We start from the raw sequence: 70,921 nt of genomic DNA, 5'->3' as shown, positions 1-70,921 counted from the left end.
CTTGTGGATTTCTTTGCCATGACATTTACAGCTCATTGTCATGGATTTCTATCCGCCTGTCCTCTTACTCACTGCAAGACAGGGAGGTCTTACTTCATCTCTGTTCCTCAGTACCTAGCACAGTTGACTCAGTGACCCCTGGGATCTCTCCCCGCATTCATGCCCCAGTGAAGACCGCTGGCTAAAAACCTTTGCCAAAAAAAAAAAATGTCTTCTCCAGACACCCACTCCTTCTGGAGCTTGGATCAAATTGCACACCAGGCCAAGAGTCCCCCTTCAAGAAAGAGAAGAAGTTCCCCTTCAACAACATCCCCCCTTTGGGACTGTGGTTCCTCCTGCATGAAGCATAACCGAGGACTTCCCCCGGTGGCTCTGTCACAAGCCCGGCTGGGCGAGCTCCTTCTGCAGAAACTCGATAACATCAGAGTATGGTAAAGGTTCCAGGCAACAGGCTGTCCTTCTTGTGTGAATGGAGGAGGGGCCTTCAACAGAGGTGAAGGCCTCCTCTGAGCAGGAGCCTCCCTGGGCACAGGGTGACTGGCTTCTCAGGGTCTCTCTCCGGGGTCCTGGGGTTTCTCAGTGCCTCATCCTCTGAGCCCCTGTTTCATCCCCCTCCTCCCCTGCGCCGGCCTTCTCCGTGTCTGAAGGTGGACATCTCCCGGCTCCTGAGCTAACGTTGCCTCAGTTCCAGTGTTAGAGGAGCCTGAGGATCCCCACAGAGTTGAATTCCAAACTGGAAGAGAGGCTCTACTGGGTCCAGTTTGAGTTGGGGTCCACCCCCGTGCCACTCAGCCACTCCCCGAGGTCAGGGACGGGTCCTGTGAGCATAGCTGCCAGGGCCCTCTCCTAAGGCGCCAGGTGATTCTCAGACTGGGGGGGTGGGCACACGCTGTCAAAGTGTCATCCACAGGAAATAAAGAAGGGGCAGAATGGAAATACACCTGAACTTCTACTTAGTGCCCGATGCTTCGGTGAGTATCTTAAAACAAGAAGTCAGTTCTCTGGAGAAGGATGGGAAGTGGGTCCCATCCAGTTCCCCAGTACACCATGCCACACCACGCCACGCCACGCCACGCCACGCCACACCAGCCCCAGTCCAGGATCTCTGAGTGAGACGGAAGGCAGAGGGGATAAATGCCTACGTTCAAGCGGCTAACAGTTCAATTGAGAAAGTCACACAGGAGACTTCGATGGCTTTAGGAAGCCTGCCCCTCTTCCAAGCCCAACCCCGCACTGCCCGTTCCTCAAGGCACAAGTCACATTTCTCCTCCTCGGTGAAGCCTCTCCTCACCACACCTGCTTTTGTATAGAGAGGGACACAGTGCACGGCATGGCTGAGAGAACCGAGAACTGGGACTCATGTGGTCCCACCTCCGTGTGACCTTGAAGGCCCCATTTGTCCAGCCTCAGTTACCTTGTTTATGGGCTGAAGGTGTTTGGTCTACTGTAGGGAAGCTTTGGTGGAGTTTTAAAACTTTAAGAATCTATGGAATGTTTTTACCTCCTTCTCCTAGAACTCCTTTAGAATGCCACGTCTATGTGAATGACTCCCTTCGTAATCGTCCAGCTGTGAAATGCTCCAAGGTGAAAAATGCAATATTGTGCATTGGTTACGGGTAGGCTCTGAGGACGCAACCTGTCCATGCTCTGCATCTCTTCTCACTGCAGAATGGTCTGGAATGGACTGTCCGGCTGTTCCCCCGGGGTATCAGGGGCTTCACCAAAGCAGAAGGCCTCCCACTGCCAGTGGTTTTGCACACCCGGGAACGTATCAGCTCTGGAAGATCCAAGTAACACCTGCGCCTTCCCAGCTACATCCGGGGTTTTCACTGGCATTCACTAAACCTAGGGTTATAATGTGGATTAAATCCCATCAGTGACACCATGCAACCATTTGAACTGCCGTGGGACTGGAAATCCACCACCTTCCATTAGTTTAATGTCTGAAGAATAATGAGAACGGAGGTCCTACGTATTTTCCAACATCTTGGACTTCATAGAAGAAGAGGAAGATGAGAAAGAAGGGGCAGGAGGAGAAGAAGAAGGAAAGGGAGAGGGAGGAGGTACCAAAGCAGAAGGAAATGCCACTGAAATTTGAGACACGGGACTAGAGCAGTCGGCAGCCCCTGGGGACCACACAGCGACTGTCACGCAGCAGCACTGTGAGCCCATGCAGTGGGGTCTTTGCATGCCAATGATGTCCCTCCTTTCTGTGCCTGCAGATGAAATCTCAGGGTGTCAGAGGGGAGATGTCACACTGGAGGAATCTCGAAGCTCTACTCCAAGGAATCGTACAAAAGCAAACCCTTTCACACTGAGATTTGAGCCATCTCTTATGTCCATCTACGCACGGGCTGAATTTGAAGTTGTGTTCAATGAAATCAAGACAAGTTTTAGTGTAGCTACAAAATAAAAAGGAAGTTGGGGGTGGTCATCTAGAGTGAGACAAAAATGAATCACAGGCTCACCCCTTGCTGGCTGTGTGACTTTGGGCAACCTGTTTCATGGTTTAGCACCGTGATTTTCTCACCGGAGAAATGAGGATATCACCAGTGTGTGTGTCATGCAGCTGTTTGGAATGTGGCATGACATTTTGCTTTTGGTGCCCTTGGTGAATGGCAGCCATTGTCATTGTTAATCTGAGCACAGGTAACATCTTGTCTCTTCTCCCGAATTGACGGTGTGGCTCGTGAGGGCCGGGCCCTGTCAGGGTCCTCATCGGTGTTCACAGCAGTGCCCAGCGCAGTTGTGGTGCACAGGCATCTTTCAGGGAATGACAGTGGTGAAGCCCCAGACCAATCTGCACCCTCTGCCTCTCCGAAGGTCCCCAACTTAGAATGCGAGAGGGGAAGAGGTGTCACAGCACGTGACAAGTCTTTAGAGCAAATGTCCACTGCCCCCGCCACTTCCTCTCCAGAGTCAAGAATAACTTAACTCCAGCCATTTTCACAGACTGAATTCCACCGAGGAAAGAACTGAGCTCCCGAGAGGAGTTGCCTGGGTTGATCATCTGGATGTTAAATTCCGTGTCTCTATATGGTTGTTTTTCTCCATTAGCCTCCCAGGTATGCCTGCTACCCCACTCACCCTTAAGTGGGCTGGATATGGCAGCAGGAACAATAGACAACAACCCCGGGAAACTCACGCTCACCCAAGACACACTTGAACTCAAAAAGAGCCTCTTGCTTGTGCGGAGATGCACCGTTTTATTTCTCAACATGGCCCTTTCTCTGCAGCATGATAGAGCGAGAGCCCAGCACTTTGATGTCTCTGCCCCAAGGACAAAGGGACAAGGCTCACCTCTCTAAGAACTGCACTGAGCAGGTAACCAAGCTGAGAGTCAAGGGTCCCTGTGGCGTTCGTTGCCAGAGCAACCCAGGGGGTGGTGCCACCCGCATTTGAAGAGAGGTGCTGTTAGTATAGCCAGCTTCTGAAAAAGCCTCAGTGGTAGAGAGACCCCCAGGCCTCACCCCAACCCCAGCCCCCGCAAAACCTTCTCAGGTCCAAATGAGCATATGAACAGGGACTGGCTCCCCCTCGTTACAAAAGAGTGGGGCACAAGTGCACCTGCTGATGCAGTTTTTTTTTTAAGTTTGACTTTTCAGTTACAGTTGACGTTCAATGTGATATTAGTTTCAGGTGCACAGCACAGTGGTTAGACATTCCTATAACTTACAACATGACCCCCCCCAATAAGTCTAGCGCCCACCTGGCACCACACACAGTTATTGCAATATTACTGACTATGTTCCCTCTGCTGCACTCTACACCCTCGTGGCTATTTTGTGACTACCGACTTGCTGATGCAAATCTTTAGAGGCTAATCGCACGTGATATTATGCTGTGACCTGACTTCTTTTTAAAATAACTAGTTCCGATTTTTTTTACCTCATTCATATATATAAAAAGTTTTAAAAATCCTAATGGAGCAGAAGAACTTGTAATGAAAACCAGAGAGATGCTTCCAGAAATAATCTCCACAACTGCCATTTACTGAGCACCTACTATGTGCCATGCACTTTGGAATCATGATCTCCTTCAGAGCTCACACCCCTCTGAGGTGGGTGCTGTGAGGACCCAGCTGTACAGACGAGGAAACCAAAACTTGCCCAGCAGCACATGACGTTAAGAAAGAAAAGAAGTGAATATCCTAAGTGCAGTGGCGCCATGATTAAACCATGAAGATCGGGATGGAAGGAAGCCCAGAAAAACAAAAATAGATGATTTGATAGGGTGATAAGATTACCAGGACTTTTTTTTTTTCTCCTTGGTAAACATCTGTTGTTTTCCTGCAGTGGTAGGTACTTCGGACTACAGGATAGAGAGGTTGCTTTCTCACACCCCGGCGGGTAACAGGCTGGAAGCCTTCCTGGAAGAGGCCTCGGACTGCCTGGTGATAAATGCCTCATCCCCAGCTGCCCCTCCCCCGCACCCCGTTCCCTCTGGGCTCACCTCCCAGCAGTTTCTTCAACATCTTTGTAATTGCTGAGTGTGTGGAGGGAGAGTTTGGGGGAAATCCCTTCTCCAGCTCAGATTGGCTTTGGTTCTTTTAAAAACTTATTGCAAATTTGCTCCTTTGGAACCTAGTGTGTTTTCCCTTCCCTTTTATGAATCAGCACAGAAATGGCCTGATTTATCTCTGGCCCAACCAGATAAATATCTCTGGATGATAAATCTCGCTGAGATCCTAGTGCTTCTCTGCCTACGGGCTCTCCCTCCTCCAAAGGATTCACTGGCCCCCAGGCTGCATTAGCCCAGGCTCCATGCGGCCTCCTGACCTCCCTGCCCCCTGGAGCTTGGTTCCAGAGAAGAGACTCCTAGACCCCACTCCCACCCTCTATCCCCGAGGAGACCTGGGCACCCCTATATTCTACATGCCTTACAAAGGGAAAAGTCAGCAGGGAAACTATGATCTCCCTCCCCCTACCTCCAACTCTTCTTCCCCTAGGGCATCATGAGACCACCCTGGCCTCCTCTCCAGGAAGAGCCCCCCTAGCTAAGTGACCCTGCAGTCCTATTCTACTCCCCCGCCTGTTCCAGGCTCAGGACAGACCCCCACCCCCAGCTGGTCCTGACAGTAATGGGCTGAAACACTTGCCCTTGTTAAGGTGTTCCTGATGTAACATGTTGCCCTCTGAGGGTGTTTTGCATCATTGTGAACTCCCACACCCACCCAAGGTACCTGGGTTTAGTCACCCCCTTTCATAGATGAGACAACGGAGGCTCAGAAACACGATGTAACTTGCCAAGGCCACCAGATAGGAGGCGCCAGGCAGGCTGGGATTCTTGCCTCATCCCCGTGCTGGCCCATCCCCTTCTGTCTGGTTAAATTGGACAGTTACATGTATTTTTGTTCATGGATACTACCTCCATCCTAATGCGAGGCTGTGGCAGGGGATTTACAGAAAGTGAAGAGGAGCGGCAAAGAACTCAAGGGTTGGAGCAGAAAAAGGGCCTGGAGCCCTGACAGGAAAGGCCGTGAGCTGCCGCAGCCCCTGTCCACTCCCAACCTCAGCTGCAGGCCGGGAGTCAGGCATGCCAGGCACCCAGTAGCAGCACGAGGGAAAGGAGGACAAAAGAGATCAACATTAAAAAAATAAGTAAACACTAAATGTTGTCCCAAAATAAACACTTGGCTTGTGAGGCCAAAACACTTATCTTGTCTGGAACCACCAGGTCTACAATGACCTACTGTCACCTGTTTTATCCGTTATGCAAGTCTCTCTCTCTTGTCGTGTTCATTTGGTAGCTACCACAAAGTTTTTTCGGAAGCGGACAGAATACTAGCTGCCGACAGACAAATGTGCCGTGTCGTTTTATCGTTATGGTGGTGGTTTGTTTCTGCAGCTTGAAGCCTAGGCCTGTTGGGGACGTGTGTGAGAAGGACGGAAGGAGGAGCTGTCTGTGGGGGTCCTTGGGGGGTGGGGGCAGGTGCAGAGGCCCAGACAACCTGTGACCACACTCTCAGTTCCACTCTTGAAGAACAGACACCCCGACCTCAGAGGGCTTTCTAGCCCTGTTTCGGGATTTGCCGTCGGTGATTCTGAAACTTAGTGATGCTGGGAACTGGGGGGCCAAGAGACCACTCCCAACCACTTCCTCTGCCCTGCAGCCATTTTTCCCAGACATCATTTATTCAACAATTATTGAGCGCCTACTGTGTGCCAGGCTCTGTGTAAGCTGGGAATTCAGCAGTGACCCAGACTGGCATAAACCTGGCCCTAATGCAGCTCGCAGAATAATGGGGGGTGGGGGTCAGATGAGTAAATAATTATAATTCCATGAACTGAATATCACAAGAGAGGAAGTGCAGAGAGGGGGCATCCAATCCAGACCCCAGGGGTCATGATTCTTACTGGAAGAATTAAATTTAAACCAAGATCTCAAGGCTGTTTAAAATATAAGCCAGGGCCCTGGCCGGTGTGACTCAGTTGGAGCGACTTCATCCGGTAAACCGAAAGGTCAGGGCACATGTGTACAAGAGGCAACCGATCAATATTTCTCTCTCACATGGATGTTTCTCTCCCTCCCCCTCTCCCTCCTTTCCTCTCTCTCTAAAATCAACAAGGATGTCTCCACATGAGGATTAAAAAAAAAGGTATAAGCCAGGTGTGGTAGACACTGGACTGGCTCCAAGGTTGCATTTCCTCTGCCTCCTGGACACAGCATAAGACTACATTTCCCAGCGTCCCTTGCAGTTAGGTGTGATCATGTGACTGAACATGAAGTCAATGGAATATGGACAGAATTCATAGGTGCCACTTCCAGGCCTGGTCCATGTTCTTTGCTCACTCACCAGCCAAATGCAGAGGAATCCAAAGTCCCAGGGCAGAGCACAACCACAAGATAGAACAAGCCCGGGTCCCCGAATCACACAGGGGAGGCCTGCTCACCAAATGGGATCGCCCTCATGAGTTATTGCACTCATGAGAAATACAGTTCTATTGTGTAAAGCTGTGGAGATTTGGGACCTATCTGTTACAGCAGCTGGCATCACCCTAACTTATAACCAAGCAGGAGTGGGGGACAAAGCCTTTTAGAAAAAAGGTATTAGTAAAAACAACCTAACACTAGGAGGCAGCAGTCAACCAAATAGATAGGAAAGAACAGAAGCGCCAGGGCCAAACCAATGGGATCAAACTCTGGTCCCATACTTCCTTGCAGTGTGATCGTGAGTGAGTTACTTAAAACATCTGAATCTTAGTTTCTCACTTGTAAAATGATGGTAATAGCACCTTCCTTGAAGGGTTGCAGTGAGTATTCAATAAATAGAACCAGAATGGTTCCTGAGACGTAAAAGGCTTATCAAATAATAAATTTCTTACTTCTAACTACATGCATTCTTAGAATGACATTTCATAATATACTTCGGTAACTGGTACCAGTAACAATAATACTAAATACATATTGGGAACTAATTATGTCCCAGGCACTGTTCTAACCACTCACATGTACTAATTCCATTCTCACAGCTCTGTGAATGAATTAGGCACTATTTCCCCCCTTTAACAGATGAGGAAACTGAGGCTCAGGGATGTTACATAACCTGTCCAAGGTGAGCAGCCGATGAATCCTGGAAGGCATGGTTACAATTCCCAAGTTGCAGATGAAGGAACAGAGAGGTGACACAATGTGCTTAAAGACACACAATCTCAAAGCGTCCCCCAGGTTGGGGGCCCTAGAGCCTGCCATTGCTGACAGTATTTCTGGGGGAGTACAGAGCAGCACCCCTGACCGTGAGAAGCACCGTCCTTTTGCGTTCCAGCAGGTGTGCTGGTGGCTTTGGTAGTAACGATGCTGACCAAAACCAAGTACTGCTTCAGTCAACTGTGAAAAAGCAGCAGGTGAGCATGCCCAGAGCGCTTCCCGCTTCCCGTGATGAACCTTGAGCCTTCCGGCTGTGAGGTCAAGGCAGAGGGGCTTTGGTTTTTACAAGAATGACAGTTCTACCAGGGCTTTAACAGGAAACAGTAGCACAAACCTCATCGAGTGTAAAAGGATGCTCAACTTCAGGGAACAAAACAAAATAGCTCTAAGAAATGGGACTTCAGAAGGCAAACCTAGTGTGGAAGTCACAGCCCAACAAGAAAGGATGGTCATTGGACCCGCTGAGGTCCCAAATGGCCACCAGAGGGCAGCAAAGTCATTGGTCAGAGAAGGCAGAGGCCCCTTTAGGCTCTTCCTAGAGTAGGTCATCTTCAAAGGACAGCAGATGGACAGGAACAATGAGAAAGGACCTCCTCCATCGCTCAAGGAACATCCCCTAGACCTGGGATCCCGGCCATTTAAAAGAGACCGGGCTTTGAATTTGTTCTTCAGATCATGGAACTAAGGTATGCTAAGTGTAGAAAACTTGGAAAATGCAGAAAAACCCATCAATCAAACCATATTAATCTCACCATCCAGAGAAAAGTGACGGTAGTTTACATTTTAATGAATTTCTTCTCAAAAGATGTAGAAATAGATGAACATTAGCTATATAAACACATAGAGATATGCATTTACATAGTTTGGGGTTTTGTGAAACTGACCTCAGTCAGTATATAGACATTGGTGGCCCAAGTTTCAAACTCAACTACAACAAAAGTATATGAATTTAGTCACATGTAGTTATAATCGTGTGTGTGTGTGTGTGTGTGTGTGGCATTGTCCAGTGTCTCTCACTTGCTCAGCTGTGAACTTCTCAAAGGTCAGTCCCCACTGCACCCAGCACAGGGGTGAGGGGACTGGCACAGTGACGGGTGACCAGGCAGGTGCAGTGTCCACTGAGGTCCACTGGTCACTCTGATGGGCCTCTGCACAGCCTAGATCTAAGCTTCCCGAAATCTTGGGGGGAGGGAAGCTGCGCAGCCTTCCAGTTAAAAAAGATTCCACTTAGTGCCAGGTGCTCCGATTTTGTTGAATTTCATCCAAATGAGTCACACTGAATGTGAGGAGGAGTGACAAGGTTAAGGAGTTACCACTTCCTGTGTACACACCAGCACCTCATGCTTTTACCAGAGGCAGCGGCACCGCAGGAACGGTGGGAATCCAGGCCGAACTTAGAGGCACCATTTTTTTGTCTTCAGGTGTGACCAAGTCTTCCCAAAGAAACACATCAGCACCTTACTCTGTGAGCCCCTCAGTCATTGTTAAATGAGATACAAGCCTTAAAAAAAATTAAATTTTTTAAAAAGGCACACCTCACTCTCTGAAAGTGTGGGTGGTACTCGGACTGAGTCTTGAAGATACCAGTGTTCACCAGCTGAGAAGAGGGGAAGCGGGCATCGCGCACCACCTGGGTTTATAAGCGAGACTTGTATAATTCACATGACTAGGTGAGACACCCCTGATCCCCAGTGGAAATTCTCTGGCCTGTGCTTCGTACTGAGACAAATCTGGTTTTGAATCAACTCGATCACTTTCTAGTTGTGTGTTTTGGGGCAATCACAGAATCCTGGGCGTTCCAGGGCAGGGCCGAGGGGAAAATGGAACAGTTTCGGGGGAAGCATCTGCTGTTCAGCTGGCTGGGGCATGGGAGGAGAGGAGACGGGGCAGGAGGGTGCCACACCAACGAAGGCCGCCAGGAGCTGTGGCCGGCTTTAAGGAAGGGTTACATTGTGCAATAACATATAATAGTATTTGTTTTACTGGTCTCACAAGAGTTATGGTAAAAACCAACGAAATGCACCTGAGGAAGGGCTTTGTAAAGTAGATATCTACGTCACGGGCGTCTTTCCTTTCTCTGTGGTGACCATCGTCGGCTCCCAGGTGCAGCCCGGCACATTCCCCACACCAGCCCTTCACCCCCGCCCTGCCACCCTCCCAGATCCACGCCATCACACTCACAGATCCCATGGGGTTGCTCAGTCATGCTCAAGTCTAGCCAAGTTGCAAGGAGTGGGGTGCAGAGGGAGAGAGAAGTTAGCCGGACGGAGGAAAGGAGAGAGTTCTTTTTTCCTGGCAGCTGGGGACATCAGGGCCCTGAGTAGAGGGATGATGAGCGGAAGCAAAGTCTCCCCAGAGCTCAGCACACCCAGCTGCTGGGCCTGCTCTGCTGGCATGGAGGGTGACGGCAGAGCGCGTTGCTCACACCTGTTACAACAGGTGTTCCATTCTGCCTTCTCTGCTGCCGTTGGGAGGCAGCTCAGCAGACAGGGAAGAGGCCAGGCGTGTGGGTTGTAGATCGCAGTCTGAATCCTGCCCCCGTGCCTGACCAATGCATCCTTGTGGGCAAGCGATGTGAACCCTCTGGGCCTCGGGGTTCTTGCCTGCCAAGTGAAAAATGTTATTTACTAATTCCTGGGTTATTGAGAGACTTAAATGAGATCAGCAGCAACCAATACATCCAAACTAGAATTATTGTTACTCATATCAGCTGTTTTGTTTCTGTATCTCTCCCACTGGCCTGGAAGTTCCTTGGGTGAGGGGCGGGGGCAGGGACGTGGCTAGAATCATATCCCATCCACCTTCCTGTGAAGACCGGCGTGGACAGTGGTTAGGGCCCAGCCTTGGTTCCCTATATCTCTACATCAATGCAATTGTAAAAACATGATTTTAAAAATGTTTTTTAAATGGAGGAAGAGGACCACAATGGCAAGGTGCCTTCGGGTCAGGAATGGCACCGAGCGGCCCTGAGTGCAAAGGCATGGAGTGACACAGGTCAGGCTTGAATCCAACCCTGCCACTCAGCTAAGAGTGAGACCTAGGGAAAGGGACTTAATATTTGGGGGCTCCAGTTTCCTTCTCTGAAGAAAGGGTCATCTGATAAATGCTAACTCTTGGTTCACTGAATTCTACTCCTTTTTTTAATCCCTCGTGACATCGCTAATTATATATTCAGTGCCTGTCTTTCCCCACTAAGCTGTAAGCTCCACGAAGGGAGGACTCCTGTCTAACCCCATGATGCCAACACATGACATTTGCTCTAAATGCGTGACCACAGTTATGAAGGGGTCAGCCCCCTTTTACAGAGGAAGAAACTAAGGCAAAGTGTTTAAATGACGTGCTCCAAATGACAATAGGAAGTGATGGTGTCGGGGGGGGGGGCGGGGGGGAACCTGGGACCTGTGCCCTCAGTCACAGCCTCTAGCTGCGATGCTCAGCCCAAGAGCCTGGCAGACAAGAGGGTGAAAGAAGCAGGTACCTGGGGACGCATGCCCCAGCGGGAGCCACCCCTCACGGTAACTTTGGGAAACTGAAACAGAGATTTGTTCATGAGTAGGTGGCTGTGAAATCGAGAGGGTGGGGAGTCATCAGGGAAAAGTCCTCCCAGCAGACAGATGTCTTCCATTTATGGAGAGGAGAAGTTTAGGTGGAGAGAATGGCCTGACCACATCAAGTATGACAGCAGAGGGTCAAAGGTTCAGTAACCCTGGGAAGCTGGTCCCCTGGGTTCCCCCTGAGGTTGGGGAACCAACAAGTGCAGAGGGGACTCCCCAGAGTTCAAGCGTTATCCAGGCTCGACCTGAGCAGAACTTGGGACTCTGCAGGCCCCTCCCTGCCTGCTCACTTTATGCGACTCACATACATACAGAGGAATGGGGTTTTTATCTTTTATAATAATTATTTATACTATTTTTATAATCATTATCTTTATTTTTATAATAACCTTTATATGTTAATGATCTTTCTGGTGACAAAATAACACACATATCTTCATCTTAGAAAAAACCTGGAAACTACAAATAGACACACACACAAAACAAGCAAAAGTCATCGATCATCTCACGGGGCAGGAATAACTTTGTTTAATATTTTGGTATGAATATATATTTCCACCTGCAACATTGAGATCAAGTATAATACAGTTATTTTCTGTAGATAATTCAGTAGATGCTTTAAGAAAAATAACCAACAAAGCAGAATTATTATCACAATTAAAATATATGAAATAAAAGGGAAATTTGGGTTTAGCCTTCCTTCCTTTCTTCTGAATGTCCAAGGCTAGTGTCGTGCACATAAAACAGGCAACAAATTGTCACCAGTGAGACGTCCTGGCTCTTATCACGTCTCAGGAATTGATGGAACCGACCTTTGTTTCTGCCCAGTGGGCCTGGAGTCCCGGAAGTTACACAGTGTGGCAGCCGCTAGGTAGCTGCCCAGCAAACCCCTTTCCCTCTATTCTGGGAGATACAACTGGACTATCTTTGCCAGCCTGTCTTGCAGTTAAGTTGAGACCATGTGACTGAGTTTTGGCCAATGACATACAGGTAGAAATGTGTTCTAGTTCTCAATTGCTGTGTAACAAATTCTCCCCTAAGTCAACAGTCTAAAACCACAGAGATGACCTCACACAGTTTCTGAGAGTCAGGAACCCGGGAATGGCTCACTTACCTGAGTGGTTCTGGCTCAGGGTGTCTCAGGAGGTTGCGGACGAACTATTGGCCGGGGCTCCATTCTCTGAGCACTGGATGGAGACCCGCGGTTCTGTCACGTGACTGTTGCCAGGTGGGGGTACTTCAGTTCCTCTCCCTGGGGGCTCCTCCTCCGTGGGACTGCTCCAGACACGGCTTTCCCCAGAGTGAGCATTCCAAGAGGGACAACACCTGAAGCGGAGCTGCAGTTTTTTTTCTAACCGAACCTTGAAAATGGTCATCGTGTCCAAATTCTATTCGTTAGAAGTGAGTTCCTAAGTCCAGCCCGTGCTCCAGCGGAAGGGCATTAAGCTCCTTCTCTTGAAGGACGGAGTATTGTTATGGAACAGAAAGAGCTCATCCATCGGCGCTAGCAGAGCCAAACACTAGACACTGAGAATTAATTGCACTGGAGGATACTAGCTATTTTATTCTGAATGGCGCCATCTAGGAGAATGGGAAACTAATGCGCAAAAACCCGGTTACAGATTATATAGGGAGAAATCACAAAACACCACGGATTAGCGGTTTGGGTCATGCTGGATGCTGATTGGTCGGAGGTGAGGTAAGGGGGATAAGTCATTTCTATGGGTCCTGAGGACAGCTCTGAGGTCTGTTCCTGTGCTACTCTGTCCGTTCCCATGGGAAAGAAGCCGGGGGCTGTTCCATCTTAGTCTCAGGAGCTGAAACACAACTCAGGTCAAGATGCCATCTTTACTCACAGGGACAGAGCACAGGCTGACAACTGTCAGAGGGGAGCAGGTTGGGAGGCGGGTGAAAGAGGTGAAGAGATTAAGCAAAAAATAAAAAATAAACAACTCACAGACACAGACAGCGGTACGGTGATTACCAGAGGGAAAGGGGGTGGGGAGGCAGACGAGGGTGAATGGGGATAAACGGTGATGGAAGGAGACTTGACTGGGGTGGTGAACACACAGAACAATATACAGATGATGTAATATAGAATGTACACCTGAAACCTATATGATTTTATTAACCAATGTCATCTCAATACACATAATTTTTTTTTAAAAGATGTTATCTTTAGCCTGCCATTGGTTCAGATATGTGACCTCTAGTCCGTCCAGGCCACTGTCTCCTGCTGCCTGGGGGGTTGCTGATTATCAGGGGAAAGGCTAAGTCTCCGACTTAGAGAGAGAGATGAATGATTTCTAGACCTAGGACTTAAGACTAAATGTAAGCAAAGTCACCGGGACCCTCGGTTTCTGGATCTACTTTAAAACCGCCACTACCCATCACACATTCAAGGTCGGAAACCCCTGCACGGTCCTTCTGCCTCCCTTTCCCCACAGGCTGGCCAATTGGAGAGAACTCAGTCCCAGAGGAGGAGAGGCACAAAGTGGGAGGAACCCAGCTCCCTGGGGCAGGGGCAGGGCGACTGAGGGGTGCTCCCCACTCTGCGGGCGTTTGAACTGTAGAAGATGGGAACCAAGGTCTTCTTTAATGGAGCCACTGAGATACGGAGTTTATCTGTTACTGCACCTCATCAGCCCCTCACATGGGAGACGCGTTCTGTTCCCCAGGCTCAAGCCCGTGGGTGTATGTTCTCTCAGATCGTGGTGTTCTTGAACATAATAGAACTGCTTCAGGGAAATGAGACCTTTCTTTATGCAGAGCCCTGATGTGACCATGTTCCCTCCGGTTTGGAGGGAGAGGGTAAGAGAATCCAGACACAGGAAGCGGGAGGACAGGGTAGGTAGAGAGAGCAGGAGGGGCAGGCACATCAGGGGAACTGCAGGGAGGATGGCCAAACCCTGACAGCAGCATGAGCCTCAGAGCACAGCAGTGCCACAAGGTGAGTCCCCACCCTCCTAAAATACAGGAAAGAAGACACAAAAGCCAGATCAGGAAGAGCCAATGGAAGTGATTTGGAAACACCTTCCTTTGAGGGATATATACGCTACAGAAGCAAGGTAGGAGTCCCTGAAGGCAGATATATGAAGGCATTCACTGTGCCCAGGTTTGTAAGAGGTGGGGGTGGGGGAGGACGGGCATGGGGGCAGGATAAACCTAATGGTTTAGTAATGGTTCAGTTCACACAGACCCTGCTGTGCTGGGAGGGGGGATCCCAGCAGGCCAGAAGTGCACCAGCTGATTTACTGGAATAACTGACAGGCGCACAGTCCTTAACGTAAGTGAGACAAACAAGTCGCCGACTAGTGCACGAAACATGACTTCATCTTTAGTTTTTTCACGTGTGACGCCGGATAGATAGATAATGGAGAGAGAGAGAGAGATTTGTAGAAACTTAATGAAAAAAAGAGAAAACCAGGAGGCATGCACACCAATTATAAACAATACTTACCTTATTGGGAATGTGTAGAGTGGGAACGAAATGGGCTGCAATGTTTACTTCTTACTTTCTGTGCTTTTTTAAAAAGACAGTATTACAGATCTTTCAAAAATAATAGACTTTATTTTTTAGAACAATTTTAAGTTTACAGAAAAAACTGAGCCAAAAGTACCGAGAATATATATACAGCTCCATGTACTCCCTCTCCTCCACCCCGCACTGGCCCACACCCTCCCCGACACTACTAACATCTTGCATGAGTGTGGTACCTTTGTCACAATTGATGGGCCAACACAGGTACATTATTGCTAGCTGAAGTTCCTAGTTTACATGAGGGTCACTCGCTGCGCTGTACAGCACTGCGCGTATACGATGGTACATATACACTATTATACACCAGTATAGCATCGAACAATAGTTTCACCACCCTCATGCTCCCCTGTGCTCCTCCTGGCTATCTCTCCGCCCTCCTGAGCCCTTGGCCACCACCCATCCTTTTACTGTCTCTGTGCTTTTGCCTTTTCCAGAATGTCACACAGTTGAAACTATACACACAGTAGGGAGACTTTTTGCCCTACTGTGAAGGTTTCTTTCCTTTTGTAATGTGCATTTAATCTTCCTCCACGTCTTTTCATGGGTTGGTAGCTCACTGCTAAATATTTTATTGAAAGCACCACAATTTGTTTACTCATTCACTCATTGAAGGCTATTTTGGTTGCTTTCAGTTTTTGGCAATGGTAAATAAAACTTTTGGATGGACATAAGTTTTCAGCCCATCTGGGTAAACACGAAGGAGTGGGATGGCTGGATTGTATGGTGGATTTTGCTTTGTAAGAAACCAGCAAACCGTTTTCGAAAGAGCTTGTAACATCACGTACGCCCATCAGCAGCGAGCGACAGTCCCCGTGGCTCCTCATCCTCTCCAGAACTTGATGTGGCCAGTGCTTTGGATTCGGCCGTTCTAATAAGTGTGTGGCATCTCATTATTGTTTTAATTTGTTATTCCCTTATGACATATGATGTTGAGCAACTTTTCATATGTTTATTTCCCAAAGGTATATCTTCTTTGATTAGGTGTCAGTTCAGATCTTTTGTTCATTTTTAATTGGGTTGTTTGTGTTCTTTCTGTTGAGTTTTTAGAGTTCTTTGTATATGTTGGATACAAGCCCTTTCTCGGATATATGTTTGGCGAGTAGTTTCTCCCAATCTTGGCTTGCCTTCTTATCCTCTTAATTAGAGGTTATCTTGAACACTTCTGGGTTTTTCTAGTAAATGTGTAAGTGAAGAAGACGAAGGTGAGCAGCAATGGCTCAGGTCAGTCCTCCTTGCCTGGCTAGACTTCCAGTCCTAACTCCTGGAGAGAAGGAATTGGCAGCAAAATGAAATTCACACCTATGTGTTATACTTGTAAACCATTTTTGTGTTTATGGAGCTGATTTAGTAAGCCCCATTGTTTATCCATAGTTTGTGATTCAAGAAAACCCCCTTTTTTGCCAGGCCCAATGAAAGAAATGAAATTCAGTACGTGGGAGGGTTAGACACTAGACTCCAGGGGACCTTCGAGAGGCACCTGCACCTCGGTGGGGAGCCCAGTCAGGGACAGAGGCCAACTGCAGGGGGCTGCCTGCACCCCCACCTACCTATTGCAGAATAGAGTACCTGACCAGGCCCCAGAAGTCAGTTCCCTGAGAAGCTGAATGCTCTCCTGCAGCTTATTTCTTATGACTCACAGCACTGCCCTTGGACTCCCCTCTGCGCCCTCTCTGATGAAGGAAGGGAACCCTCCAGAGTAGCGTGCGCTGCAGGTGCTTTAGAAATGCCGAGGCTTGGCCGCTTTGAGGGAATGCACTTTAGGGAAGTCTCATCTGCCCTGTGCCCTCAAAGAGGAACAGAGCCCCATCGGAACACTGCAGGGAGTTCAGAGGCTCCGGTCTCTGCAGCCCCCTCTTCCCACCCCCACCCCGCCCCAGGAGGTTTCTTCCCAGCGCTGCTATGCAAATCTGGCTTAGTAGAAGGGTGAACTGAAGCTTTCTTTCAAGCAAAGAAAGGCAGAGAAGGAGAATAATCACACCCTTCACATCTGGGCTATAAATACCGCAGCAAGCAGGGCTGGGGAAAAAGGGGTTGGGGCCTTCCAGAGGTTGAGTCTGCTGTGAGGCCTGTGGCTGCTTGTCAGGGTTTCTTCTCACAGGAAGTGTTAATGGCAGTATTTAGCTAGAAAAGGGGAGCAAAGGGGACTAGGCAGGGAGTTTCACAAACTGGGAAGCAGGAGCCTGTGTGCTTCACCAGGAAGCTACAGCTTCACACTCCAGGGGATCACAGCATTGTGCTCCACCAGGGGGATTAGCACTCCGCCCTTCCCCGCCCTGGTTCCAGACACAGGGTGCAGCACTTGACCAAAGAGGCCTGTCGACCTAGCCTAGGGAAAGAAGTGATTGGTAGGGAAGTGACCCCGTCCCAAGCCCTTGAAAGCCTGGGGAGTTTATTGGTCATTTGGGAAAAGCTTCTGGTCTCTTCCAGATGCAAGGTAATATAATCCCAGGGGACCAAAGAATCGTGCTCTTGCTCTTTCTCTTTCTCTCTTTCTCTCAACCACCGCTCCCCCCACCCCACCCCACCCCCACCTACCCGGCAAGGTGCTCGCTGTGCTCCCTGCGTTCTCTCTCCATAGCCACGTGGCCTAACAGCTGCACGGCTGGCAGCCACTCAGACCCTGCTACCAGAGCAGCTGGGAACAAGACAAGCTACCTGGACAGGGGCTGAGACTGCTTAGCAGCCGCCTGTGGCCTCCAAAGGACTGAGCTTTAATATGAAGCAAAAACTCTAGACACCGGCTTTTGTCTTGGCCTTGCTGAGGACATCGTTGGTCTCTTTCTATGGTGGACAGAGGGAGATGGGACATCAGAGACCCAGGGGGCAGCTTCTGTTTCCAGGAACAGAATAAACCATGCCACAATCTCCCATGCGTGGGTCTTTGGAATGTTTTCCTCGTGATTCCACAGAAGAGCCTAATTTCCACCGACAATGGGAGGATGGTACAAGCTGGAGTGAGGTGACTGTAATGGGCGCCAGTTAGAAAAGGCTCCTCAAGGACGTGGCCGCCACCACAGGGCAGCCTCTGGGTCCCTGAGAGAGGCAGCTACAAGATCGCTGAGATGAAAGCAGTCATGCACTGTCGACCAGCCATCGGGGTCAGAGGGCCAACACCGCTGTCAAAGATTCAGACGCTGATGAGAGAGCGGCCTCGGGGGAGCAAGTGGTGAGACGGTCACTGATCCCTGGTGTTATGTCCAGCCGAAAATGAGGTTTTATTTTCCCTCAGGCAAGAAGAGCACCCACTCGAGAGTCACCTGACCCAAGGTAGACACGCCTGATCTCTTGCCCTAGACCTGCCCTTGTCTGCCTCCCCAAGGGGCTCTGAAGTCCCTGAAGGTAAGGATTTTGTCAAGTTCATATTTGCCTTCCAGCCTGGCTCAATAAATGCTGTTTGGGTTGAATTCAGTGGTGCTAACTGCCCCGGTTTCCTCATCAATAAAATGGATGTAAAGTTTTAACACCCACCTCCCGAGAGCCCAGCATCAGGTGTTGCTCACTAAAACCAGTATCTGCCCTCTGGTTCATCTGCCTCAGTGGTGCAGTGATTCCCGTTTGTACAGAAAAGCAAAGCAGTCTGTGATCCTTCCTACTCATCCTCTCCTCTGTCACTCCAAAACAATCTGTCAGTATATTCAAATTACAGTTTTGAGTGAGACACCAAAGCACAGTAAATGTGAAGCCACATCACCAAGTACAGACAGGGAATTTCAAAGAACTGGTTCCAAGGTGATTGAAGCTTTATATACTTTGAGGATATAAAAAGGGTTCCAGATATGGAGAGGTAGGAAAAGCATTTGTCAAACCATTTCTTTGGAGAGAACTGTTGAGGTGCCTAATCCTTGCCCTATACCAGGCGAGAGGGGGGGGCCTGCTGCCTCCTTCCCCTCAAGCCATGGAAGGAGCGGGCAGCCATGGGGCCTCCTGAAGAAGCGGTTGTGCTGGGCTGAGCGTGGATGCCCCGAGTGTCTCTGGGGAAGAGGTGCCTGGGCGCTCCCTGGGGCCAGTGTGGGCTGGTGTGGGCTGGCCTGCGTCTGTCCTGTAAGGTCATCTAGAGGATGCTGGGATGTACCTGCAAGAAGCCTGAGCTGAGAGACACTCTCCTGGGCCTGAGGGAAGTACTTCCTGGCAGATACATCTGCTCAGGGGGAGGCATGCCAAAGAGAGGTCCCTGGAGAAAGAAATGTCAGAAGAACCCAGAAAAGAACCTATGAAAGGAAGAACCAGTTTTCAACATTTGCCAGGACCAGCGTATCTAAGCCAGCTTAGAACCCTAACAGTTCAAGGTCATCAGGCCATTCCTCTCCCCTCACCACTGCTCCCACTCCCTGCTTCATCCCTGGGAGGGGCCAGAAACTGGCTGGTGAGCTTGGGCTGGAGGAAGGGAGAGGAGAGACAGGCAAGGGGAGAAGTGGAGAAGAGGCACCCATTCTCCCTCCTGCCTGCAGACCGGCAGGCTGAAGTGGGCCCGTGCTGGCGAGCAGAGAAGAGTTGAAGATGTGGGGCTTCAGTGTTATCTCAGACTGGACCTGCCAATCAACAAACTGAGACCCAGAATGGCCCAGGACTGCCTCTTGCCTGAAAGGAGTTCCAGGCCTTCTGGAACTTTCACCGGGGCGAGCGCACACGCGCGCACACACACACACAATCCTCAATGGATAAATTTCAAAGGGATCATGGGAGATAATATAAAGTTGTATTTTAACTTATCACGAAGTGTGCACTCCAAATAGGCAGCACCTTATGTACCGTGGACACCTCTAGCTGTGCTGGCTGTGCCAGGTGGGGAGGTGACAGTGCCTATGGCAGCACGGTGTGAGTGCCAGGGCAGCCAGGACTGCCGCCCAAACCCGTTAGAGCCCCACTCCAGGCTGGCAGTTTTCCAGGTCACTGGGAAACGGGCTAGAGCAGTGTTCCTAAGGGCAGTATATAGAGCATGTTGCGTCCAAAGCCCACACAGGCCCAGGAAGCCAGAGGGTCCCAGGAAGTCTAGGGCCTCAAGAGCCTCATTTAGACAAATGTCCCTGTTCCAGGTCCAAGGTTCTACATTTTTCCCTTTTAGCACCCTGACTTTAACATGGGAAATCCCTCAAGGGCGGACATTCATTCTCCTTGCTGGTCCGGCCACCCTGACGGCAAGGTTCCGGGCCAGGTTCTCAGCACAGCGTGCTCTGCGCTGGAAGAGGTAAGTGTCTAATTAAACGCAGCCAGAGACGCTGCCTGGCTCTCACATCACGTCTTGAATTTACAGTTTGCTGAACTCAGTTTTTCATTTCTTTTTCCAAGGCTTCCAGAAACTGTTAACAAAAGGCAACCCACTCAAGCTGTGTAACTTAGCCCCCCACCAGTGGGGTGCCACAGACACCCTTCACCTGCCACCTGCACCATTTCTCCATCTGCACGGGAGGCTGTCTGAGGAACAGCCCCACCCCACTTACTGTCAGGCCATCTGATAGAAAAGTGACTCAGCTCCAGATGCCCCAACCTGAGGGTCTGACTTCCAGCGCCCCTTCTGAATCCATCTGTTTATGCCTGGGCTCTCCCCAAGGAAGGGACCAAGACAAATAAATCCCTGTGCACAGGTGGTTTCTTTGGGAAGTGATCCCAGCGAGCAGGGGAGTGATATGGGGAAGGAGAGAAACCCACACAGGATGCACCCCTGAGTAGGGCCACCTAGTCTACCGGCCATTTCTATAGGTCTTGCTTCACCCTGCAAAACCCTTTGAGGAGCCTTAGGAGAAGCATCTCGGGGCTCTTCACCTGGAGACTAAAACGGGAAAGCATTTATCCATTGTCCCCTCACCCCAATTAGTCAACAGAGACCCTACATGGACCCCCCTGAATTTCCAGGTGGCTTATGTGTCGGTGCCACGGGGTGGCCATGGGTGTCCCCCAGGACAGGAAGGCAGGCAGGCTCAGGACAAATGCCTGTGGGGAGGCCCTGCCAGTTTGCACCCGTGTGAAGTGGCTCCCGCCTGCTCAGAACTGGGGTCAGAATTTTAAATGGGGCACAACAGAAGCCCAGTACAACCCACCCAGCTGAGGACAGCCGGGTGGGGCTGATGCTAGATTCCACTGCAAATGGCCAGAAGTGTCAGAAGTCCTTCCCTGAGGAATCACCCGCACAGCCAGCTTAGGGGCTCAACAACAAAGCCAGTCTCTGACAGTGCTTGGCTTTTAAGCCAGAACAGTGTGCCCAGCTTAGTTAACCTCACCATTAACCACAGTTTAGCTCTTCCCCATAAAAGATGATTTGCAAGTATGGAGAACAAGCTCACTTCAAAAGTACAGATGTGTAATATAAAGGAGTATGGCCAGCCTCCATCTCATTCCTTACACTTATTTGCACTTTTCTATGAGTAAACGTGTCTGTGTCTCCGTGTGATCTGTGCGTTGTGCGTAACTGTGTTGTCCGTGTCTGTACTGCCACACATGTCTGAGCATGTGTGTGTGTCTCTGTGCACTGTGTGTTGTGTTGTGTGTGTCAACCATCCAGTAGGTGCCAAGCACGGTGCCAGGCACCGGGCGCCCTGTGTGGAGACTCCACCCCACGGCACTCACACAGAGAACAGCACGTCTTGCCAGGAAGTGAGGACGGCCATAGTTAAGAACCTTCAACTCTTAGCTTTCATTGTGGAAGGCAAAATAAAGGCCTCCCTAAGATAGAAATTGAATATGTTATGTCACATGGTAAGGGAGAATTAAGATAGCAGACAGAATTAAAGTAGCTAATCAGTTGACTTAAAGTCATATTATCCTCCCTGGCTGGTGTGGCTCAGTGGATTGAGCGCTGGCCTGCAAACCAAAGGGTCTCCGGTTTGATTCCCAGTCAGGGCACATGCCTGGGTTATAGGCCAGGTCCCCAGTAGGGGGCACATGAGAAGCAACCACACACTGATGTTTCTCTCCATCTCTTTCTCCCTCCCTTCCACTCTGTCTAAAATAAATAAATAAAATTTTTAAAAAATGAAATAAAACTTGTGTTGTTGTAAGCCACTAAATCTGTGGTAATTTGTCATAGCAGCAAAAGGAAACAAATTGACCTGTGAAAACTGGATTCATTTCTTTAAAACACTCCCCTTTGCTTCCCTTTCAGCCTTCACTTAGAGGTGCATGGGTTGCACTTTACACAGGGGTCAGGGTGAAAAGTCAGCACGTAAATGAGAACATGTAGAATTGAAATTAGCCTCAAATTTGCTTTCAGTTACGATGTGGAGAGCAGGGATCAGGACCCACAAAAATGAGCGTATCAGCACTCCCCAAGGTGTCCTCACCCTGGGACACCAGCTGAGGGAAGGGCCAGCTAAACAAAGCACACTCTTTAAATCCTTTCTTTCTTAAGCACGTAATTAAGTTTGCATCAACTCAAAGACCATATGCTACAATTCCATTGTAATTTCAGGTTTTGTTTTTATTCCCTGAGTTTGCTAAGGAAAGCATGGGAAAACAAAACCTTGTATTTGTATCAAGGCCTGTTCTCTAGTATTATGCAAAGTAGCAAGCATACGGAGAAGTCTGGAGAAGACTATGACCCCGTCTGCATGCACATCACCCATCTTGGACAAATTCTAACATCATTCTACAGTTGATTCACAATTGTAAAAATGAAATGAAATGTTACACGCACAGTTAGAACTCAGTGTCCTCCTTACCTTCGCGGTACCACCCCCACCTGCCTTTCTTCCCGCCCCAAGCAGCCTCTCTCATCACTGGTGTTGACATTTAGAGCATCCTGGGCATGCTTTCACGTCTCTCTTACCCAGATCTGTGCGTAACCATAAAGGATAGAACAGCAACTTACAAGTCTAGAAAGATTCCCCAAATGGTACTATAGCCCTTTGCAAATTGCCCCCTTTTCCTCCAGCTCAACGTGTTTCTGAGATGTATCCACATCGCTACCTGTTGCTCTGGTTCATTCTTTTTAACTGCTGAAAAATATACAATTTTATGAAAACACACAGTTTGTTGACCTGCTCTTCTGTTCGTAGCTATTTCGGTTGTTTCCAGCTTCTCTTTGTTACAAAGATCCAGTGAACATTCGTGTACATTTCCTTGTGCTGGAACCCTGTGCTAGAGTTCCTCCAAGGTATATACTTAGAAGGGAAATTGCTAGGTCAAAGGATGTGTTTAGCTGTAGCGTCACCGGTTATTGCCAAATTGCTTTACTCAGTAGTCACGCTAGCTTCCCACTGGCTGTGTGTGCAACGTCCCTCTAATCTGCATCCTGGCCAGCAACACTAGCTCCTGCCCATCTGATCGCTCCCGGCCTTTATCTTCTTAAACTGCGCAGCTGACTCTTACAGCAACCCAGGACACAGGTGGCACAGGTCTTACTCATGCCCACCTGATGGAGGGTGGCGGGAGGCCCAGGGAGGAATGATGAGCCCAGCAAAGCTAGCTGCAGCCCACCAGGAGCCGAACCAACTCAGGAGCCTAAGATCCCAGGCACAACACCATGGGAACCAGACACACGGCCAGAACACTCTCTGCAGCCACCTTTAGAGAAAAAAAGATATTCGCATAATTTGTACTATGTGGTAAATACCAACAACTATCCATCCACACAGAGGGCAAGAAATTACCATTTTCTGGGGTTTTATATTTCACAAGACAATTTTCTATGTGTACCTCACTTGACCCAGACAACCCCTGAAAAAAGACTTGGATTATATCCCCCCTTACAGATAAAAGTGAGGCTGGTGGCTCATCAGCAGAAGATTGGCTTTCAACCTATTTGCCTGGTAAGTATGTCTTTTCCGTTCACTTGGAGATGGTTGTCTGAGAGTTGGAAACTCTCCACATGTGTCATCTCTTCTGTTTCCCCGTAAGTGAGGTCACATCACAAACACGGAGCATTTCCCCCAAGGGCAAGGCCCGGCCCTCCTGTTTGTACGCCTGGAGTCTGACCCTAAGAGCATCCAGGCTCTGCCGCCCAACAGGACAGTGACCTTGGGCAAGTTACTTCTTTCCTCTGCCTTGGTCGTCTCTTCTGTAACAGGAGGGTGATGGCACTTCCTGGCAAGGTCACACGGACCGCCTGCGGTAGCACATCTAAAGTGCCAGGCATACAGGAGACATGCCAACCTTAGCTCTCAAGAGGAAGACTGCAGTTGTGACCCCTGGCTACCCCAGGAGGGCGGGGCGGTCCCGATGAGGCAGAAACGCCAAGGGCAGGCCTCGGCACAGCACAAGCCACGGTTCTGGGGCAGCCCGTCCGCAGGCGCTCGGAGGGCCCGACTCTGGAGGTGCAGGCTCACCACACCCAAGCAGACCCAGAGGTACCGCAGCCAGGGCAGGTGGCAGGAGCTTCTGCCAGCTCTCTTGAGGGACCCTTGTAAGTCTACAGCTTTGTTTTTCTCATGGCTTGAAAATGCGAAAGATTAGAGCCAGAGGATTTACTGTGGCTGCCACAGCTGACAGTGAGCTGACCGGGCCCTGACTCCAAGGCTGGGCTCCATGGGTCCACACCAAGCGTGTGGGGTGGAGAGAACCTTCGATGAGTAAGGAACCAAAGATATATTGATGACCTATTCTCACGTCCCATCCACCCCAGAAGGCCTCCTCATTCATGGCCTGGGAAGCAACCCAAGGTCACTGCTGTCTGAAGCCTCATTGTTGGTCAGGTAGCCCCAGTGATGGAGAAGAGTAGATGCCCCGTGTAAAGTAGGAGAGGAGGGTTCAGCCCCTCGTTCTGCCTCTTTTAAGCTGGGTGAACTTTCATCTTCCTAAGCCTCAGCTTGCACAACTTTTCAGTGGAGCTCAAAACGCCTGGCCCGCCTACCTCGTAGGGCTGTAATAGGAAATGAGATGACACATATGAAGTGCCTGTGAACTGCCGCATGCCGAGTTCACACTGCCTATCGCACCGAGCCATCCTTGCTCTTCCCAGTCAGGTGTTCAGCTGTGCAGGCGGGAACCTGGCCGGGTCGTCCACACCTTCTCTCCTGGGCCAGTGGCTCACTCCACGAACAGGGCAGAGCCTGAAACTCTGTCCAGCCCTTCTAGGAGCTAAATCTGCAACCCTGGCCTCACAGGCTTCCTGTTCTAGTCAGGTGAGACATCCAACCACAGGGATAACCGCACGGTCAGCTGGCGACAGGTGGAGCGCCATGCCATGAGCCTTTGGAGGCAGCGCTCAAACCCCAGCTCTGCCCCGTGCTGGCTGGGCGACCCTGGATAAGTCACTTACCCTCGCAGTTCAGTCGTTTGTGAAGTGGGGGCCAGGCATCACGCTGTCGGGAGAAGTGAATGAGGTGACATACGCTCACACACAGTGACGGTGTGACGCTACTTGTTGGCACACGGTGGCTTCAAGTTTATTTCCCGGGGCCTCTAACTCATCATCTCTGACTTGGGGGCGGTTGCTGCTCCCTGGCACGGCTGTTGTGAAGGTGAACTGGGACTTTGTACGAAGAGAGCACAGGATTTAGCTCCTGACCGGACGCTCCGGGAATGCAGGGCCTGGGTCTGTCCTATTCCCCACTGGCCACTTGGCTCCTCAGAGGGCGCCTGGCCCACACATGGTGGCTCTCAGTTAACAGATGTGGAATGAATAAACGAAGTAAGTCCTGCAGCTTTCTAATGGCTCTGAGCCTCAGCTTCCTCATCTGTAAAATGGGCACACAAACACTAACCCAGAAGGGCTGCTGTGAGAACCAAGGGCCAACGGCGATGTTCCAACACCCTCGTACACTGCGACCGGGGGGCCCGCTGAGAGCGTCTTGTGCCCCACTTCCCAGGCAGACACCACAAGAGGCAGCTGGGTAAGTAAGAGTAATGTTTACTGAGCGATACAGGACTGAGTACTATGAAGGGTTTACCAGGATGGAAATGCTCCCCGCCCCCGCCCCGGCCCCCCAACACCCAGAGACTACAGTACTTAGGAGTTACAAACAACGGCCGTAACTGCTGAATATCTGTTCGTAACAAACAAACCATAGCATATTTATACTGTATCACATCGAGTGACTATAGAAATCCATATATATATTGCTTGTATAAAATCTTTTTTTTTGTAAAAAATATTAAAAAAAAAAAGAAAGTATAAAAAAACATGTGCAGTTGAAAGCCCTGCCAGGACAGCCAGTCTGTAAACATTCAGTGAGTATGTGCTTTGGAAGGGCGCCCGCGCCTCGTGCCCACAGCAACTCCAGCAGGGCCGGCGAGGGTGCGCCCCGGCTGCCGCTCCGGGCAGGGCCGCGCTGGACCATGGTGAGCGGGTGCAGCAGGGCCTGGCACTGTGCCCCTCTCCAGCTTTGCGTTGGGGTCAGGGTCAGGGTCAGGCAGATTGCAGTTTCACTCTGAGTTCCATCCTCAGCCGCATCCTGGTTGCAACTCATGGCTTTTCTTGGCTGCTTGGAGGTCCCTTGAGTGGGTGCCCAGGAGGACAGGCCGGAGAAGTGCCCACAGCTGCTTGGTTGGGCGACTCTCCGACCCAGAGCCTCTGTCCTGCCTCCTTCCAGCCTGGCCCCAGGCAGGACAGCCCCACCCTCGGGGCTACTTTGGTCTCAGCGCTTGGTCCTGGGTTTCATCAGCCTGTTCTTCCCCTGGTGTGGCTGATGGGAGTTTCACAAAAAAGCGCGGCCGATGCTGGCTGTGCTGAGCCTCATCCAAAAGTTTTTCATGCAGCAAGGAAGGGCCCTCTGGGACCCTCCTCCTCCTCCCTCTCCCCATCTCCTCCTCCTCCTCTTCTTCCTCCTCCCAGCCCAAGGTCACTTCTTCTCCAGCTGCTCCAGCAGCGGGTTGCCTTCTGAGTCGGGGGTCTTAACGCTGTCGGTCCGGACGATGCAGGTGGGGCGGTGCCGGTTCAGCATCAGGATGAGCTGCTGCCGCTCCTGCTTCAGCTCCTCGATCTGGGTTTTCAGCTCTGCGTTCATGAGTTCCAGCCGCTCAGATTCCTGTGCGCAAACACAGAGACACGGCTTTATGCTTCCACTGGGTACCGGCTCTGACTTTGGGTTGGCACAAGGCTGGCATCTCCCTGTTTGCTGTCTGCCAGGTCCCCACTAGAGGAAGCAGAGAACCTGCTCTTGAGCCCCTGGGATAACTGACTTTCTACAAGCAGTGTCCGTCACACCTGTGACACTGGCCTGTGTCACCAGTGATACAAACCCAGGTTATATCTGGGGCCAGCCTGGCCAGTGGCCCACCTCTCTTCCCTCACTCGATCCTCTCCAGACTCAGTGGCTTCCTTGCCACTGCCCAAGAATACCAGGCACTCTCCTGCGTTGGGGCCTTTGCATAAGAAACAAAAGGTGGAAGAAGACTGGAGGCCTGGTGGATCTAGGACAGGTTTGCGAAGGGTCCAGAGGGATTAGAGGTGGCCCTTGGGTGGCAGTGAAAGGACAAAGGGCTTTGATGAGTGACAAACTCATGTTGCAGAAATTTTGGCTCGTGGGATGAACAAGCCCAGTGTGATCATGTAGCTCCTTCTAAAACATGTGCTTCCTGGTTATTAGTTGTGTGAACCACCTCTATCTGGAAGCTTTGCCCATTGGGAGGAAATAACAGTCATCCTTCTGGATCCAAAATGGGGATTCAAATAGACCTCAGGGGAGATTTTCAGTGAACTTCCAGCTCAGTTGTTGAGGTGCCAGGGAAAGGAAAGAATGTTGGTTTGATTTGGGGGGGTTACATGTTTATAGTGTGGCTAGTGATGGGCATACTGAGTGAAGGCTTGGGGGGCAAAACAATAAATAGAAGCACTCCTGAATGATTTTTCTTGGACTGTGTCTAAAAACTTATAACCAGTTGGGTTTTTTTTTTTAAGGTTATTTATTTATTGATTTTAGGATAGAGGGGAAGGGAGGGAGAAAGAGAAGGAGACAAACATCAATGTGTGGTTGCCTCTTGTGCGCCCCCTACTGGGGACCTGGCCCGCAACCCAGGCATGGCACCCTGACTGGGAATCGAACTGGTGACCCTCTGGTTTGTAGGCCAGCACTCAACCCACTGAGCCACATCAGCCAGGGCCCAGTTGGTTTTTGAATCTTTATGATTTTATTGATTTGAGAGAGAGGGGAAAGAAGAGAGAGATATAGTGAGAAAAACATTGATGTGAGAGAGAAACATCAATCAGTTGCCTCCCATCCCACATGCACGCTGAATGGGGATCGAACCTGCAGCCTTGTGGTTCATGGGACAATGCTCCAACCAAATGAGCCACCTGGCGAGGACAAAACTTATACCAGTTTGAGAGCTGGAATTCATCCAATGACCAGCAAAGTTTTAGACCAGCGGTTCTCAACCAGGAACAGTGTTGCCTCCCAGAAGACATCTGACATCGTTTTTGGTTGTCACAGCTGGTGAGAGGGCCGCTACTGGCATCTCGTGGCTGGAAACCAGGATGCTCCTCAACAGTCTGCAATGCTCAGGGTGGCCCCACAAACAGAACTATCTTGTCCCAAATGTTCCCAGTGCTGAGGCTGAGCAACCTGCGTTAGACTGAGAACAAGCTGTGGTCGCAGCTGTGTGTGTGACTGCAGGCTGAGAGGCCCTGGCTCAGGCCTGTGAGCTGGCCCTTCCACCTGGGGGGCCCCCACGCTCCCTGGGCTGCTGTCTTCCCCACACCAGCCGGTCTGACTAAATTGTTCCTTGTGCTAGTCTCTGAGGGGGCAGCGTCAGCGCCTGGGGACCTTGGAACTGCTGATATGTGCAGTCCTCGTGACTACATGCTGAGGGAGAACAGCCTCAAGAAAAAAGGGAAAAAGTGCTCAGAGGGGAAATGTTAAAAACCGGCTATGGTGGTTTTAGTTCAACAGGATGAGGCACGACGGGGAGGCTGGCCTGGCCCACCGTTCTTGGAATTCCGAGAGGAGTCCACCTCTGGCGGCCAAGAGAAAGACCCCACGTGAAACCAGGAGCCCGTGACCCGTCAGTCTAGGACAGTTAGGTGCCAGCCTTAGCCACTAGCTCACTGAGTCTGACAAGCTGGTGACCTTGGGAAGTTCTCACAAAAACCTCCTGGCTCATCCCAGCCCAGGCTCCAACGCTGAACCCTGAGCCTCGGCCTCAGCCACCCGTGATCATCTGCTGAGGGCCTGCTGTGTGCAGTGAGTGCTCCGGGGACATTCAGAGACCCGTGAGCCCCCAACGCGGCTCTCATATGGCCCCCACTCAGGGGGAGAACCCCTGCAGCAGCACAGAGGTTACTCTGTGCCTGCCTGGCAGCCGGGCGAAGTCTGCAAGGCCTTCAGGGGGGCTCGGCGGCCAGGTCTGACCTTGGGTTGAGTAGAGAAGGTCGGTGGGGGGAGGGTTTCATGAAGGGAGCCCTGAGTGAGCAAGGACACAGAGGTGGAAAAGCTTAACGTGTGTTTGGGAGGTAAAATCCTCCATTATGACCACAGGTCGGTTTAGGACGTAGTGGGGCAGAACGCTGGGAAGGTGCGTGCAGAGCCAGACTGAAAAAAGCTCTAGGGTTGGAAGTAGGATCCTAGAGCAAGTTCCTGAACTTGTCTGAGCCTTGGTTATCTCATCTGTAAAAAAATGATGATCGTGACCTTCCATGCAAACCAAAGGCTTAGGGAGGCCGAAGGAATTTTCATTTAAGCTACGAGCAAGAGAAAATGAAGAAGGAGAAGAGGAGGAGCACGTTTCACTGAAAGCTTGGCAGGTCTCGGTGACCGCCCGGATTTGGAGAATAAGAGCCAGGGACAGAGCCGGCCGTGAGCCTGGGGTGGGGGGAGCTGTTCTGAAGAGTGGTGGGGAAGGGCAAAGGAGGGTGGGGTTGTAGTGCCATGGGTGGGAATTAAAAATGGACGAGCAAGGGGCAGTGTCTGAGGGGCAGCATCCAGCACTGCGTACAGGCCCACTCCCTGAAGTGACTGCGGGCCCCCCAGCCTTATACGTGAGCATCTGTGTCGCACAAAAGACCAAGCAGGTGTGTGGCACCTTGCTCCAAACAGGCATTTGCCACAGGAACACCACTGCATTCTGTGGGCTTGAAAATGTGAGGCTGTGCTGTGGAGCACCAGCTGGCTACTCAGTATGTCACTAACTGCTCCTTCGCTTCAGTTCCTTCTGTTTCATCGGCCGGTGCTCGCGAGGTGAGGGCAGAAGAATCTCTTTTTAGCCATGACTGTAGAAGTGGTGTGTGGCTTTATAACAGCAATTACCTGATATCTGTTTTCCTAATTAATTAGGACCGTGGGCTAGGATCTTCCCATGTTAATTATGAAGTGAATAACGGCTTGCATTTTTTATCATTTTGCCTCTGGTAGATCTTTAATGCCCTAGAGAAAATGAAACCATTTGTTGTCTTAGAACAGAATTAGAATGTGAAGTTTCAGTCTCCTCCACTGCGGTCAGCAAAGGCAACAGACAGAATCCAGGCTGAGGGGCTGGGCACCCCGGCTATGTGGCCTCAGCCAAGTCCCTCCCCTTCTCTGGGCCTCAGTTTCCTCCCAGAATATATGACTGGCCCGGGGGACTTGTAGCATTAAGAGTCTCTGACTCTACTTTTTATTAAAGTTACCCTGAGGGTTGGGAATAAGTCTGGGGCAACCTTCTGAACCCAAAAGTCCTGAATTAAAGTCCTGACTCTGTGCCTTGTAAGCTATGCCGCTGTGAACAACATCCCTGGTTTCCCTGAGCCAGGGCAGCCTGAAGGGAGCGTCAGGCAGGACAGGAAGCCCTGGGTTCCAGTTCTGACACAGCCACCATGTGACCTGGAGCTCCAGCCTCCCGAGTCTCAGAGTCCTTGGTGGAAGGGGGCTGCCCTGCCCCCTCCCAGGCCACTGTGACCACCAAGGAGAGAGTGGCTATGAGGAACACAGGGTGCCACGGGAGCGCAATGCGGGTCACTGCTGGCATGCAGGGAAGCTGTGTTGGCACAGTGGGCACAGGGCTGGCGCTACAGAAGGGGGCATCCCAGTGGGCCTGCTGCTCCTGACTGCGGACAGGCGCTGAGCTCAGCCCAGGGCGTGCAGGGGAAAATCTGACCCATGCGAAGGCCTGCTGCCGGCCCCCTTCAGGGCCTGGGCTGGTGCAGGGGACAGAGCTCTGAGACGATGCAGGAATCTCCCAGGGCGGATCTGAGTGTCCAGGGGTCAAGGACGGAGAAGTGATTTTTTACACACATGTGCATACACACACATGCACATGTATCCCTTTGCTCCTCTGAGCCTTGAAAATACTTCACCTACTAAAAGTGAATCTCAATTCCCCAGGTCTGTGGACACTGTCAACACAGCCATCTGAATTCCTGCCTAAACCTCACACCCAACCTCTGCTTCCAAGCTGGACATAAGGGTGGGAGGCGGGGGGGGGGGGGGGGGGGGGGGGGGGATGAGACTAAAGGGAAGGACTGGGCTTAGGCCCACTCAGACCTGTGCAAACCACCCTCCTAGACCCAGAGGCTGCACTTCTCATGCTCACAGCGGCCTTCTTCTCTCACCGGGGCAATACCACAGCCACACAAGGGATCGTCCCGATTATTCTCGGCTGCCCCTATCTGTGCCCGAGCTACAGTGGAGGGATCTTGCTACAGTGTGTCTCTCTCTCCTTCAAAACCCTCCCATGGCTCCGCTCGACCAACATTCACCATCCTAACGGGCAAGGCTGTAAGGTGGGAGGAAGGTGGTATCAGTAACCAGGCCAGGGCGGCAGGCACACCCTGGGACTGCCCCAGACAACCTGACAGCCGGCTCCAGGCCGCCAGCCTCCCCTTCCTCCCGCCTATGCCTACAACTGCAGCTACTCTTTCCAATTCCTGACCACACTCTTAAAGCCTCTTGCCTCTGGGCTTTGCTTGTGCTTTTCCTGGTAACGCCCTCCCTTCCTGTCCTTCATCTCAGCTAGCTGCTACTCCTCTTCTATGTCTCAATATGCAGCCTTTCCTCAGCCTAGACGACAAGGCCCCTCTGTATGTTCTCACAGCTCACTGCGCTTGCCCAACGCAAGGCTCAGTACGCGTTCCTGTTTCTCATCTCCCGCCTGCCGACCCCCCTGCAGACGTCGCTTGCTTGTCCTCTGTGAAGCGGGCACTTGCTCAACACGTTTTGGGGGGACAGATGGATCAGTAAACGAGTAAATGAATCCCAGCCCTACCACCTGCTAGCCGTGTGACCGCGGCCAAACACCTTGACCTCTCTGAGCTACAGGTCAATGTCTAAAACGGGGATAATCAATATTTATCTCCCCGGAATGTTATAAGACTAAATAAGACACGTGTGATGCCTGGTGCACAACAGGTGCTCAGCAAGTGTAACTGGAATGTGAAGAGCAGGTAGCAGCATTCATTTGGCACTGACTGTTTACTGCACTAGTGTGTTACTGTTTACATTCGCTTGGCATATCTTGCCTGCTCACTGGCTGATCAGCCCTTGAAGGCAGGGATTGGATGGAGACTTCTCTGTTCTCTGCTGTGCCTCTCCAGCTCTGCAGACACCCAGAGCTGGAGATGAGTATGCGACACTCCATCCATCTTAAAGGCCCATGTGAGACCAGTGTCTTAGAAACTTCTTGAAAACATCCAGCCCAGTGTTGGTCCACCATCTCTTCCAAGGGGGGTCTCCGAGATCTAGGAGTCTAACCTGGCCTAGGTGCTCACAAGCCCAGACATGTCCACAGGTCCCATGCTGATTACACCACAACCTCAGATTTGCTCTCTGCTTGTTGCAGACCTGAGGAGAGACACACAGATTCCTCAGCATCAGAGAAAAGTAAGACCAACCCGGCTTTTTCTCTCCAGCTCCCATGGGAGGACCCACGTCCGCTCCTACGCATGCGCCCCCCCCAGTGTAGCTAGCCCAGGGCTGGGCACCTAGGACATGCTTAAAATACTCGCCAACAACTCAATGAATGAGTAACAGACACACAAACAAATGAATGCACGAATGAATGAATGAATTAGAGCCAGTACAGAAGAGTGTTAAGAATACATGCTTTGCAGTTACCCCCAGGCGGAAATCTCAGCTCTATCACTCAGTTGCTGAGGGACCTGGGCAAGTTATTTAACCTTGCTGTGCCTTAGTTCCCCCACTGTAGACAGGATCACAAAGGCATGTGCCTCGTTTAGTTGTTAGGCCAATAAAATGAGACCTAAACACATAGCAGTTGGCACAGTGCCCAACTTTATAAGTGTTACCAACTATCCTTGCACATGGTAGGATAGAGCCTGACTTGTGATGTTATTACGATACATTGTTACCATTCCTATTTAGGAATGAAGAAGGGATTGGAGGTGGGGAGCCTGGAAACTACATGTTCCATCACTGGCATCTACCATGTTTGAGAATCAGGGAAGGCCTAGGAAATGGGACTCAGCAGAGAAAGAACACCTGCCCGGTACATTCCCCATGAAAGGGCAGGGACCTGCTCGAAGGGCCACGAGGAAAGGGGACCCTCCACTGGTCTTTGTATCAGAGCTGACCTCTGGTCCCCAGAGGGCAGGAGCAAAGAGGCCAGCCGGCTGGGAGGCAGAGCTGGAAGAGCCTCCTGCAGCTAAGGGCAGAGCTGTTCTCTGCCCAGGTGCTGCGTCCACTGCCCACATGCATGGTGATATCACCTAATTCATCAGCACCCACCCTAGACAACTTTGGCAGCCCACTGGGTACCAAAATAGGTAGCATCAGTCCTGGGATCTCTGGGTCAATCAGCACCAAGGGTCTAACCTGAGTGGAGGGAGCTCGGCTCCTCCCACAGATCTCCTCCAGGAACTGGGATGGGCCGCAGCTACTGCAGGCTGACCTTGGCTGTCTTGGCTCGGGACGGGGCATTAGACAGGAGCCAAGGAAGAGCAGAGGGGCCGAGGCTGCTGAGGCAGATGCCCAGGTACACACTGGCCCCACAGCTTTGATGACATCTTTTAGTCCACACGTGTGCAAGCCCACTCCCCGCCCTGGCCAGCTGCCCTGCTCACCCGCTGCAGAAACTCTGTCCGCTCCTTCTTCTTGTTCCTGCAACGAGCTGCCGCAACCTTGTTCTTTTCCCGGCGCCTTTTCCTCCGCTCCTCTTCCTCGTCTAGCTGTGAGGGCAGAGAGCCACTGATTAGACGCTGAGGCAGGCCTGCAGTAGAGCTTCTCTCCTGACACACAGACAGACAGATGGACAAGGGCCCTGCCGACCATGTCTTGGTGGTGAGGAAGCTGTCTCCTCTGTCTGCCAGCTCACTGGCCTCTCAGCTGGTGAAACGGAGACGCTTCCCATTTAGCCCGAGGATCCTCTCAGAGCAGGTGGGCACCCCTGGGTGGGGGTAGTCAGGGCCCCAGGAGGGCACGGCTGCCTGGGTTCTGCCAGAGTTCAGGAGCCCAAACCTGGGAGTCTCTCACACAGAGGTGGTACCCAATGGTGACGGTCTGTTCTCCTGCCCAGCCCAAGCCCTTTGGACATTATTTTCCAGGCCAGTGGTTCTCAGGCACGTCCTTTAAAATTACCCTGGGCGTGGGTACAGCTTCTGCATCCTCTCCCACCCATTTTCCCATCCCTGAGGTACCTTCTCCCTCCCGCTTGGTCCATCCAAATGCTTGAATCTGCCTTCTTGCCTACCAAACAGTCTCCCAGCCTCCTCAGCACCTTTAATCCTCTTCTCTGCGTGTTTTTCCCCCAGGACACCCACCTGTATCCTGCAATCCCAGGGGCTCCCTAAAGTGCCCTGCTCGGGACACAGGCAGAGGGGCTTCCGGAATCTCTGGGCTTACTTCTCCCCAGGACACATTAGGAAACGCATCACACATGAAAACGGGCCCACGACATGGGGAAAAGGAAACTCACTGCCCACCGACACTGGCTGTCAATCAAAGTGGCCGTAACTCTTGTTTCAACAATAACAGCAAGCGCTGCTGTTAGCTGTCTACTTTGCTAAATGCTTTAAACGCAGGTCATGTATCCTCACAATCAAAGTTTGATGAGGAAGGTACTACCCTGTTCCATTGGACAGATGGAGATACTGAGGCCCAACAGTTCAGTACATCCAAGGCCACCTATCTAGGAAATGGCAGAGTCGGCGTTCCAACTCAGATTTCTGTGACTTCGACCTTCCTGCTCTTGATCAGTGGCCCACCAGCCCCAGGCCGCCAGGGTCACGTTGATGTGATGCCTCTCATGGTCTGTCACCTACAGGAGACTCTGGAGGACACACACAACCAGCTGCGCTGGGGACAGGCTAGAGCGAGAGGCCCCTAGAAGTCATAGATTGTCCTGGGCTTGCCAACACTCTCACTTCTCAAGCCAGTGGGGGTGATTCTGGCAGCCTGAGGCCTGGAACGAGGTCTCCGCCGAAACGGCTTTGGGCCAGGAAAATAAACAGCCTCTCTCCATGCACTCCCAGCATGCTCTAGGAGGTCAGGACCCAGGGCCTGGGCCAGAGACCAGCACCCACGACCATCGTCACAGGCCCTGGCCAGGCAGCCCCTTCTCCTTCTCCACCACCTCCTAACTTCTCCCTGACCCACGCCCATCCCGCCCAGGAGGCTGCCTGGAGAGGTGCCTGGTCAACACTGCCCCACCCAAGCACCTCCCAGCCCCTCAGCCTCCTTTGAAACAGAACCAGAAGTGACAGCTCCTCTGGCTGACCTGCATCTGGGAAAATAGAAACCTGGACAAAATCAATTCCGCCCAACCTCAACCTCACCCCCAACAAAGCAGAGGTAACCGTGACGACAGGCAGAGGGAAGGAACTGGAGGAAGTGGCAGGCGGTGCAATCTCCCCTGGGCCAAGAGGGTTTGCCCACAAACTGCTAAGGTGATGTGTGCAACCTGAGCACCGCCGGGCTCACAGGCCTCCAGCCCTTCCCCCAGCGTGCCCTGGGCTCTGGCAGAGCTGCTGTTTCTTAGGAGGCACAACCCCTGGCCTCCAAGACCCAACTTCCTACCCCACCCCCGTGCAGGGCTTCATCCTCCCTAAAGTTCGGGGGCGCTCGGAAGCTACTCTAGCAGCAGAAGCAAAGAGGCTCGACACTGGAAGTTTCAGAGATCAACCGGGCCTGGCCGATGCCCAGAGAGAGGGCTGCTCTACCCACTCCTCCAGCCACATCAACCCCCTCCTGCCACCACTCTCTGCTCCAAACATCTCACCCTTCTTCAAGCCAGCCAGGCCCTCCTGAGAGGACCTTCCTTTCCCACTTGGAGAACTCATGCTCAACCTTCAAGAGCAAACATCACCTCCTCTGAGAAGGCTCTTTAGGCCCCAGGATAGAACTAACGGCTTTTTCTGTGCTGCTGCAACACTGTGAGTACCCCACTGTGGAGTCTCTGCCATATCCCACCCTTGTCTCTGTTGACGTAGGTACCTGCCTTCCCTGCCAGGGACCTGAGCATCCCAGGCACCTGGCATGGAACGTGGCACTTAGTAGGAGCTCAGCAAATGTTAGTCAAATGAATGAATGAACAGAGGGTTCTGGAGAAACATGGCACAGGCTTGGATTTTATCATTATAAAAATGATTTATTGCCTATTTTTGTATCTGCACAGCCTTTCCCCCCAGGGCTCAGAAGGAACCTTCTCTGTTGGAATAGTCTCTTCTCTCTATCTGCAGGAGGCCAGCAAAGCTTGGGGATGGGGTCCTGTCTTCTCAGAAGCACACTGGCCAGAGGCAGAACCTAGATTCGGGGTACAGGCCCCTAACAGCTGCGGCACGTCTGCACAAATCCTCAGCAGGCCCTGAAAGTACCCAGGCTGCGCGCTGAAGCCTAAAGCCCCCAGTTCCACAGCCTCCACCAGCTCCCAAGCCCACCCCCAGCCTTTCCTGCACCCATGCCCACCTGGACTGACATCTCCCAGGGAGGCAGGAAATGGCCCGAAAGCCCCACTGACACGGCTGCGTCCCCCCACAAACACTCCTGCTGCGATTTAAGAACCACCCTAAGGACATAGAACAAACAGCTGCTGAGGCCCCACCAGAAATGTGGGGTGGCACGCACCCGCCAGCCTCCTCCATCCCCACGGGCAAGCTCTGGCCTGGGCCTGCATGAAGTACAGCCCCCAACTGCGACCATCTGGAGGCCCCCACCCCCAGGCCTCCTCCAAGCCATCTTTCATCCCCCAGACTCAGGCTGCCGTCCTGCCTCCTTGAGCTCCCTGGATTAAAGCATTTGGCCACGAGGGGGTCAGAGACAGCACAGGCTGTTTTCAGACATCTAAAAATGGAATCCCCAAATGGGAGGTGCCATTTTTCCCCCGCAGATACAGCTGGAAGAGCCAGGGTGTTGGAGGAAGAGGCAACTTGACACTTGATATATTTAAAGAACCAAAAGTTGGGGTTAGGGGTGGATGGGGCATGTCTTTTCCTGTTCCCAGACTCAGTGCTGGCTCTATCTTTTCCAAATCCCCAGGAAGGCCTGGGGCAAAGCTGTCTGCGTTCTGGCAGTGAGGGGTGCCCCTGGGCCATACTTTATGGACTGAAGGGACTTGGGGACCCATGCCAAGAGGGCCCTCCTGCGGAGCTACCGCACCCCAGGGAGCCTGTTCTCAAGCCCCTGCTGAGGGCTGGAGGACCCCAGTCCCTGGGCACAGGCAACTGGGTAGGTAAAGTCTGAATGGCTGACCCAAGCTGGGATGTATTTACCTCCTGGAAATTGAAAATTGGACCGCTGGGCTGGGGAGCAACCAACTTCAGCCATGTGGCCAGAGGAGCAGAAAGATCAGGCTGCTGGAGACAAGCAGAGACCAGAGACTGTGTGACAAGAGAGACACTCTCATTCAGGTATAGGAGGGAGTCACAGAGGCAAAGAGAGGGATTCGGTGACAGAGAGAAAAACAGGGCCTGAACCAGGGGGAGGCAAGCTAGGTGCCCAAGGAGACACATTTAAGGAGGCGCTCACTCTGGGGCTCGTGCAAGGGCAGGATCAGCCCCCAGGAGTGAGTGCCTCCTTAAATGTCAGGCTCTGGGCATCTTACTTGCCTCAAACAAGCTACACACTGAGAAAGGTGAAGACAGAGAGAGAGAGAGGAAAGAGAAACACAGGAGAAAAAAAGAGACAAAGAGAAGGAGGCAGACCCCAGAGAAACACAAGGAGACATGGACAGAGGCCAGCGGTACAAACAGGCGGAGCAGACAGACAGAAAGCACACACAGAGAAGGAAACTATCTTGATCCTGTCCTCCCAATTCCAGCCCCCAGAGAGGCCTGACTACACTCTCTGTCCTTGGGGTCCATGACGACGCACACCCCCCACCCCAATCTGTGCTGAAAGCTCCTCTGGCCTGGAGGGAGTTTGAGAAGGTTTCTGCCGCTTGTCACTGAAAGACGCCCAGGACACCAGGGTCCCGCCATTGTGAAATCCTGCGATGCCTGGTGAAAATGGAGGCGTGGAGGGTGGTCCCCAGGGATCCAGGGGAGACTCACTGCTAGCCAGGAGGTTGCCTCCAGAACAGTTGGGAAAGTGGCCGAGCCTGGGTGCGGAAGGCCCTTGAGCACGTAGAGGCAGGTCCCCTCAGCAGGGATCAAATACTCTGGATTAGGAGTCCAGCAGGTTAAACGGCCTCAGTAAACCATCCAGGACAGTCTTACCCCACCACTTTCACCAGGAAGGAAACTGAGGCTATCAGGGCTGCCTGGCAGGTCAATGACAGCCCGCTGCTCCTCCAAGGGCAGGTGGGCTGTGCGAGCCCCCCACACGGGTAACAGCTACCCCCCACCCTTTCAGCTCCATCCTGGCCACAGGACTGAATTCTGAGGGTGATGACCATTGTTTTTCCCTATCTGGGTCGTTTAAAATAAAAAAACCATTTGCTGCACAAGTAACACTGAATGTGTAGCGTTAAAGCCACATGGCTTCAAGGAGCGGTCTCACCCGCACCCTTCCGCTCCTGCCTGACCCTCACTGGCCGCCTTGTTTCTCAGACCCCGTCTGCAGGCCATGCGGCTTTCATACGACGGTGACAGTTGCCCAGGTGTGACTGTGAATTCTGACATTTCATAGCCTTTCCAAAAACGTGTCTCGTAGGACCCACACACAGGTAAGAGGAGAAAAAGCAATGATACTGTTTAACCCGAGGCACCAAAAATACAGAAACTGTTATACGGACAAAGCAATAGAGAAGAGAGAAATAAAGCAGGACGAGCAGAAATTGGGGGGGGGGGGGCTGGGGCGGGTGAGAATCAAATCCCCAGCGCTGGCCAGAGCAGCGAAGATGTGGAAGGGAGGCTTCTCTCGCGCTGAAACTGCCGCGTGGGCACAGAGACCTGGCTCATCGGAGACTCACAGTGCCGGGGTGTTGGCATGGGCTTCAGAGTCTAAGAGGCCTGGGTCCCCCAGCAGCTCTGCTGCAGACTGGCTGTGTGCTCCTGGGAAAATCACTGGGCCTCTCTGAGCCTCCTTTCCTCACCTGTCTGAGGAAGGCACCTCGCCCTGCTGCACAGGTTCATAATGAGGACTAAGTCCTAGCCCAGAGCCCGGGACACAGGAAGGATTCAGCAAATGCCAGCATCCCTGCTTGCCTTCTCAGCGAGGCAGGGCAACAGGCATAGTGCTGCCTGGGGTACACCCAGCCTTCAGCACCCATGGGCGGAATATGGCATAAAAGGAGACCTGAGTGAGGGAAAGCAGGTGGGGGTACTTCGGAGCACGTGAGCTGTCAGAGAGCAGACCTGGAAGAACAGCCCATGGCCTCCAAATCCAGCCCTGGCCAGGCCCACAGGGCTCCTCCCCGCTGCATGAAGGAGACATTTCAACACCAGGGACCAGTGAGCACCCTGGGAAGTAAACACCCAAATACCAAACATACCAGACATTCCCCCATATAAACAGGCTGCTCTGAGCAATCCCTCCCCGCCCCCTGCCCCCTCCACCAACAAAAAATGTAGGGCAGGCCAGAGACCAGACCTCAGTGGGCAGGCTAGCCAGCCAGTGCCCGTGAATCCCTCTGCCTCAGCTCAGCCCCGGAGGGAGAGACCAGGAAACCCCAGGGCCCCGTCCAGTACTCTTGCTGACTTGCTGTAAGGCCCAGGGGTCAGGCCCTCCCAGCCAGCATCTCCCCTGGGCCTAAGCTGTTGGAAACTCCGCCCTCCCCTCTCTGGCATCTTTTCTAGCCAGGCCCTTCCCCTCCAAAGGCCAAGGTCTGGGCCTCAGCTGTGAAATACTGGACAGTTTCTGTGAACAGTGGACAGGGCCATAAGGGAAAATTCAAGACAAATGGTCAGCCTAAGACAGCAGTTGTAAACTCAAGTCACCTCAAGGGGCCAAGTAAATAACCATTAGGGAAGGCGGAGGGCGAGACGGGGCAGTGGCCCGAGGGACACCCCTACTGGCCCCAGGGTAACGCAGGCTCACTGTTGCCAAATCTTCCAAATTTTCAACACTAGCTGAAAATGTGGATTTTTAAGTAAAATCTCCCAATTTTTAATTTGGCAACAAATTCCATTTCGAAAAGAACACTGAGCGAGCCAAACCAAACACACCTATGGGGCTCACCAGCTGTGGGCTGCCAATTTACGACCCCTGACAAGCGACCCCAGAGGGGATGGCCACCAGACATTGGGTTCTAGCCACCACGATGCCACATGCCGGGGCCCTGCCCCATCACGTCAGCTCTCCTGTCGCAGCTCATCGTTAACAAACACAATGGCTCCCACCTCTCACTAACCTTCAAACCTTCTGCAAGGTGGGTAGCAGGGACCTTATTGTACAGGTGAGGAGACAAGGTAATATGTCTGCCCTAGGTCTCCCAGCTGGGAAAAGACAGAGATTCCATTCCATTACACCATGCTTCCTTCCGATCAGTGGGCTGGAGAGAAATCTCCCCAAAGCCTCACCTAGCCCTGCCGTTCCTGGGTTTTTATTCATTCAGTCTTACGGGGCAGTGTTGGCTTGGCTGAGGGGAACCAGAAAGGGGCTCTTAGCAAGCACCCAGGCCAATCCCCAGGGAACTCAGGTCCAGGGAAGGAAGGGCATAGCCTGAGTCCTCAAGATGAAGACTAAGGGACACTGCTGGTGGGAGCCCCTGGGCCTCCTGGCTCCCCCCGGCTCCTGTTTCTGGAATTCTCCTGCTTCTCTGTCTCTTGCCTGGGACCCCCTTCCCGTCCCTTGCAGGCCGAGGTCTCTCGGCTCTCCTCACACGCCCCCTGTGGGCCATCGTTTCCATGCGGTTCAACTGCCACAGGCACACCAATGCCAGCCCAGTTTTATTTTCAGACCAAAACGTCCACCTGCCAGCTGGATGTTCAGTGTGGGTGTCCCTCAGCCCCTCAGAGTCTGTGTCCTCCATTGGCGACTTCGTCTCTGGGGTTAGAAACTCCGTGCCTACCGCTCACCTGTCCCTCTCCTTATTTCCAACTCTGATCACACGGGCCATGCAATTCCACATCCTCAATCTCCCTCAGGTTTGCTCCCCATCTCCAACCCCAGTGCTGCTCTTCAGGCCTCTCTGTCCTAGGAGACCTCCTCACCTTGCATGAGGCCCTCCTCCATCCCAGGCATCAGAGGCAGGAGGTGATTACCCTCAAGCCCAAGCTCCTTAACGTGCCCAGCAAGGATCCTCATGACTTGACTCCACCTGCTGGGGTCTCATCTCCTGTCTACCCCTACCCTATACTCCATGTTTCTGCGGTGCTCAGCCTCTCTATACACCCTAGCTTCCTTAGCTCATGCCTTTGCCCTGCTGTCCCTGTGACTCATTCTAAGCCTCTACATTCAGCTCAAGCATCACCACCTACAGGAAGTCCTCCTTGATGCTCATCCCCTCCAGACTGGGGAGGGGTCCCTCTGCTCTGGGCTCCCATAGAACTCTGAACTTATCCTGGTCTTTACCATGATGGGTTCTACACTCAATTCCTGCCTCCCCCACTAAACTGGGATTCCCACGGAGGCAAAGTCTATGTCTTGTTATTTTTGTGTGCCCAGAACCTTGCTGAGAGTTTGTGGTCATCAGTAAATCTCAATAAATGTTTGCTAGAGGGAGGCCCAATCCACAGAACTAGTGACCTAGACAAAACCCAAGACTCCTGCCTCCCGGTCTGGTGCCCCTTCCACTTTACCCTAACTGCCCCCAGTGCCAGGTTCTAACCAAACATATTCACCTACAAACAAACCCCTACACCGGATGCCACGCTCACTCAAGCATCAGACCAGCCCAGCCAACCACCAGGTGAAGGCTCTGAACGAGAGCTGGCAGTGGCAAGGGCTCCACCTGCCAAGATGATTCACTCAGCTCCCCTGGCTGGGGGCGCAGGTAGATAAGCAATTGCTCAGCGCCCTTGGCATCTGCACAAAACGGTGGGGAGCACCATGGCTGACAGCTAAGCTCTACCCTGAGGTTCTAGAACTGAGAAGACCCAGAGACCCTCATTCCCTGCTGCACCCGCAGGCCAGGGAGCTCGAGGTCAGGGAAAGGGAGTGAGTCTGCAGGGGTCCCTAGGTCAGACAGCGACAGTACCAACCAGAACACGCTGCTCTCTGGAAAGAGGCAGGGAACGGCTTCTTTACGAACTGAAAGCCTGCCTCTTCTATCGTTGTTGGGCAGCAGAACCCACAGGGGCATCCATCCAAAAGACTTCTCTGCATGCTCACATCTCAGCAGGATGAAGCAGTGACCTTGGCCCTCCCAACCCCCAACCTGTCCCCCGTGCCCCCAGCAGAAACCTCTGGGGGTAAGGGAGCCCATGAAACAATAGGCCGCGGAGGCCTGGGGCTGGCTTATAGGAACAGAATGGGGAAGGCCGTTCTCTCAGAGAGCACTGGAGGACAGCTGAGAACAGGCAGCCCTGTGGAACAAAGCCTGAAAAAGCCAGCTGGGCTGGGCGACACCCCCTTGCGAATGGTCCTGCTAAGGACAGAGCAAACACCGTTACTACACAAGTGAGGCAGAGGCCAGGAGACGTGGGGAAACCACCTTGGCATGGGCAGAAGACCCGACATTGAGGAGAAAAAGGGACCGTGATTCTCTGGAAGTTCACTGGCTTCAGAAGAGCTATTTGAAGACAGAGGGCTCTTTTTGGTTGAAATACGTCTATTTCAGGCCCATTTCATACGTAGGGTTTAGTTGAGGCTTGCTTTCCCAGTAGGCAATCAATCAGCTTTCTTGCCCACTTGACAATCGCTTCAAAAGACGAGAAAAAGGGAGAAAAAGGGAGAAAGCACTCACACCCTAAGGGACCTTCTAATTAATTAAGCTTCGAGTTTATCAGTAGGGAGAAAGGGAGAAAGGGAGAAAGGGAGAAAGAAGGGCCCTGACAAGGCTCCCCCACTTCCCAAAGGCTGGTGCAAAGCAGACTACATCTGGTTTCTGGGGAAAATCCGTTTTCTCCTAAAAAGAGTTAATAATACACTCGAAACTGAGTCTTTAACAATAACACAAACAAGCAGTGTAATATGCCTTGATTACACTGGGGGGGAACCCCCCAAAACAGAGACAAAGAGCTCCTGCAAAACGACTATCGATAATTAAATGAAAATGCAGTTGTTGTAGAGTATATTTATAAACAGGGACCTCTGAAAGGCCCGAGCTGGCCAAAGTAGAATACTTCAAGTCCCACAATCCTATTAAAGCCTCAGAAGTCATTTGTCTTTCATCCTGAAGGAGAAAAGCAAGGTCCTTGGCTTAATTATTCTCCACCAGCGCAGGTCCGTTTAATCTGCATACAGGCTGTGGAGCTAAAACACGGATTTCAGCCAATTTCTTTCAGGCACGAGGCACAGATAATAGACAAGCTGCTGAGCAGGATGGTGTCCTCTCCTTTGCAGGTCCTGAACTAATAAAAATCCCACCAGGGGACGTAGCCAGGTGAATTCTCTACTAGGGATACCTGGCTTGGAGGATGGAAGAATGATTTCACCGTGAGTGATGTATGTAATGAAATGGATGTGGATGAAGTTCAGAGACAGGGGAAAGTGCTGCAGAGCACCAGGCAGATGCGGGAGGGGGGCGGGCAGCGAGGTACAGAGCAGAAAGCTCCCCCCGCACCGTGTTCTTAGACCAGAGCCACTGAGAACTCCTGGTCAGACACAGCAAACGGAAGCTCCTTTGGAGAACAAATCAGAACGGTTTGTCTGATTCTCCCTTCTAAAACAATAGAGGCCAGCCTACTGATAAACTCGAAGCTTAATTAATTAGGAGGTCCCTTAGGGTGTGAGTGCTGGCAGTGGGGATCTCAGGACCTTAAATAACTGGTTTGGAAATGCCACAGTGTTTGCTGGCTCAGAGCACCTGGCCTCACAAAGATTCAGGTACCACACACATTAATAAATCCCCGATGGTGTGTGGGTCCCTCCAAAAAGCTTGGGATAGGTTTGGCAATAAATGTGGTTTTGGACCCTTGAGGCCATTCTCAGACACAAGCATTGCCGCTCAGAGCAGGGCGTTTGGGTCATCTGAATGCAGAGGGTGTCAGCATCTCCCAGAGGGCTCTGGGTGTCACCCACTCGTGTCTGCCTCAATAGTTTAAGGTGGGACCCAGGCTCCCGGCCGCCGGTGCCGCTGGTCTGAGGACCCCACTCTGAGTGGCGCTGATGTAAACCAGTGGATTTCAGACTGGTTTCAGCAGTAGAAGGCTCTTGTTCAAATGACGACATGTTAAATAAAGGCCGTATTTTCTTACGGGGCTCACAGTTGTATTATATGCTTATTACAGTCCTCCATCGAGAATAATCCAATGAGTTGTGGTTGATGCAGAACCTTTAACTCAGAGGTTACGGGGGGTGGTTACAGGTTTCTGACAGCCTCGTGATCCAAATTATTCCTGTTTTATGTTTTCTGTCCACACACACATCAGTAGTTACCAACAGTGTGTGTGTGTATACACATGGATATAGGTGCACACACACTGTCCCGCACTGCATGTTTTGGTCAATGGTGAGCCGCACCTACAACAGTGGTCCCGTAAGATTGTACTGGAGCTGGAAAACTCCCAGCACCTAGTGACGTCATAGCCATTATACGGTCCGAGCACACGCATCTCCCGGGGGTTTGTGGAGATGCTGGTGCAGAGAAACCTCCTGCGCTGCCAGTCGTACAAAAGCACAGCGCACACAAATACGTACAGTACAAATACTCGATGATGGTAATAAACGACTATGGTGCTGGCGTGTGCGTTTACTATACTTCCATTCATTAACTTAGTGCGTACTCTTTCTACCCCTAAAAAAGCTTGCTGTAAAAGAGGATGCTGTGTTATGATAGCGGCTGCCTCATTCAGCTCTTGTTTACTGCAAGTCTTGATTGAGTCATGTTTCTGGTGTTTGATTTAACCAAACACCTGTGTTGTTTTGCCCAGAAACATACTGTACAGGCTTGTAGCCTAGAAGCAATGGGCTATACACTGTACAGCCAGGTGTGCAGGAGACTGGACCATCCAGGTTTGTGCAATGCACTCGGTGATGTTCGCACAGTGACGAGATGGCCTAATGACACATTTCTCAGCATGCACCCCCGTCATTCACTAAGCAGCACATGACTGCGTTTGTAAATAAAGTCTTATCGCCTGGCCTTGCCCCCTCAGGATGCTCATCAGTTAAAGAAAAGTAGCAGGAAAAGCTTTATTCTGAAGTCTACACAAAATAGACTAACCTGGCACCAGAGGTCACCTTGGCAGTGCTCTCCAAGGTGTTAGATTTGATAACTAATAGGTATTAGCATGTGTGTGGACCTAGCTTTCTTAAAAAAAAAAAAAGACCAAATAGATAAAATTATGGTTTAAAAATGACCCCAGCAAGTTATTTACTTAGTCTCTCTGAGCCTTGATTCCCTAACAACTAATAGTACTAGTAACATCCACCTCATAGGGTAATTGAACAGATCAAAGGAGATAATGTCCACAAAAGCAGTTTGCTAACCATAAAGTATGTTGTTCCAGTGAGCCTTCTGTCCTGGACACAGATATCCTCACTCCTTCAAAGACCTGGGCTGGCTGATACTGAACCAGGGCTTTCAACCAATGGCCACAGGCTGGAAACACCTGCCGGCCCCACCCAGACCAACGGCATCAAAATCTCCGGGCTCCGCGTCAATACAAAGGTAATCACTCTCTAGGGCGCTCTCGGGTAGCCAGGGTTGCACCACATTTCCTCCCAGGTCCCCCACAAAGTCCTGCCAAACTGCTCTTGTTGCTGCTGGATGGCCACCAGCAGTCAAAAAGAGAGAAAATGCCCCGACCAGATCCTGTCCTCTCCCCCGCTGTTGGCAGGAAAGGGGTTTTAATAGCCTCAGCTACTAATTCGGGAGCACAGATGGGTGCTGGGCGATGTATGTGCATTACCCCTTTTAATTGCCCCTCTGTGAGGTAGGTGTCATTCTTCCCTGTTTTTTAAAATAGCTTTATTGAGGTACCACATTCCATACCATTCACCCACTTCAAGTATACAATTCAACGGCTTTTAGTATATTCACAAGGTTGTGACTATCCCCACAGTCATTATTAGAACATATTCGCCACCTCCAAAAGACACCTCACTCCCCTTAGCTATCACCACTCCCCCAACTTCTCCCATCTCCTCCAGCCCCAGGCACCAGGGACCCGGTTTTCCTCTCTGTCTCCGTGGATTTGACTATTCTGGACCTTTCACATCAATGGAGCCCTGCGACAGGTGGTCCTTCATGACTGGCTTCTTGCACTTAACCATGTTTCCAAGGTGTGTGCATGTTATAGCATGGGTCAGCGCTTTGCTCCTGTTTATGGCCAAATAATATTCCAGCGTATGGACATCATACGTCACCTATCCATTCATCATATGATGGCCATCGGGGTGGTTTCCCCTTTTGAAATGTTATGAATAATACGGCTGTGAACATTCCTGTACAGGTTTTTGTGTGAGCATGTTCTCCTTCCTGAGGGCCGCACACTCGCAGTGAAACTGCTGTCTTGGGGTGTGGGTCTACGTGCAGCCTTCTGAGGAGCTGCCAGGCCGTTTCCCAAAGTGGCCGGGACATTCTACCTCCCTGCCAGGGGTCCGTAAGGTTGCCACTTCTCCCCAACCTCATCAATGCTTGTGACGTACCTGTCTTTTTTTATGACAGCCCCGAGGGTGGTTTGGGTTCGCACATCTTTGATGGCTGCTGATGTTGAGCATCTCTTCTTGTGCTTATTACCCATTCACATAGCTTCCTGGGAGAAACACGCATTCAGATACTTTGCCCATTTTTAAGCTGGACTGTTTGCTTTTTTATTATTGAGTTGTAAGAGTTCGTTGCATTTTCTAGATAAAAGTTCCTTCTTGGATCTATAATTTGCAAAACCGTCCTCTCATTCTGTGGACCACGTGTTTACTTTGCGTCCTTTATAGCGCAAAGTTTTTATTTTGGATGATGTCCAATTATCTATTTTTTTAGTTTGTAGCTTGTGTTTTGGGTGTCATATCTAAGAAGTCACAAAGACTTATCACTATTTTCTTCTAAGAGTTTTGCAGTTTTAGCTCTTATGTTAGGTCTCTGATCCACGTTAATTTTCGTATACGTTGTCAGATATGTTGTCTGTCTCCGCCCCGCCCAGTTTTACAACAAAGGAAACTGAAGCTCAAACGTCCAGCAACCTCTCCAGAGCTAAACGTTCTAATGCAGCAGCTCTGCGTGCCCTCCGAAGAGCCCAGGTCTGTTATTGGTGGTGGCTGGGAGAGGAGGCAGGGGTGGGGGAGCACTATGGAGGCAAAGCCCGGGGCAGCTGCTTCCCCAGAACTTGAACGTGCACTATTCTTAGTTAAGGGGACACTGCAGCCACGGAACAGAGCACAGTCAATGAGTCCCAGCACAGGGCAGGATGTGAGCCACCTCAAGGGGTCGCTAAAGCCAGAGAAGGCCGGTGACCTCACCCCCAGCACCTCGGCAGCCTGCCTGAATCCGCCCATATGTCGTCCTCCTAATCACGGAGTTCTATCCTCAAGCCAAGTTGTCTAGTGTCTTTGGGGCACAGAAGAGGGGAAGGAGACTTGGCTGACCCCAGAGCTGTTGGGCCACAGGAGGTCACCTGTGAGAGGGCTCAGTTTCCTAACCCTGAGTCCACGCTCACAGGGGATCTGGGGACACCAAAGTGAGGTGACCAGCACTGACAGGATAGGCCACTTGGTAGGGCTGCTAAAAAAACCGATAGGTCATGGAAATCCAGCAACGACCTTAACATCAGAGGAAACAAGATAAGGGGTCATACAAGGCAGCTTAGGGGAAACCAGAGGTTGGAAGGGCCTCTCCATTTGCAGCTCGAGATGGAAACTGCGGCTCGGGCTGCATCCACACTGCATCAACAATCAGAAACGGGAAGGTCTGCTCACTCTCCTGGAACCCAAGGCGCAGGTGCGGCACTGGGAAGGCCAGTGCTGCCAGAGTTCGTACAGCCGTTCCCTGAAGGTGGACTTCAGCCTTAACTAAGTGATTTATAGGGGACTGTGCTGCAGGCAAGGTCATCTTTACACTCAGTGCCTCACTCAACCTTCACGACAAAACTCCGAGTTGTAGTTTCCTCCTTTCACAGATGAAAAAACTGACGCACAGAAAAGACGGCAGACTCAGCCAATCACATGCAGGGAGCCAGACTTTGAACCCAGAAGCTTGAACCAAACCCAGAGCTCCTCCCAGACCCCAGAAACAGCCCCTCTGGCTAGGAAGCCAGGATGGGGTCCTGCTCCAGTGGGTCCTGCTCCAGTGTCGCGTGGGCGCCTCCATGCACTGCGGCCACAACCACCTCCAAGGCCAAACACCCTGGAGGAAATGAAAGCCCAAGTGACAGCTTTTGAATAAATTGTAAAACTAATTTGCATAATGGGCACATTCAAAAAGTAAAGCATAACCGTATCTTCCATTTCTTGTGTGTCTCAGTTAAGTAGCAAGCGTTGTGAAACCCCTTCCCTGCGTGAGTTCATTTAATCACCACGGCAACACTGTCAGGTAGGTACTAATACTATTCCCACATTAAGACAGAGAATCTAAGAAGGCAGCCTGGGGCTCCCTGAACTTTTCAGAGGTATCTGATTTCTGCTAAGAACATGCATGTCCAGCCACATCCCCACCATCACCTCTGCAAGGGACCCGTGCTAGGATGACAGGAGGTATGACCAACCTCTGATGTCAAGCAAGAGCTCCAGGACCCCTGTGAATGCTCAGGCTGTGGCATCAAATCAGACTCGATACCACAGGGGGCGACGTCAAACGCAGTCAGAGCTGCTTTTAGCTGCCGCTCATTCTCCCTCAAATTAAACTATTAAAGGGAAAAGAAAGCTAACAGCTTTTTAAAATGTGCTAACGGAATTAAAATGGAAATTCAGGATTTCAAAGACGAGTCAGGAGAATCTGTTCCAAGAAAGGGACAGATTGGACCTCTCTGCCAAATGAGTATGAGACAGAAAAAGCGTCTGAGTCAGGGAGAAGAAGGCCAACGCTGTTCCGAAGAGCCACAAATTAAAAACCAATTATGCGAGGCTTGCTAAAAAAATGTCAGTGGGCCGCCTTTACGTTTTAAATCACTAAAAACACAAGCATGCTTACACCAACATTTATCCAGCACATCATCTAGTTGGGGGCAACTTTTTATGCTCAGGCTAAACATGTGAACACTTGGTCTTCTTGGTGAACAAACTCTGGGAAACCACCTGTGGCTGAGAGTAAGCACACCTTCCAAGAAAACCCCATAGGTTCCATCAAATGCACATTTCATCCAAAGGTAGAAACTTTCTAAATGTCCTTCGGGGTCCCTGGGGAAGTTGGAAAATGACCAGCGTGAAATCCACAAATAACTAAGTCTCTTCTCCTGCTCTGAAGATGACGAGGACCTGGGTCCAGCCAGTCACCATGGGGAATGCGTGCTGGAAAGGCAGTCCGCGATGGAATGCTCACACGGATTCTTCAAGGTGAAGCCCGCAGAATGCTCCCTGACAAGGAACAGAAGAGCCTAGGAGATGTGTGATAAACAAAGCCAACCCTAAGCCTAAAAAACACAGATTCCCTGGACTCCACCTTCAGAGCGTCTGAATCCGTGGGCCCAGGGGCGGGAGTGGAGTGGGGGTTGGAAATCTGTATTTATATAAGATGTTTCCAAGCGATTTGACGATGAGCCAAGTTTGGGGATAGTTGGCTTGGTTTTCATTGCGCTTTTTTTTTCTGCCTGAAGTCACTTAAGTCCAGAAACAGAAAAATAAAAGGACAATGCTTGGAGGTAAGAATTGAGAGGGACAGAAATCAAGGTAGAGAGCGTTTAAGTGACCTGCCGAGTTGACGTGGCTAATTAATGTTTAAAACGGCAAGCGCATATTGAACATTCAGTATATGCGAGGCACTGCTCACAGTCTGGTGGGAGTAAAAAGAAATGTAAGATCTAGTCGCTGTCCTTGGGACCTAAACACAGGACCCAAACTCAAAAGCAGGCTGGTAACACGGACAGGGTGAAGTGGGCTGGGTATGAGGCAACAGGGAGTAGTGGGGCCTGTGATAAAATCAAGGCCGCATGCTAGTACTGTGGGCATCTGCTACTCAGCTGTAGCTTTCATTGCACATAAGGGTGTGGACCTAGAGTGGCCAGATAGTCTGGTTTTTAAAAAGAAGCCAGAAAGTTCACATTTCCTGGCTTTTAAATATAGCAACTCATTCAATTAAAAAAAAAAAAAGAAAAAGGAAAGGAAAAAATCCCCACAGTGTGAGGGCCAAATGAGATTCATCTGTAGGCTGACTCCTGCTCACGAATGACAGCCTCTTTCCTAAAAGGTCACCCAGTCCAACCGCCCTTGAACTTGAGTCCCCTCTAGAGCCTGCACTGGCACAGAGGGTGAGGGGTCCCATCTAGCAGGTGGTTAGGTAAGTGCTTGGTTTGTAGACCTGTGAGCAAGGGTGGGGCTTCTGACCTCCCCCACTCCCCGCAGCCACAATGAAAATGCATTCCAGGCCCAGAGGCAGGGTGTGGCCCCTGTAGCCACAGCAGCCCACTCATAGATGACCCAGGAAGGACCAATATCTTCAGGCCAGTAGGGACCGGTTGTTTGAGGAGCTCAGCTGGAATGGGCTGCAGAATAAAAGTGTAGGAGGGAAAGCTCTGGAGAAAGCTGGAGTGGAATAGTGGATAGGAAAGAAGAACAAAAAGGGAAGAAAGAAGAGGAAAAGGGGGTTGGGGTGTCAGAAGAGGGGATAAGAGGGATAAGTGGTGATGGAAGGGGACTTGACTTGGGGTGGTGAACACATAGTACACTATACAGATGATATACAGGGTGCAGCACAAATAATTCCCCCTTTTCATTACAAAATCTTTTATTGCAGACTCATAAGCAGGTACTTCCGCAGCATACCATATCACACTAAGCACAGCATGTGACGTTTTAGGTGAAACGCTCAAATTGCTGTCCATCTTGGGTGACATTCATGCACCCTGCCAACCACACTGCAGCAGGCGTGACTTCTGCCGGACCCTGTATTATAGAATTGTAATACCTGAAACCTATATGATTTTATTAACCAAAGTCACCCCAATAAAGTCAATTAAAAAAAAAAAAAACAAGAGAAAAAGACAAGAAAGAGCATGGTCTCTAAGAACCCCATAACCCAGAATACAAATGCCCAGATCCTAGCCAACCATCAAAATCAGCAGCCTGGCCACTCACCGTGCACTCGGTCTGCTTAGTTTGCCTTCACGATACTACTGCCTGACCTTTTCTATTAGATATTAATTTGCTTATTTTTATTTCTGGATGCCCCCACTACAATATACAGTTCTGAGAAAAAGGGCAGCGGGGAGCTTGTCTGTCTCGGTTCCCAGTGTCTGGCACAGCACCTGGCACATAGTAGGTGGTTGCTTAGCAAGTATCTGTGGGACAAACGGACTGGCGGCAAGCGGTTGGCACCAAAACAGTTTAGCATTACGTGTCAACCACATAATAATAGCATCGGCACAAAGCACCTTATCATTTACAAAACCTATTGTTTAACTTAATTCTTTCAGTTTTCTTTTACCAAATTGCTTCATGCATTTGCACCTGGCCCGAGAGACCGCTGGCCTCCGCACGGTGGACCGTCCACAAGCCTGCGCAGACAGAGCTGCCTGCACAGCGGCTCGGCCCACTCTCTCTGGGCCTTGGGAGACAATGCGGCCACAGAACTGCCGGGCTCAGCGCTAATCGGGCCATGTCATCAAAATGATCCAGTGTTCTAGGGCCTGTTCGTTCCACCCCGCCCCCTTCCTCAGCCTGCTAGGGAGGCAGCCACAGCAAAAGGTTAAAGCTTTGGCTCTAAAGTGAGCTTCCCAGCTGCATGACTGCGGTCTTCCCCAAGCCTGTTACCCTCATCCATCAGGTGGGTATAACAACAACGATAGGAACGATAATCCCTTCCGAGGGTTCTTGTGCGAGTCCAGTGAGATACTTCACAGCACCGTGCCTGGTGCCTGGCCCAGTGCAGCTGAGACGTGGCTATTCCAGCAGCAGCCTCGCCATTCCCCCGGAGCCCAGTTTTGGCACTTTCCAGCGCTGGGGGCCTGGGTGACTTGACCGCCTCCTCCCTGGACCTCATATTTCTCTTCTCTAACATGGGACAAAGCCAGTCACCAGGATCAGGTAAGGAATACATGAGATGCATATTAAACACTTAGCACCGGGCCTGGTACACATCCAATGCTTCAGACTGTGAGCGAGTGCCTTCTATAATTCAAGAAACTTTACCAACCTAAGATGCCCATGTGAAAGTCCACCAAAGGCGGCTTGCTGTATGCAAATACATCTTTGGGACCGAGGGTTCTGCAGCAACAAGTTCCTCTCCCCACCTGCTTCATTGCTCTAAGAATGAACCCCCTCACCCCCACCTACCTTAAGTCTGACCTAGAAAGCATTTGGAGGTCAGTTCCCAGTGCAGGGTTGACCTCACTTCACGCCAGCACAGTCTACTTCGCCCCGCGGCCGCCCCCCCACCCCACCCCCGTGCTGCAGTCTGTCAGGAGAGAGAGGACATGCAAATCGGCCCTAACAACGGCTGGTTATTTTCACAGCCTGGATGGTGTGTTTGTGGGCGCCTGTGAAGACAGCGCGTCACCGTCAGGTACGGGGCATATGCCACCAAGTTGGGGAGGCTGTGAAATGTAAAAATACCCAAACCAAATAAAAACCTTTCCTCCCCCTAAAAAAAGAAGGCTCCTCCAGCACCTTTTGCAGAGGGAAGAGGTGATAACTGCACCTCACAGGCAAATCTTTGGTGGCCCAGCCCCTGTCTGGGGCTTTTCATCAAAGCTGCAGCCTCAGCAGCCCAGGGACACTGCTCAGGTACTGATTTTAAATGGCGATTAGACTGCGGAACGACCCAGAAACGGGTGCTTTCAGGTTATGGGTCTGGGAAGGTGAATAGCAGAGGACGGAAGGCAAGGGCCCCCCAAAAGGAAAACAGAATTCTAAGTAAGCCAGGTAGTGCTATGACAGCACACTGATCCACAACGTCAATCACATGAACGTAATTACCATCAACTCTCACCTTGAAATCAACAGTCTTTAGTGGGCACCTACAATGCATTGCACCCAGGTGACCGGAGTACGAATGTCTACAGTAGGGGCCAAGCAGTTAAGGTAAATAAAGGCAGCCGGTGGTAACAGAAGCAAAACCAACAGAGAAAAAAAAATCAAGTAATAGAGAGGCGTGGAGGCCTGTGGCAAACCGGAAAGAGGAAAGCAATGGAGGGCGTCTCTGCTTGCTTCCCTGTGGCCGATGCCATGCCAGGACAGGGCATGGGGTAACCAGGTCTTCCGATTTTTTAATCGAAGATTAAAATCCAACTTTTTAAGTGAAGTGTTGGTTCAAGTTTCTTTTAAAACACCATGTAGGCCAAACAAAACACATCTGAGGGCCAGATTCAGGATGCGAGTGGCTAGTTTGCCACCCCTGGCCAAGCCCCCAGCGGCCCTTCTCTGCAGTTTTTGTGGTACTCGGGGGCGAGGGCACTGAGCAGTAGCTGCGTCCTATGCCCAGCTCTCCTCCACCAGGACCCAGACACTCCGCTCCACGCAGGAGCCCCTCTCTTCAGCATGTCTAGCCTCCGAGCTCCATTCTAAAGCATGAGCCCCCTTCCAGCAGCTCCTTTGCCTGTGGATGCTCCTTCTCCTCAGAGCTACTAAGCAACTGATACTCAGCTGCTGCCTGAGTCCCGTACCCCATCTCTGTCCCCAGCCACCTCTCCACCTCCCACCACTGGCTCCTTCTCCCTTCCAGGTGGGCAGCTATCCTGTCAGGCCTCTGAAGAAATGGCCCTGCTGGGGACCTCAGGCCTTTGGATGAATCGCCAGCCCTGGGGAAGTGGCAGGGGGCATTCCCGGCACTCATGTGCACCCGCACTGTGCCGGGCACTTCTGCTTCTCACTAGTCCCCAGGGAAAAGCTGCTCTGCAGTGAGCAAGGCCAGTGAGAGCTGCAGCTGCAAGGGACCTGCAGCGGGAGTGCTCCATGTGTGGGTCCCCAGCAAGCATCTACAGCAGACCATTACAGGTGGCTGAGGCCGTGCCCAGCTCTGGCAGCTCCTTGGGAAGAAGGCCACACCATCCTTCCTCCCAGTTCCCACGTCCGGCTGTAGCCTGGGGGGGGGGGGGGGGGGGGAGGCGGGGGGGGGGCAAGGCTGTTAGAACGATGATAGGACTAATGATAATTTTTAAAGATAACCCAATATTGGTATTCTCTTCTATATTTTTCAAAGCGTGTGCAGTTCTATTAACTCTCCCCGTTCTCCCAGTGCGCCAGAGACTGCCCACATGTTGTTATTCATTATCGTTATTAATCACTCCTCCCTTGCCCCTCAAAGAACCAGAGACACGTTCAGCATCCTGTCCTGGCCCAGGACTTCTCAAACTTTAACGTGTCCCTGAATTCCCCAGGGGAACTTACTAAGATGCAGATTCTGTTTCAGAAGGTCTAGGGTGGAGCCTGGGATTCTGCATTTTTAACAAGCCACAGGGAGACGTGGAAGCTCCTGATCCTCAGAGCCCATGCTGAATAGCATTGCTCAGGTCCCCCCGTGGGTGGGCGGGTGTAGGGCCAGACCTCGGGCTCTAGCCCAGGCGTCCTTCCCTGGGACTCTGCCTGGGGAAACAAGGCTCACTCACCTCGCTCTTCACGGGTTGAGGCCTCTTGCCCAGTTTCACCTCCAGGAAGTGCAAGGGGGCGATCATGGGCCCCATGTTGCGGATGTTGGCGTATTTCAGCTCCTCCGCAGTCAGGGCCGAGCTGGGGAGTCCAGTCAGGGGGCCGAGCCCGGGCAGAGAGCCCGCAGTCACGGAAGGGTCCGGGATCTGCCCAGGCATCATAGCAGGAGGAGCGGCAGTACAGCCTGGAGGAGGCGGGAGGAGAGCAGGACATGCGCTGTCAGCCAGAGGAGGTGCCACAAGGGCTTAAGCCCCACGTCTTGCCAGGACCTCCTTCCTTCTTTCACTAACGTCCCCCTGAACCCCTTCCCGACCCAGTGGTTCTTTCTGTCCTTAAGTCCATTTTGTTTTAGAGGGAAACTTAATCCATTAATTCACATCAAGGTTATCCTTGGCACTTCAGGTAAGGCTTAGTCCAACTACCAGCTCATCGATTCAGCATTTGCTATGTGCTTGGCATTGCACAATCCTCCCATTAGCCCCATAAGACTGGGTCAGTGCCCATGACACAGAGGAAGAAGCTGAGGCTTAGAAAGATAACTCGCTCAAAGACAGCACACAGTTAAAACCGGAATTTAAACTGCAACGCACTGCCTCCCAAGAGAATGGATTATAACGATGGAATCTCAAGCACCTTTGCACCTGCTTAAGAGGGAGCTATTTTTGGTCTGGCATGGTGCCTCCCCTCGAATCACACATCCCGTTCTGCATACTTGTTAAGACACCCTGAATATGAAATGAAGCAAATCGAAGTCAAAGGTGACTATGTGTGTGAGCGTGTGCCTCTGGTACCTATGATTGAAGAGAGGGAGGCAAAGGAGATGGAATTAACTAGCACGTGCTTTCCCAGTGGAGACCAGTAGGAGACCAGCCCTCCAGGGTCTCCTCTTTCTCCAAACAAACACATATTCTGACTGTCCCAGGCCCAGAAGGTTTGCAAGGGAAGAAAGATTCAGGCATGAAACACATAAATTAGGTCAACACCAGGAGAATTCTTATTTCTTCCCTCTCTTTACAGGGAGGAGCTCAGGGGTAAGAAATGGTCACTTCAAGGCACAGATGACAGTGCAGAAAGCTTGTCTTCCAATAAAGCCAGACTTATCTGATCCCTTCCAGGGCTCCTATCCAGCCAGCCAGCCGTCTGGTTGTTGGACCACCTACAATACTGTGAGTGAGGAGGCACATCCTTTCTACCCCCTCCTAAGCAACCAGTGCCCCCGGCCGTCTCAGAAAAGGATCTGAGACTCATCCACATCATGTTACAGTCTCAGAGCTGCAGGAGGCCCCGTGCTTATCTACACCACATCCTCATTTTGCACGTGAGGAAGTTGAAGCTCACAGAGGTTGAATGACTTGTCCAAGGTCACACAGCCAGAGCGGGAAAGAGCCAGAGCAAGACTCCTGGTCCCTGGTTTTTAGAACCAGAGCTTTCTCATCGTTCCCTGGTTTGGTTCCCTCCTGGGTTCCGAGAGATGTTAATGCGGAAGGAATGGCCTTCTAGCAGTAGACTTTCAGACCCCAGCCCGCAGTGGAGAATGGCGGTCTTGCACAGGGGACCCTCTACTTTGCCTCCCATTAAGATCCAGGTTTAGGAAGCTCCCTGAAAAACCCCAAGGCAGCTTGGGTGGGAGCCCAGACATAGAAATGGCTCCTGAGATGTCTCACGTGTGGTAGGTCAATGTGCTGTGACCCTCCCTAAACGTGAGCCACACCAGAAGGCTGCTCCAGGGCATGACGATGAGCTGCTCGTCTCCCCAGGGAAAACAAGAAACGGGCCAGCGTTTCATTCCTGGGTGGACTCATTCCTGCGTGGCAAAAGGATGCCTGGGTCCAGCTGTATGGACACTCGGCAGGCAGAGGAGGGCGACTTTAGGCCACCTGAGCCAAACTGACAAAGGAAACTCACATTTCCTTCTCAGAAGAGGAGAAACCCCACAAAATCCCCTCTTCTAGACCTGAACTGATGCTACAAGAAATCAATGACCCCAAAAAGGATGCTTCACTGAGCAAGTCAAAATGGACAGGAGATAGGAGGCTGGAAAATGCTCTGTGCCTTGTGCTTCAGCTGAACACAAACCCCAGGTAGGGAGCAAAGCAAAAATACAGACCAACATCCCCTCCTTGGCCAGAAGCCCCAGAATCTCCCTGAACTGGAAGGACCCATTCCCGTGTGGCAAAATGTACCACGTGCCCCTTAGCAGGTGGAGGGGTGATTCCAGGGGTATCTGCTTGTTGCCCCCATGTGACCCCAGTGCCTAGCATAATTTCTGGCATAAAAAGCATAATCAATAAGTACTTACTGAATTATAAATAAATGAATGAACAGATAATAACAAATTCATGGCAGAGCAAAATTCAGTAAGTGGGGTAAGGATCCCCCCCTCTGGCAATTTAGATGTTTGTTATCCACCTCCAGGTTCTCCCTTCCCACAGCAGACCCCAAGAAAAATACTTCTGTGTGCTTTCCTGCCTAAGCCATCTCCGAGAGATGGAAGCCAGACCCCACTCTGTTCCGGGAATGATAGGCCCTGCTTGCAGCTTCTGTTTATTTTCATACAGATGGTATAAATGAGACACTAACAAATGATCCCAAAATATTTGCTACTGTGGAACCCCCCCACCTCTAAGAGGGGTAACCAGCCCGTGGGAGCAGCAGCCCCATAAATTCTTGCCATTCCGGATTCCCTGTGAACCCAACCCAACAACGACCTCACTCAGGGGATGGGGCTCCAGGCTTTCCTTTGCAGAAGCAAAAAATCCCCCTCTCTTTCCTTCCCCCACAAGGGCGCCCCTAACTGCTCAGATGCAAACCACAAAGTCCTTAACACATGCCATTCCTAGGAGACAACCACAACAGCTGACGTTCACGAGTGAGAAGTCATCCTAACCAGCTCTGGGGGTGGGACGGGGCGGGGGGCGGGGGGGGGGGGGACAGAGGGAGGGGCGGAGCGGCTGCCTTTCATAACTGGGTCCTCATTAACTGGAAAGAGCTGGCTGACAATCCAAGGCTGAAAGGCAACTTTGGTGATATGAAAAATAAGACAATCCAATGTGATTTAGAGATCTATAAAAAGAGGAGGGGTAGCAGGGTAGTGGCAAGGCACCAATAACAACCAGGAGGAATTTACCCACTTCAAGGAAGACAGGAAAGATGACAAGAGGTGAAATCATCTCCCAAATTGGTTGTTCCATACGGAAACAATTTAGGAGGAAAAGGAGAACTAGGCACTAAAAGGTTTAGGGGAAGAACCCAGGGGGGTTTTTTCCCTTCAGGGCCCAGGAGGTCTGAAAGGAAGATAAACACCCCCCATGTCTCCATTAGTAACTAGGATGCATCAATAAAGAGCAAGCGCTATACGTTGGCGGAAGACCAAAACTAGCGAATGAAGCTTGTGTCTCAAAGACAGGCCTAGAATCCAAAAAGACTTTGGCAATTTGGGATACTGACCAGGAACAACCTGGAAACTAGCCAGAGAAGAAAAACTGGGTGTGCACAGAGCCAGAGGGGACTGATGAGGGAGGCATGAACAAGACAGAGAGGGTTCAGGAGGTCACAATGGATCCTGAACTGTCGTTGAGCCCAAGATTATGAGTAATCTGATGCAGGTCCCTGAAAGCCAGATCCAGAGAAACAGGGACTGGATGGATCCATGGGGAAAGAACCTGAAGACCCGATACAAGTATCTCTCTGTTCTGACGTACTCAGGAACTCACAGGCACGCAGCTGGGGTGCTGTCTTGTACAAGAGGAAGAAAAGCCAGAAAACATTTCAAGTCCAGAAAATGGACCCTATTGGGAGATATTAACATAAAACATCATTTTAGATGAAACCAAAAAAAAGGGTGGAAGTAACTTAAGTATTTCCCTCTTATTTTTGTCTCTTGTTTACTCTATGTAAATCTGCGAAATAGCGTAACTTTTTAATGCGAGTGTCCACAAATAAACAACAGTCTTGCTTTGATGGGTCAGACTTGTAAAGAGCTATTTTTATTAGAAAGTGCCCAGTCATTGGCATCTTCACCTAGAATGGCAAAGATAGATTAAAAAACAAACAAACAAAAAAAGAGGACAGGTTAAGAGAAAGTGAGGATTTGCATCACAAACTTTTTGTCCATAGAAACAAAAGTTTAAGGGAGGCTCTAAAATTCCTGGGCCTCTTTGAGGTTAGCTCCCCTCCGGGCAGACAGCTGGCCCAGGCTGGCATCCGGAGCCAGGAAGGGGTGTGCAAGTGAGTGCAGGCAGCCTAAACCTGCAAGGTTCCAAACAGTGGAGGTGAGTGAGGACAGGTCAGGGAGCGAGGGAGTTAGGCCCCAGGGGCACTAGTGGAGTTGGAAGTCAAGCAGGCAGCGACACCTGGGAATCACCCAAGCAGGTGGGAGGTCTTGAGAGCAGGAGCCTGGGAAGATTCCCAGGAGGAAAATGTGTGTGTGTGTGTGTGTGTGTGTGTGTGTGTGTGTGTGTGTGTTGGGGGGGGGCGGTGCAGAAAGGTGCCAGGCCAGTGATCACAGAACATAGTACTAACTATCAAAAATCATGGAGAATTAAACAGCAAATTTGTTCTTGGAGATAAGGAATTATCTGGGATGATCTCTCTCCTGGAATCTGAAATTACATAGGTCAACCAGCTGCAAAAAGACAAGAAGAGACAGAAGGCAAGGAGCAACAGGGTGCAATCTAGGAGAAGCACCCAGATTGAGAACAAGGACAAGCAGCAAAAGCTCCTCTCCGATGGCTGTCCGGGCTCCACAGGCAGGAGAGTGAGGCAGGTTATGGGTGGGAGCTTTGGAGCCATATCATCTGAATGGGAAAACTAGCTCTCCTCCTTACTATCTGTGTGACCTTGGGCAAGTACCCTAACCTCTCTGTGCCTCACTTTCCTCAGGGGTAAAGTGGGAATAATAATGTTATTTGCCCTGTAAGTCTGCAGAGAGGATTAAATTAGTGACAACTTGGAAAGTACCTGGAACAGCGCCTGCCCCTAGGGAGTATGAAATCAGTGCTACCGCGAGGGCCCCCCTCTCTGGAGGATACCGCCGCTGCAGGAGCCCTCAAGGTCACTTCTGTGCCATTCCCACCTACCACTGGTCTCCTTTTCCTTTTCCTATGGCCACAAAGAGGATTCCCCCGGAGGATTCTCTGTTCTCCTACTTTCCAGCTCTTAACCCTAAGGGGCCAGGACCATCCTGCATCCAGGCAGTTACTGCAGAATAGAAACAAAGGGGCCAGGTCAGGGCTGAGTACGAAGGCACAGAAATGAGGCCTAGCACTTGCCTTTTGCCCCAGTTTCCCCTACGGTCTCCTCCACCCTGCATTCCAGAACACAGCTGCCTTGGTCACTGGCACCACTAGCTGGCTGGGTTTCCACCCCTGTCTCCGGAAGCAGAGGGCCAGCACCTTCTGTGTCCTTCTGCCTACTCTATCCTCGGCCTGCTTAGAGGGGGCCACCCCTCAGATCTTTTTAAGATGAAAAAGGGGGGTGGCAGTGGTCAGGAGAAGCCACCACCACGGCACACTGGTATCCATGATCCTTGCATAGAAGAAACTGGAACCTCTCCCCAGGAAAGTTCTTCCCAGGAGATCAGAAAAATGCTTTCAACAAGGCTCAGGCTGTGAGCACTGTCTCCCCTGCCTGATGTAGGTGCTCAATGAATACACAGTAAGTTACTTCTGCCAGAAATCCTTCTCCCCAGCAGCAAGTTGAAGCTGGCGAGGCACTACTACCCGACAAGCCTCTACGATTTCTTCCCTCTTCACTCCATCTCTGGTCCTTGGTGTCAGGAGTTCACAGCACGAAACACTCCACAGACACACACACAGAATGTGTGATCAATCCTTGGGCCCTCCTGAAAAAATGCCATTGGCCAGCTAAAGCTTTGGAAATGAAGCTCCACAACTGGAGTCCCATGGGCTGCAGCGGGGAAAAGAAAAGACCAGAAAATAACATCCCCAGACCGGTGGGCTCTGGCCGGGCCTCCCACAGCCAGCAATGAGTGTAAAGAAACACAGGCTGAAATTCCAACCCTGGGTCGCTGAGGCATTTGTCTCTGCTGAGCTTCCAGAGGCCAAACCACACACACGAACAAGAGTGAACACACACACATACACACAGGCACACGGAGCTTGGCAGCCCGTAAGTTCCAGAGCGGGTAACACAAGCCACGGAACCGACTGCCAAGACAAGCAACAGAACGAGCCAGGCACAGTTTCATTGGCCACCATACGCTGCATATGGCCCGGGACGCAGCCAAAACAGTGTTCTCACCCTCCTCAAAGGCATAGGAGACCCTCTGTTTTCAAACACACCTCCACAGAGCCTTAATTAAAGGAAAATGGAAAAATAATGTGCCTGCTGCTCTCCCCCTGCCTATATAGCTATGCACACACACATATTCGTACACACTCACTCTATTTTTCTCTTCCTCCCATTTCAGTTTCAAATATAATTCATTCGCATGGAAAAAAGCAAACTGCATCCTGCAGCAGCAAAGCAGAAAAGAATGTTGCTTGCCCTCAGCCCTGGCTCTGATTGCTCAAGTTGAGCTGGAGCTGAATGAATACAGAGCAGGCCAACCTCGAGGCCGCACTGGCCCCTCTCTTCCAGAGCGGAGCTGGAAAACAGAAACACTGGTGAGAGACAGCCCATTGCAACACCAGCAGCCCCACGACAAAGAAGGCCTGGAAAGCCTAGCCCTTCTCATCCTGCCAAGGGTTGGAAAGGCTGCCCACACAGCCTGCAAACAGGTGGGGGAGACAGACTCGGGTGGCTGCAAAACCTAGGCAGTGAGTGAGCGAGGAGATCCTCATCCAAAGCCTTCCCTGGGGGACACCATTACCACTTATCAGCTCATCTCCTTGGAGGTGGCTGCAAACAACCTCAGAGAAAAGTCAGAGGCCTCCACACCCCTATCTTCCAGCAGCCTTTCAAATCTCACAGCACCCAGCTCTTCAGGAAGATTCTGGAGCTGCCTGCAGCTCTGAACCAAAGCCAAAGTAGAAGGGGAACAGAAGAGCCTTTGAGAAATCCGTCCTCCCTGTTTTAACCCAGGTAAAACCTTAACCAGCCAGAGGCAAGAGAATAGACCTTGCTTTTCTTCCCTGGTCCTCAGGTTAATCAGAGCCATGCTCACACCTGATACCTGGTTAAACTCTCCCCTAGAAATCTGCAAAGGAAGATCAGGCAGCCATCAAAGCTAAAGCCGGATTTGCTGGAAAGATGAAAGCAATGGGAGGTGTTTTTAAAAACCTTCAGGGAAGGAAGGCTGGGGGCTCGGGTGGGGATGAGGGGAGCTGATAAGTGAACACAATTCATAGCAAGGCCTTAAAGGACAAGCAGGAACACAATCATGGTTTAAAGCTTCAATTCCTGGGGCTCCTCAAACTAAGACCCTGAGGAGAGCCACCAAGATTTAAGCCTGGCTATACATGCCCACAGTCTGCAAGCCCTTTTTTGAGAGACACGCAGGGCTCATCTGCCCTGAGTACATGTGGTCAGGACACAGCCTGATGTCCTGGAAGCCAGTAGGGAGGGTCGCACACTGAACCAGGGTCAGGCAACCTTTTAAGTGGAGCTGATCCAAAGGGTCAGTTAATTTCCCTTCCACCAGCCTCTCCGTTTTCAGCCTTGTGCATGGCCCATCCATCCCTGCAGAGGAGCCAAGGCCTCTCTATCTCTGGGCCCCTCCTAGGGTCTAGGGTCTAGGCGGCAAGGCCCAATCCCTCAGCCTCCTTTGAGGGGAGGGGCATAAGACAGCTTCCTAAACTGGGCAGGTCAGGAGAGGAGGGGCTGGTTACCTAGAAGAGCCGGCCTGCCACCTTATGTAACCTGACTTCGGAGCTGGGGGAACGCAGAGGGGGCCCGGGCCATCCCTAGGTCCCCTCCCTGCCCAGAACTCCGGGGCAATGGCCCTGAGAGAAGCCCTCTCGCAGGTCCTCTGGAGCCACGCTACCTCCCTGCAAGGGGTGGGGGCGGCAGGACTTGCCAGCAGGTCGCTGTCATCTCTCTAGCACCAGCTCCCTGCACCTCCCTGGACTTTCACCCTCCATCTGCACCCCCAAGGCCTGTCTTACCCCCGGCAGTTTTCTTCCCACTCACCCGCCGTCCCTGCCGCTCGAGGAGAGCACCTCTGCAAACGCACGGGGAAGGAGAGCGCGAGAGGGAGACTGAAGGAGTGCCCTGGCTGCCCGGGTTATGGACGGAGCCTCCCGTCTCAGGGCGGGAACCAAAGAAAAGCCACCGGCTCCCAGGAGCTTCGCGGGAACGGCCCGGGCTGCAGCGCCCCCCGCCGGGGCAGCTCGGGGTCCCGGGACTGCGTGAGACTCCCCGCAGGACGGCGGGTTCCGGGACTCGCGCGCTCCGCCCGCGCGGGGGCGGTCGACCCAGGTGCCCGCGGCCCGCGCGCCCCACCCCGCCCGGCCCAGGCGCCCCCAACAAGCGCACGCACCCACCGTGCAGAAGCCGCAGGCGGAGGCGGCACCCCGGGGGCCGGGGCCCGGCTGCAGGCGCCGTGCCCACTCAGCGCCGCTGCTGCCCGGCCGCCGAGCTCCGCCCGGTGCCCAGGCCCGTCCCGGCCCGGGAGCCGCCGCGGCGCCAGCCCCGCCGCCGCTGCAGCGTCCGCCGCCGCCAGCGCCCCCCGTCGCGGCCGCCGAGCGTCCCTCCCGCAGGCTGTGGCGGGCGGCGGGACGGGTTGCATCAGCCCCGGCTATATAGCGGCCCCTGGGCGGCGGGGAGGGGTCGGGAATGCGGAACCAGCCGGAGCTGCCAGCAGCTCCAGACGTCAGAGGGGGACGGAGAGGAAGGGAAGGAGGGGACAGGGGAGGAGGGGGGTGTGGATCTGGCGCTTCACACCCACTGACCTTCACCTCCTCCGCCGCCTTTCGCGCCCTCCTCCTGCGGCTTCTCGCACTCCTCTCCCCGCAGGGGCGGTCCGGGCCCCGCAGCACCAGCCAGGGCCCCATCGCGATCCCCGGCTGTCCCACCCCGCGGCTCAGGAGCGCGCGGGAGAGCAGGACGCGGCGAGCGGTTATGTAAGAGCATCCCCCGCGCACAGCCGCCCGGCGGCCACCCCGAGAGACAAGCCGCGGCTCGGAAACGGAGAGAGAGAAATGACCAGGCGGCGGCAGGACAGGTCGAAAGCTCCTTGAAGCCTGTGTTGAACCATCTTCCTCAGTTCTTAGAGCTTTTTTGCAGCCGGAGAAGAGGGGATTTCAGCACATTTTCATTCTTGGACACTTCACGACTGAGTTAGTGAGGAAATGATCTCGCAAGCTGGTTTTATGCTCCCATGGACTAGGATGGGCAGAAGATTAAGGCATACGGATGCCTCTATTCCCACCCACTGGACCACCTGGCAACCATAGGTGCCCTTAAGCCCAGAGGTGATTCACCGCAAAAGGCCTCCCCTCCTCTGGGGCTGCAGCCTGAGCCCACCGGGTTCTGTTTCCTGGTGGTTGTTTGACCCCTGAGCTTTTTGTCCCACTCCCTCAGGCCTCTCCTTTCCTCTCATGGACCGAGCAGAGCTAGCTCTCCGCCCACCCCCAATAGCCTTCTTCCCCATGACAACTTCCATTGCCAACTCTACTCCCACCTTCCATCCCTCCCAGAGTGGTAGACGTTAAAAGGGACTCCAGAGGAAATGTGTGTTCCATGGTGCCCTCCAGCATATAAAGGCCGGAGTCCTCAAGCACACGTAGCACCTGAGACCCTCACACCTGTGGTTGGCATCTCCTACCTACAGACTCCCTGGGGGCTCCGCCGACCCCCTACCTTTCTGCCTAAGCCGGAAAGCAGTGACTGTTTATGCTCATCGACTGTCAGCCTCCTTCTCAGAGTGATGTCAGGTCATCACCCAAAGAAGAAAGGAAGTGAAAGAAAAAGTTCATGCCTTCTTGGAGTGCAGATGCTCAGAGTGATAGAAACAAGACCTGAGACAGATGGGAGCAGATACGCACAGCCAGGTGAGCCTGCACCGCTGTGCGAATGTAGTGAGGTTTTCTTCCCCTCCTCTCCCCCAGGCAGAGCAATCTTTCTGGAGAAGAGCACTGGTCTTACGCAGGGAAAGGCAGATCATGTCCTGACACCTTGCCTGACCGTTTTAACCTGCACGGTCAGATCTCTCCCTGAAAACGCTGACGTTAGTAAGTGAAAAGAAAGTAAGGTCCTGAAAGAATCTACAACACAAAACGAGTAGTAATTTGATTGTTCCGTGGAAGAGCATGAGTCTCAGCATCAGAGAGACCAGCTAATGCAGCCCGACTGCAGCGTGAAAATCAACACTGGATGCTGTGAAACTGTCTTACGCAGTTTCCCCCATGCGACTGAGGCCTGGACCTTTATATGGAAGAAAACACTGACCGGGGCAGTGTTACTTTAATGCATCTTTGTCTAGGACTTTGAAAAAACTAAACTGATCTCTGTGTGGGAACTAATCATTGGTGTGTATGGTTAGAGCAAGTCCTCTCCAGGGCTTGCTTTGCATGTGACTGAGCCACCGGTAGTCCTCCTAGGCCTTTGCTTCCCCCACAAATTAAATATGCTACATGGGTGGCACCAAGGGGTAACTTGGGGACCGCTAGTCCCCTCCATTTCCCTGTAATTGCCATCAGGCCTCCTCCATTATTTGATGTGGGGTTTTTTTTTTGTTTTTTTTTTTTGTATTTTATATAGAATGCTATGTAAACACAGCTTCAAGACCTCCCTTCTACCACATTGCCCCCTCCAGGCCCCTCTACAAAGTCATTGCTTCTGGAATTGGCTAGAGGAAGAAGCCATCGATGGGCCCATGTATGTAGCCATTGGCCTGCTTTGCGGGATGGAGCTTATCTACCGCTGGTTCTTAGGGAGGGACAAGTGACCTGGCCTAAGGCAGTTTGAATTTAGGTTTCCAATCACTTGCAACTGGAAACGTCCTAATTCATACAGTGGGCTGGTCAGAGCTTGCCAAGTATCCCAAGTTAGTCTGATGAGAGTAGAATTTTATGGATCTGCCAGGAAGAGAAGCTACCAGAAACTAGACTTGAAATTGCCAGAAGCTGCCACATGGAGGGAATCTACTAAGAGTGAAGCCAATGCAACGAAGAATAGAGCCAAGCAATGGAGGGAAAGACAGATCAAGTTCACGTAGCTTTGTCTGAGTTTCCGAATCCTCCCGTGCCTAATATTCTCCCTACCTCTGGAGTTTTTAGTTATAGGAATCAGTAAATTATATCTTACCTAAGGCAGTTTGAATTTAGGTTTCCTTTACTTGCAACTAGACAAGGCCTGGTGAATACATTGGATTTTGCATCTCACTTACTTAGACAATGATGTTTTAAAGCTTAATAGACACTGATGAATCCCAAGCTCTTTGTGAACAAGAAAATATGCAATGGCGAGGCAAAATAATTAATTCCCCCGAGGTGTTCCTCCACTATCAAAGGAGGAAATAGTAATTCTGAGTAATCAACTACTCTTTATGCTAATTTACTGAAACTCTATTATGTGCCTGTGAGATACACAAAGATTAAGACATGATTCCTCGCCTGTCCCCACCTCCCACCTAATGAGGAAAACGACCTGAATGTCAATGAACAGCAAGACCAGGAGTAACTGAGAGCTAACATATGTCACACACTAAAAACTGTCGGAATTGAGATAGGGTTGCCGCACATCATTCACTTATTGACTCATTGTCTACTCAACCTGCGCAAACTAGTAGCTGGCAGGCTGAATTTGGCTTTGTTGGTTCAACCTTAAATTCTTTTTTTTTTTAATCTATCAAAGATTTTACGCAAACATCTAAATTTCTAACTTCTCTTGAAAACAAACATTCAGGCAACATGCCATAGTTGGAATAAAAATAGGATAGGTTATGCTAAAGTTGCAAATATCCTCAAAACTCAGTGGCTTAACAAGAGAAAGTTTTCTTTCTCACCCACACGAGACAGCTGTGAATCAAGGTGATTGTCCAGCACAGCTGCCCTGCAGGTGATGACTCAGTATTGTACCTCCATACCAGCAACTGCAGCCACGGTCACAATGGAGGGGAAAGAGGGAGAAGAAGAGAAGGGGCCAGGGGCCAGCAGTTACATATTTCCTCCTGGAGTAACATATGTCACTTTAGCTTACATTTCATTGGCCAAAGCAAGTCACATGGCCATTCTTATTATCACAGGGGTAGAGACACTCAGTCCTCTGGTATACCATGCAGGAGGAGGAAACCACACATTAGTGAAAGTTGCTATGGTTAATATCTGCCACCGCATGCACTACCTAGTGGCAACAATGGGCTACAGCCCACTAGAAGCCGTGCCCTTGAGATGGGAATCAACCCGCAGTTTGACACAGTCTCCACCCAGCCTGCCGGGTTATTAGCAGGGCCTGTCTCGCCCCTAGGGTCATTTGATTTTGCAGCTTCTGGCACAGACAAAGCCAGTCTCAACATCAGTCTTTCTGGTGTCCCTAGTAATCCATGGAGTTATCACAGGTTTTTCAAAAACATTTGACTTTCTAATTTAAAAAATATATCATAGAGAATTCTTAGGTGAAGGGCGGGATAGCATCATAAAATCAAACAAAAAGTTGAAACTAGCTGTTATATTTTATGCCAATTACACGGACCTGTTTATAATGGTTTCTTCCTCCTGCTCTTCCCTTGTTCAGTCAAACACCTGCCAGGAGAGACCGGGAGAAATGAGCCTCTTGAAAAAATTCAAAGTCAGGCAACAGGGGAAGAGAGGTTGCATGGTGGTAATTTAGGGTAGGAATAGGATTCTGGTTTAAAGGTATTTATTTACTTACTTACTTTTTAAATTGGCTCTGAATTCTGGCAGGAATTACCACTGAATTCTCACAACATACATACTTTTTAAATATTTACTGATTGATTGATTGATTTAGAGTGAGAGGAAGAAGGGGAGAGAGAGACATGAATTTGTTGTTCCACGTATTCATGCATTCATTGGTTGATTCATGTATATGCCCTGACTGGGGATTGATCCCTCAACCTTGGCATATCAGAAAGATGGTCAACCAACTGAGCTATTCAGCCAGGGCTAAAGTTTTATATATATGCAGTTTTTTGGCAAAACATCAAATCGCCCATGTGACTGAGCCCCCCTACAACCCAGATTTGGCACCCTGTGACTTCTGGCTTTTACCAAAACTAAAATCACCTTTGAAAGGGAAAATCACCTTTCAGATCATTGATGAGATTCAGGAGAATATGACAGGGCAGCTGGTGGCAATTGGGAGAACTGTGTGAGGTCCCAGAGTGCCTACTTTGAAGGGCACTGAGGTGTCATTGTCCTATGTACAATGTTTCTTGTATCTTGTATCTTCTTCAATAAATATCTCTGTTTTTCCTAGTACATGGCTGGATACCTTCTGGACAGACCATACGAGGTGATTTGATATTTCACACAAAAAAACTGCATGAGACGTGATGCACGAGCAGGCACGTTGTCTTGATGGAGCTGCCAATCAGCAGTTGCCCACAGCTGCAGCCTTCTGAATCATCCGAATAGTTTCCATGGAAGAATGTTCAAGCTTAACATAAAATTTGATGCAGTTCATTGCTTTTCTAACTCAGTCATTTTGAATGCGATGGCCACACAGTACGCGTGCTCACTCAACGGCATCTACCTCCCCCACCGACCACTGCAGTGAAGTCGTCATCGTTCACACGTGCGCATTCCAGTCCATTCTCCTTGGCTGCCCAGTTAGTTGCATCACTGTCATGCAAACCATTCTCATTATATTAATAATGGTTGGACTTTTTCCAGACAGACTGAAATATTTGAGAACAATGGGACAGCTTCTCTTCCAATAATCACCAATGAGAATTTTATAAGACAACAAGCAACATGTCTAAAGGTTTAATAATAAATCAATGCTCACAGAAATGCATCCATCTCTGGGGAAAGCCCAGCATCTTTAATCTCCTGACACAGTAAGTCTTTAGAAGGTGAAGAGATAGCAAATTCTCCAGTCAAAATGCCGGGCCAGGTGGGGTTGGGCAGGGGGAGGGTTGTAGTGGATGTCTGTTGCTCTCCTCGGCATCCCTTTCTGCGTTTTCCTCAGCATTCCCCTCTTTGGGGAATCCCTACTGTCCCTCTCCCTGTGGCCCTGGAGGGGTGCCAATCCTGGTTCCCCATCATCCCCAACCAAATATGGGTGTGTGACCTGAGCTGGCCGATTTCCAAAGCTACAGTGATTGGTTCAGGGATGGACACATGACTCAAACAGAGCCAGAGCCTTCCCTAAAACTTGACATGTGGATATTAAGGAAAAGGGGAGCAACTTTCTTTTAATGCACCTGTGTAAGGATGTAGTCTGTGGCTGTCTGGGGCCATTTTTCCTGTCAGGTGACAAGAACGTGACTGAAAATGGAACTAATACACAGAGAAGAGAGAACCAAGACATGCAAAGAAAGAAACGGCTGTGAGATCATCATCATCGGAATCTCTGAGCCTAACACTCCATGAGAACATGCTGAATAGGTCTTTGTGCTTCACAGTGATGGGGTCAATGCACCCCCTTTCTCTTTCTGCTGAGATAGCTTAAGTTTTCTGATACTTGCCACCCAAAGAAGGCTGAGGAATATGTGAATAAAATGGCCTGAAGTCAACGTTATAAAGGACTGCTGAACTGACACCATGGAATTTAACTGCTTACTGGTCTTGCCTTATCTATTAAATGCCACTCAACCACCTGAGACTAAATACAGAACTGCCCTGAGTTGCCTTTTCCCACCTCAAGTTTCAGTTAGTTATTCAAATAATTCAGTCACCCCTGCTAGTGCAGCTCAGTGGATTGAGTGCTGGCCTGCAAATCAAAGGGTTGCTGGTTCGATTCCCAGTCAGGGCACATGCCTGGGTTGCCAGCCAGGTCCCCAGTAGGGGACACACGAGAGGCAACCACACATTGATGTTTCTCTCCCCCTCTTTCTCCCTCCCTTCCCCTCTCTCTAAAAGTAATAAATAAAATCTAAAAATAAATAAATAAATAATTTAGTCAGGCAACCTTGTTTAACTGTTTGCTGTGAGCCATGGGCCATGTGCCACCCTATTGGAGAAGGCAAAGCAAAAAGAAGTTCTCATTCCTGCCCATAAACGGTGATGGACAAGAGGCCCAGAAAGATAGATGATATTCACAAAAATGGGGAAATGAGGCCTGGAGTGAATATTATGGTCAAAATATTTCCTGCCGACACCAGGGAGAAGGCAAAAGGACCGTGCTGGGGATGTTGCTTGAGAGTCCTCCACACAGAGGTGCTCCCTGGAGTCGATGCCAGCCTTGTAGACAGACTCACTGAACTCCTTTCGATCAAAGATGATTTTCGGAAATGTTGAATTTCCAGTAATAGGTGACTAACAAGTATATTTTGAATTAATGAATGAGTAAACAGAAGCTGGCCTAGGACTCAGTCTTAGGAGATGCTGACAATGAACAAGCTGGGGAAATCGGAGGAAACAAAGGTGCCCCAGCAGATAGGAATAGGGTAGATGTAGAATCACAGAGCTTCAAGGCTCTTCAAATCCCCTCTCCCTTAACACAGCGGTGGGCTTCCCCACCGCCAGAGAAGCCAAAATAGGTGGTCAACGCGCTCAAACATCACACAGAGAAATAAGATCTGAGATGAGTCCGTTGTATTTGTTCAGATCTGGAAGGTACCATGTAACCTTAGGGATGTGTATTCAAGAGGCCTGAACTCATTTCTTTTTCAAATTACCAGAGAAAGCTTATTTAGAAAGTTGCAGAGGTGTGGAAGTGAGCCGGCTGGGCCACGCAGGCTCAGGAAACAAGTCACGGAGGCAGAAGAAGGGCCCTTGGAGCTTAGGAGAGGGAAAGGCAAAGGTAATGCGCCTGGGGGTGGGGGGTGGGAGAGGGGGACAGGAAAGGTGCGGGCGTGCCCCCAAGGAGAGCACTCAACCCTGGGTCCTTCGACTTGAGGGTTTTAAATGCTGGAGTTTAGGGGATGTCTTAGGGGAGGATCTTAATAGAATATTCATCAGCTTTATGCTGATGCACCAAAACGAGATTTATTCCCCTGGCCTCATCTATCCTTGGGTGTGGTTGGCACAAATGGCACTAGTTGGACTTTTGTTAGCTATCTCCAGAGTAGGGTGATTTAAGCTATTTACCCTCTGTTTAGGGAGGAGTTAAGCATATTTGGCAGAAAAGATAGGGTTTTGTGATTTACTGGACCGCTGTAACGGCTTGGCTGTTTCTCTGTCTCAGTTTCCCTATTCCACACTTGC

The 70,921-nt window shown here is 51.1% G+C and overlaps 1 protein-coding gene across 3 annotated transcripts; it reads right to left on the bottom strand.

The window, feature by feature from the left end:
• Nucleotides 1–25,506: 25,506 nt before the first annotated feature.
• Nucleotides 25,507–63,730, bottom strand: JDP2 (Jun dimerization protein 2). Of its 3 annotated transcripts, none has more exons than XM_045201729.3 (4): nucleotides 63,539–63,730; nucleotides 54,647–54,870; nucleotides 33,602–33,706; nucleotides 25,507–26,639 (listed from the first exon to the last, which is right to left on the bottom strand). In XM_045201729.3, the coding sequence occupies exons 1-4, from the start codon at nucleotides 63,717–63,719 to the stop codon at nucleotides 26,454–26,456; spliced, it is 696 nt and encodes a 231-aa protein (XP_045057664.3). In that variant the 5' UTR covers nucleotides 63,720–63,730; the 3' UTR covers nucleotides 25,507–26,453. The 3 variants fall into 3 exon arrangements, with proteins under 3 accessions (XP_045057664.3, XP_053784567.1, XP_024423806.1); XM_053928592.2 differs by lacking the exon at nucleotides 63,539–63,730 and adding an exon at nucleotides 63,131–63,403; XM_024568038.4 differs by lacking the exon at nucleotides 63,539–63,730 and adding an exon at nucleotides 62,778–62,983.
• Nucleotides 63,731–70,921: the final 7,191 nt, after the last annotated feature.

The sequence above is a fragment of the Desmodus rotundus genome, chromosome 7, assembly GCF_022682495.2.
Source record: "Desmodus rotundus isolate HL8 chromosome 7, HLdesRot8A.1, whole genome shotgun sequence".
NCBI lineage: Eukaryota > Metazoa > Chordata > Mammalia > Chiroptera > Phyllostomidae > Desmodus > Desmodus rotundus.
Note: the sequence above shows the minus strand (reverse complement) of the source record. Positions and strands in the feature narration are given on the sequence as shown.

Coding starts and splice junctions, on each gene's coding strand:
- JDP2 (XM_045201729.3), bottom strand. CDS start 63,719: ATGCTCTTACATAACCGCTCGCCGCGTCCTGCTCTCCCGCGCGCTCCT. Junction 33,707..54,646: donor CTCAACCCGTGAAGAGCGAG/GTGAGTGAGCCT, acceptor CTGCCCTCACAG/CTAGACGAGGAAGAGGAGCG. Junction 26,640..33,601: donor GGACAGAGTTTCTGCAGCGG/GTGAGCAGGGCA, acceptor GTTTGCGCACAG/GAATCTGAGCGGCTGGAACT.